At 52.2% G+C, this 69,046-nt stretch overlaps 4 protein-coding genes across 9 annotated transcripts in view; 3 read left to right on the top strand and 1 right to left on the bottom strand.

The window, feature by feature from the left end:
• The window catches only part of Dnai2 (dynein, axonemal, intermediate chain 2), a 33,406-nt gene extending 24,122 nt beyond the window's left edge, over positions 1-9,284 (top strand). Inside the window, exons 9-13 of the mRNA NM_001007726.1 lie at positions 581-804; positions 2,503-2,638; positions 3,544-3,690; positions 5,587-5,814; positions 8,470-9,284. Coding sequence (NP_001007727.1) covers positions 581-804; positions 2,503-2,638; positions 3,544-3,690; positions 5,587-5,814; positions 8,470-8,607 — 873 coding nt within the window. The 3' untranslated portion in view covers positions 8,608-9,284. The remainder of the gene's footprint in view (positions 1-580; positions 805-2,502; positions 2,639-3,543; positions 3,691-5,586; positions 5,815-8,469) is intronic.
• A 6,484-nt stretch (positions 9,285-15,768) lies between these two features.
• On the top strand, positions 15,769-42,448 carry Kif19 (kinesin family member 19). 4 transcript variants are annotated; one of them, XM_039086185.2, is made up of 20 exons: positions 15,769-16,298; positions 17,876-17,956; positions 29,992-30,102; positions 30,835-30,922; positions 31,202-31,338; positions 32,392-32,517; positions 32,843-33,037; positions 33,314-33,460; positions 34,371-34,493; positions 36,316-36,481; positions 37,034-37,208; positions 37,338-37,533; positions 37,948-38,218; positions 38,309-38,430; positions 39,160-39,293; positions 39,535-39,616; positions 39,778-39,865; positions 40,836-41,233; positions 41,453-41,612; positions 41,834-42,448. In XM_039086185.2, the coding sequence occupies exons 1-20, from the start codon at positions 16,260-16,262 to the stop codon at positions 41,962-41,964; spliced, it is 2,970 nt and encodes a 989-aa protein (XP_038942113.1). In that variant the 5' UTR covers positions 15,769-16,259; the 3' UTR covers positions 41,965-42,448. The 4 variants fall into 4 exon arrangements, 3 of the variants coding, with proteins under 3 accessions (XP_038942113.1, XP_038942112.1, NP_001402044.1); XM_039086184.2 differs by having other exon boundaries at positions 16,082-16,298; positions 31,202-31,317; positions 39,535-39,640; NM_001415115.1 differs by having other exon boundaries at positions 16,150-16,298; positions 39,535-39,640.
• Btbd17 (BTB domain containing 17) lies at positions 42,034-48,526 on the bottom strand. Of its 3 annotated transcripts, none has more exons than NM_001134534.1 (3): positions 48,345-48,526; positions 45,478-45,841; positions 42,034-44,236 (listed from the first exon to the last, which is right to left on the bottom strand). In NM_001134534.1, exons 1-3 carry the CDS (start codon positions 48,427-48,429, stop codon positions 43,162-43,164), a joined length of 1,524 nt encoding a protein of 507 aa, NP_001128006.1. In that variant the 5' UTR covers positions 48,430-48,526; the 3' UTR covers positions 42,034-43,161. The 3 variants fall into 3 exon arrangements, with proteins under 3 accessions (NP_001128006.1, XP_006247754.1, XP_038942114.1); XM_006247692.4 differs by having other exon boundaries at positions 42,937-44,236; positions 45,478-45,754; positions 48,345-48,521; XM_039086186.1 differs by having other exon boundaries at positions 42,937-44,236; positions 45,478-45,811; positions 48,345-48,521.
• Positions 48,527-55,968: 7,442 nt separating this feature from the next.
• Positions 55,969-59,310, top strand: Gpr142 (G protein-coupled receptor 142). The gene is made up of 3 exons (NM_001398873.1): positions 55,969-55,993; positions 56,778-56,939; positions 58,451-59,310. The coding sequence occupies exons 1-3, from the start codon at positions 55,969-55,971 to the stop codon at positions 59,308-59,310; spliced, it is 1,047 nt and encodes a 348-aa protein (NP_001385802.1).
• Positions 59,311-69,046: the final 9,736 nt, after the last annotated feature.

Here is a 69,046-nt window from a genome sequence, read left to right on the forward strand (position 1 = left end):
ATATACTGTACACATAAACTGCATATATACACACACATGGACACATACAAACACACACTATACACACAAATTGCATACACATACTACATACACATAGTTATACCCACACAAATACAAACTGTACACATAAACTGCATGTATACACATGTACACACACACTACATATACACATAGATACAAACATACATTGTACATGTAAGCTACACACAGCACACACACACATACACATACACAGCATACACACACATGGACACAAACACATACCATACGCATAAACTTCACACACACATATACACATCCTGTACACATAAACTGCACACACACACACACACTGCATTGTAATATACATACAGAAATGCCTGTAGCAGGGTCTCCTGATGACCCTCCAGGCCCAGGAGAGCCAAGGAGACCCTTATTAAGTGTGCTGGCCTCAAGAAGTTTCCCAGTGAGACCGTGGAGTGGGACAGGACTCAGCCTGAACACAGCTGAAGCAGAGGTTCCCAGGCAGCCTGCTGGTCACGTGGGTCCAGCCTAGTGGTGATAGCTCACGGCCCGTCTTCTTCTGCCTTCCTTTCCACAGCCAACCAAGTTCATGGTGGGCACTGAACAAGGCATTGTCATCTCCTGCAACCGCAAGGCCAAGACGCCAGCGGAGAAGATCGTTTGCACCTTTTCTGGCCACCACGGCCCTATCTATGCCCTCCAGAGAAACCCCTTCTACCCAAAGAACTTTCTGACTGTTGGCGACTGGGCTGCCCGCATCTGGTCTGAGGAGAGTCGGGAGTCATCTATCATGTGGACCCGGTAAGGGGAGGGTGGCAGAAGACCAGAGGGTACACAGGGGCCCACCCCAGAGATTTGGTGTAGCAGGAGCCTAACAAGGCGTGGTAGCTCATACCTGTAATCCCAGCATTCTGGAGGCTGAGACAGGAGGATTGCAGGTTTGAAGCATCCTGAGCTACATGGAAAGACCTTGCCTTGCCGCTGGGCAGAAGTGGTGCATGCTTTTAATCCTAGCAGATTTTTAAGGGGCAGAGGCAGGCAGATCTCAGAGTTCAAGGCCAGCCAGCTCTACAGATGGAGTTCCACGATGACCAGGGCCATACAGAGAAACCTTATCTCAGAAAGGAAGAACAAGGAAAGACCTTGTCTCAGGACACACACACACACACACACACACACACACACACACACACACACACACACACATTCTAGGGCAGCCAGAGCTACACAGTGGGGCCCTCTCTTTAAAAAGTATAAACATGGGGTTGGGGATTTAGCTCAGTGGTAGAGCGTTTGCCTAGCAAGCGCAAGGCCCTGGGTTCGGTCCCCAGCTCTGAAAAAAAGAAAAAAGAAAAAAAAAGTATAAACATAAAATCCCCAGTTTTTTTTCTTTCTATTATGGCCCAGCTGTTCACAAACTTAGTAGCAAAGGAGTCCTGAAATATTAGTCCAGCTTTAGCTGGACTTCTATGGAAGAAAAGGAATAGATTTGGGAGGGGGGGGGAGGGAAAGTGAGAGGGGGAGATGAGGAGATGGGGAGATGGGGAGAGGGAGAGGGAGGAGAGGGGAGGAGAAGGGAGAAGGGAGGAGGGGGAGAGGGGGAGATGGGGAGATGGGGAGAGGGAGAGGGAGGAGAGGGGAGGAGAGGGGAGAGGGGAGGAGAGGGGAGAGGAGGAGACGGGGAGAGGGGAGAGAGGGAGAGGGGAGAGAGGTTTAAAGATACTTCACATACTTTTGACCAACCTTGATGGATGAATCTTCCCCTCCCCCAGACAAGGTTTCTCTTTGTAGCCCTGGCTCTCCTCAAACTCAATCTGTAGACCAGGCTGGCCTCAAACTCTCAGCAATCCGATTGCCGCTGCCTCCCAAGTGCGGGGATTAGAAGCAGGCATGCCCTGTCCGGTGAGCTATGACTTTTTGTTTGAGCTGTAAGGTGCCTCAGAGGTGAAGGCACTTGCTGCCAGGTGAGACAATCTGTGTTTGATCACCAGAACTCTCTTGGGAGAAGGAGAGAACGGACTCCTCCAAGTTGTCCTCTGACCTACACATGTATGCTGTGGCAAGCATGCACACACACACACACACACACACACACACACACACACGTGTTTTAAAAATTATTAAACAAAGTTGTCCACCAAACAAATCTTTGGAAATCCAAATGAAGGCCAGAAAAAAAATATAGCAAACCTCCATCCCAGAAAAAAAAATGAATTTCTGGGCAAGACCTTCCTGGGACCCCACAGTGTATCCCAGTTCCATCAGATCTGACACTGTGGGAAATACCAGCCCATGGGAAGAGCCGCACCCCCAGATCCCTGTTAAGCTCAGCCTGGAAACCATAGGCAAGTGAGGCTAGAAGTCAGACCCCAGAAAGCTTCCTACCCAGAAAGACTGAGACCCCAAACCCCTAGGAAAGCCTCAGTGAGAGGAGCTGTGGGCCCTCAAGCTCCACCCCTCCACCACAGGATCCCTGATTCACCACACTGGCTCCTATAGGTACCACATGGCTTACCTCTCTGATGGAGCCTGGAGTCCCGTGAGACCAGCGGTTTTCTTCACCACCAAGATGGATGGGACCCTGGACATCTGGGACTTGGTGTTCAAGCAGTGTGACCCTGCCCTCAGCCTGAAGGTCACATGGCGCCCCCCCCCCCGCCCCCGACCGCCCTGTACACCCTGGCCCTTGTGATCTAGGGTCCTTCCTGGATGGACCCAGGTGTGTGTGTGTGTGTGTGTGTGTGTGTGTGTGTGTGTGTGTGTGTGAGAGAGAGAGAGAGAGAGAGAGAGAGAGAGAGAGAGAGAGAGAGAGAGTTAATATATGCACCTGAATAGTCTGGGTTTCTGGCCAGCTGTGTTCTTGGGAGCATGGGTTTCTGCAAAAGCGAGGGATCCGGGGACTGGCAGCTGTGACGGTGTGCAAGAATCAATCACCTTAGGGAATGTCAACAGAAGGAAAGAGCTGGAGGTGCCAGGCAGTGGTTAGAATCCTGGCTTAGCTTTCAAGTCTGAGCTCCATACCCGGCACCACAAGAAACAGGTTTATCAGTTGGTAGGACACTTGCCTAGCACGCATGAGGCCCTGGGTCCTATCACCACAATGGTATACAGCAGGCGTGGCACTGCAACAGCAGGATCAGAAGTTCAAGGTCACCCCTGCGTAAGCAGTAAGTTCAAGACCTGGGCTTGAACCTAGGCTACATGAGACCCAGACCCAAAAAACAGCCATGAAACGGGACAGAATTTAAGAGAAGTAAACATTCTCTCCCCCCTCCAACTGTAAATCTCTCAGATCCCTATATTCCGGTTCTCTGCGGCTACCTCATCAGCCGCTATGAGCAAACTGTAGCTGAGAACCGCTGACTGGGGACACGGGTGTGCAGGGAGTCAGAGACCCCTAAGGTGACTCGGCTAGACTAACACAGCGAGTGAACTTCATCCACTGTGGAAGGGTGTGTCACCGGGGTGTTCCAACAGGGCCAAGATTTTTGTGACTTCAATCTTCTTCCCCAATCTACCTGGTTCTGCTGACTCCAACAGGTATGTGACGACCCACTCTTCTGCCTCCGAGTTCAGGACACCGGGTGTCTCATCGCCTGCGGCTCCGAGCTCGGAACAACCACTCTGCTGGAGGTCTCCAGCAGTCTCTCTACTCTGCAGAGGAATGAGAGGAACATAGCTTCTTCCGTGAGTGTCTGGGCAACGCCTACTATGTACACGACCTGACCCGGCCTGTCACACAGAGACCGAGTTAGGGAAAATGGGCTGCCATTACCAGGGAGGGCAGCCTGGTGTCCCCAAGATGTCAGATCTTCCCTTGCTCACTTGCTTGCATCCAGTAGTGCTGGCATGGTCACTCGGCACGCCCAGACTGTAAATCACGCTGGTTTAATGGAATAAAAATTAGTTGGGGTTGGGGATTTAGCTCAGTGGTAGAGCGCTTGCCTAGGAAGCGCAAGGCCCTGGGTTTGGTCCCCAGCTCCGGAAAAAAAAAAAAATTAGTGGGACTTCTTGGCAGCCTCTCAGTTGAAGACTTAGCAGATGTCTACAGAGAAAGCCACTACCCCTCTCCCCAACCTGGAGTACACTCCCCAGCAGTATGGCGGGGGGGGGGGGGAGGCACTGGCATCAAAGTTGCTAGTCCTCAGGGTGGGATAACCTCTCAGCTGTGTCTGAGGCTGGGGCCTCACGACCAAGCTGAAGTCCAGGATCACCACATTGTCTTTTTATTTAATGATTTATTTATTTACAAACATGAGCACACTGTCACTATCTTCACACACACCAGAAGAGGGCATCAGATCCCATTACAGATGGTTGTGAGCCACCATGTGGTTGCTGGGAATTGAACTCCGGGCCTCTGGAAGAGCAATCAGTGCTCCTAATCGCTGAGCCATCTCTCCGGCCCCCTATCACCTTGTCTTAAATCCTAAGGGCATTCCTCACTGTAGCCTGTGTCTGGGGCTCCTGGGAACCGAGTAACTCAGTGGTCCTGCTCCAGGCTGGCCATGATTAATGCAAAGTCAGTGTTGACTTGGATTTCAGATTCGCAGACTTCGCCTCCAGTGTCCTGGGATTGTCGCCAATGTGTCACCACACCCAGTTTATACTTGGGGACCTCTGCTAGGCAGGCACCCCAACAACTGACCGAGATCCCTAACCCTGTGTGCAAGTGTGCATTTGTTCGTTCTGAGGCAGGATCTTACTTTTCAGTCTTGGTTTGTCCGATATAGAACAGACTGGCCTTGAACTCGGGGAGCCACAAGTCTCTGCCCCTTGAGTACTGGACCTAAAGGCCTATGCCACCATATCTGGCTTAGTTTTTGTCCTCCCCCCACCCCTGCCCCCATGCATAACAGTTTATTTCAATTAGGCTCAGTTGCATACAAATACATGAAATCAAATGGTTTTTTTTTAAAGATTTATTTATTTATTATGTATAAGTACACTGTAGCTGTCAGACACACCAGAAGAGGACATCAGATCCTGGATGGTTGTGAGCCACCATGTGGTTGCTGGGAATTGAACTCAGGACCTCTGGAAGAGCAGTCAGCGCTCTTAACTGCTGAGCCATCTCTCCAGCCCCAAATTTTAAAATTTACATCATTGGAGATGAACTTTCAGAGATAAATTTACTTGATAAGGGGTTGGGGATTTAGCTCAGTGGTAGAGCGCTTGCCTAGCAAGCGCAAGGCCCTGGGTTTGGTCCCCAGCTCCGAAAAAAAGAAAAAAAAAGAAAAGAAAAAAATTTACTTGATGAATGTAAACACGTGTGTGTTCACTTCCGTTTCATTTCATAGACAATTGTTCAATACCCAATAAATCTCTCATCTCCGGCGTAGATTTTCCTAGACAGGTATTGCTAAGTAGCCCAGGCTGGCCTCAAACTCACAACAGTTCTCCTACTCAGCCTCCTAAGCACTGGGATCATAAGTGTGCACCACCATTTCTGGTTAAGCCTTCCTCTCTTGATATGACCCCCAGCAGACCTCGCCAGGGACAAATTTCCATAGAAGCCCAGACTATGCTGGGGTTTCTAGCTACACCTCACTTCCCTTCCCACCTTGTCCCTGTCCGCCCCAGATATTTGAACGTGAGACCCGGCGGGAAAAGATCCTAGAGGCCAGACACCGCGAGATGCGGCTGAAGGAGAAAGGCAAGGCAGAGGGCAGAGACGACGACCAGAAGGAGGAGGAGACAGCCCTGGACCTCGATGAGCTAGTCAACAAAGCCGAGGAGGAGTTCTTCGAAGTCATCTTCGCAGAGCTGAAGAGGAAGGAGGCAGAGGCCTTGAAGAAGAAACCGAAACCTGTAAGGACCTCGGCAGGGGCATGGTCAGATTGGGGACTGGGAGGGAGCCATGAGGTCTGAGTTCTGCCCAACTACTGACCTCCTGGGTAACCCTGAGCCAGTAGTTTTCTGGGATGGAACTTGACTGTCCACTGGTAAGAGGAAAGACTCACGCCTATCTCCTGAGGTAATTTGTCTCCCATGAGGCATCAGGGCCGAAGCTCCGCCCCTCCTGGTATGCTCCTCCCCACCATGCTAGGCTCATCTTGAATATGCATGGAGTCCCTGGAGTCAGGGCTCTGAGGTTACAGTGTGAGTGAGAGCCTTGAGGCCCATGGGAGGAAAGGATGGAGCCCAACCAGGTATCAGGAATGTGGCCTCTGCCCCTGGCCCCAGCTCACACACAAGCATTTTCTACCTGTGTTACCTGGCCTCTCGCTCTCCTTCTCAGTCCCTCAGCTGCCATCTGGAAAGTGAAGCACGCACTGTAAAGAAGGTGCCTGGTGGGTTGGGGATTTAGCTCAGTGGTAGAGCGCTTGCCTAGGAAGCGCAAGGCCCTGGGTTCGGTCCCCAGCTCCGGAAAAAAAAAAAAAAGGAAAAAAAAAAAAAAAAAGAAGAAGGTGCCTGGTTACCTTCTGTGTGTGGACAGAGAGAAAGAGTATCTTCTCCATCTGCAACATTGTTCTTAAGTGCCTAGCTAGGCCCACAAAGGCCAGATGTCAGGAAACCGATGAAGCCAGGCTATAGAGCAAGACTGATTGTGTCAGAGGTCCAAGGCCAAAATGAACGTGTAGGGGCCCTTGTTTTAAAAGCATTTAGAGATGCTGGAGAGACGGCTCAGAGGTTAAGAGCACTGGCTCTTCTTCCAGTGGTTCCAAGTTCAATTCCTAGCAACCACATGGTGGCTCACAACCATCTGTAGTGAGACCTGGTGCCCTCTTCTGGCCTGTTGCCATACATGCAGAGTTAAACAAAAAAAAAAATTTTTTTTTAAAAAGCATTTAGGGGAGGGGCTGGAGAGATAGTTCAGTGGTTAAGAACACTGATTGCTCTTCTAGAGGACCCCAGACAACTTCTATAACTCCACTCAAGGTCCAGGGGATCCAACACTATCTTCAGGCCTCTGTGAGCACCAGACATGCGTGTGGTATTCTGACATGCGTGCAGGCAAAATGCACATACATATTTAAATCAAACAAATAACAGTGCCAGCAAAATGGCTTAATACAGGGACCCATGTGGTGCAGGAAGGAGAGAATCAACTCCCACAAGTCATGTTCTGACCACCACTCAATGCTGTGACACACACACACACACACACACACACACACACTGAATAAAACATTAGAACTATTTAGAGGGGTCTGGGATAATATAATTCAGTCGGTGGGCTGCTTACCTACCATTCATAAAGCCTGGGTTTCATGTTCAATATCAAACCATAAACCAGGCGGGCTCATGCACACTTGTCACGGCAACATACCTAGATCCAGGCAGAAGGGGTGACGTATACATGAGGAGCTGTCAGATCCCCTAGAGGTGGAGTTAGTGGTGTTTATGAGGCCTCTAACACGGGTGGTAGGAACTGAATACACTTTCTACACAAGAAGAGTGAGCCGATTTAACGGCCATCTCTCCAGTCCCTCCCCACCCCCTTCTGCCTAGAGATCCTTACTCTGTGTCCCTTCTGTTGCTTGAGGACAGGGAGTGATCTTGTGATGTAATTTGTATTTGGGGAGCACTTGACAGAGCTATTTTTTTTTTGCGAAGGAGGAAGGGTAACCCCCATTCATAGCACAGGCTGGACCTAGAGTTCTGACGTCCAGCCTGGATCCCCAGTCCCTTCCTGTCTGTCTGTCCTTCACTCCCAGCTCACCTATCTTTCAGAAGGCAAGGATTAAAGCGCCTTGCAGTTGATAGGCACGCTTGGCGTCCTCCGCCCGGAAGTCCTTCCCTTTCAAAGTCTTACCGGTCCACATGAAGCAGAACTGCAGAGACTGTTCAAGTTCACAGACTCAGCCCTTCTCCTGCCCACCTCACACCTCCTCCTCTCTTAGTCTTTGCAGTTAGCCTGAAATTCTGGGGGGAGGAGAAGGGGGGGAGGGTCAGAGAGCATCACTCCAAAGCCAGAAAGAGTAATCCATGCTATAGTAACCTGAGCACCATGTAGTGCCCAGGCAGGAAAGTCTAGAATTTGAGGCCAGCCTCTTGCTATGTTCCAAGAGTCAGTCTCATAAGAAGGAAAGAAAAGGAGGGGAGATGAGGACAGAGCAAGGAAAGAAGGAAGGAAGGAAGGAAGGAAGGAAGGAAGGAAGGAAGGAAGGTGGAAAGGCCGACCCAATGATGAAGGGGTCTCCCCCCCATCCTTTCGCCCTTCTCTCTAAGCCCCACCCCTCAAGCTGTCATTCAAGTGCCCCAGACAGAGCAGGCTCAAGGCCACCCACTTCAAAAATGGCAGAAGCCTGGCTATTAGATCCCCCAAATTCTTGTTGCCTTCCCCATCCCATGACTCTGGAAACCCAACAGGTCAGGCAGCTTGGAATGAACACTATAGGCTCGAAGCAGCTCCCCGCCATTGGCTTTGGCGAGGGGGTAGGGTCGGGGGGGTGGGGAAGAATACCTCTGGGAAATAGGGAGGGCCTCCCCTCATCAACATTTCTGTTTCTGTCTCAAAAGAAAAAAGCAAGTATAGAGGTGGAAGGCGAAGATGAGCTGGAAGATATTGCTGGAGAGGAGGAAGAATCCGGCATCATAATGGGTGAAGATACAGGTGAAGATGACATGGATGAAAAGAATGAGGGCGGGGCCCCCTAGGGCAGCCTCTGCCCACAACACTGCCCCTTCGCGCTCAAGGCTGGCCTTCCATTTGATGCCGTCTCATCTGAAAAGCGCAAAGTTGAGTTTCCTTCTTCAGTTATCGTTGGTGGGGGACAGATCAGGGACAAGTTACTGGGCCAAGCCCCATGTGCATGCTTCTCTAGTGTGGGAAAGGGTAGGACTTGTCTCTGTGCTAACTCCCCTGGCCTCTGCAACTCTGAGGCTAACTCAGACTCGGGGCACACACACAGCCTCAAGTCAGACATTAGATGGGTCCCTAGATTCTGCTTATCACGGGTTATCCAATTAGTAGTTACCAATGGCTTTCTCCAGAAGCTTCCAGAGCTCATCTGTGAGCTTGCCTTGGTGCCCAGGGGCCTCCGGAGCACCTGCACAGGGGCAAGTTTCTCTCTCTCTCTCTCTCTCTCTCTCTCTCTCTCTCTCTCTCTCTCTCTCTCTCTCTTCCCCTCTCACCTACTTGCAAATCAAAAGAGAACTAACTTTCATCTCCATCTATAATGCCTTCCCAAGCAACCTCCCAGGAGGCATCTTGACACGTGGTCGCACGGTAGGGGCGTTCCCAGGTGTGGAGAGTAGGGTGAACCTGATCCTCCCTGTACACACGTGGTTTTTCTGGCTATGTTTCTCATAACATTAAATCAGTGATAACAGCAGTGGGTACTTGCCTCCCATTGATCTCCTACGGTTTTCCCAAAGTTCCTGGAATGTTTGCACGTGAGCAGTCCTTCTTTTACTGACCAGGGCATGAAGGCTCTAGGAGAGTTACCTGATCACAGCTGGGGAGGCACGGGGCAGGGACAGGTGCTTCAGGCAGTTGACTGTGGGCCACGGACTATCAAGAGTCCTTTTTGGGTAGGCACTTGGGCTGGGCCCCATACATGGCTCCATGCAGTAGTAGTTAGGGTAGAGGGCACCTCAGAGACAACTTTGTACACCTACAAGTTCCGGAGTGTCATGGAGTCTGTGGCTGACAGTCAAGATTTAAAGTGCCCGCTTCAAGAATATTATTGGCCAGGAATGGTGGCATTTCAATCTCACCATGGAGGATACAGAGGCAAGTGGATCTCTGTGAGTTCGAGGCCAGCCTTGTCTACAAAGTAAGTTCTAGGACAGCCAGGCCTACACAGAGGGACCCTGTCTCAAAGGGAGGAAGAAGAAGTAGAGGAGGAAGAGGAGGAGGAGGGGGAGGAGGAGGAAGAGGAGGAGGAAGAGGAAGAGGAGGAAGAAGAGAGGAGGAAGAAGAGGGGGAGGAGGAAGAGGGGGAGGAGGAGGAGGGGGAGGAGGAGGAGGAGAATAACCACAACAAGGGGGCAGAGAGCTAGCTAGCTTAGTCCGTACAGTTCTTGCTGTGCAAGCATGAGGACCTAAGGTTGATTCCCCCAGAGCCCATGCACAAAAAGCCAGACACGACGTCAAGTACTTGTAATCCCAGCACTAGGAAGATGGAGACAGGCAGATCCCCGGGACTCACTGCCTAGCCAGCCTAGATGGGTCAGTGAGCCCCAGGTTCAGTGAGAGACCCTGTTTCAGCATAAGATGGATGTCACCCCAAGGAATGACAATAAAGCTGACCTCTGAGCTCCACACACTAGCGTTCGGACATTTTGTGGAAGGAAAGCACCAGCCATTCCTTTCGCCCAGAGCACTGAGTGGTCATGAGTTGCTGCGTTTGGCTAGACACTTTGATGTTAGCTGTCATGAATCATGTTTATTGAGGGTTAAATCTTAATGGGGATCCAGGAAGGGGACTCACCTTCTCCCATCTGCACATCATCACCAATGTGACAGGGGGAAGTGCCTGGTCTCTGGAGAGTAGATGACAAAGGTGAGAGTTCAGCCCAGGGTGGCTCAGGATCCTGAGGTACACACATCACGCGATCTGCACTCGGAGTTCCTCTAGTCCCAAGCAGGCTCAGCTGGGGCCCTGCTCCCTGCCTGCTGCTGCACCGAGGCAAGAGGCAAAGGGTGCTGGAGGAAGCTGTCCTCACTGTAAGAGGACAGAGGGAGTCCCAGAGACCACCCACGCTGCCCTAAGGGACTCTCCTCTCAAAGGCGCGATTCTCTACGGGATGGATCTCGCCCCATTGGGATATCTAGCATCACCTGGGACATTGTGAATTAATGTAGCCGCTGAGTGAATTCTTCCTGGCATTTAAAGCAGCACACCAGCAATTCCAGCTCTCAGAAGAGTCAGGAGAACCCGACGTTCATCCTTAGCTACATATCAAGGTCAAGGGCTACCCCGGGCTACATGAGACTGCCTCACACCAACAAGCCAAATGAGGTGGAGCCAGGGCACAGAAACCTAATTTGGAGAAGAAGATTCAATCAGATGGAGTGGTCTGGGGGTTGGGAGGCAGGACGCACCTCCTGGTTGGCCTGGGCACTGACAGACCCCTGTGAGGGCTGCCACTGCGAACTCAGGCGGGAGAACATCCTTTCACTATTCTGGGAGGTTGGCCTTTGGTTTGCGCCCGCAAACGTGGGCCACCCACCAGAGCCTGAAAATCCTTTTCCCGTGGGTACAGAGGGTGCCACTGTGATAGCATGGCATTCCAGAATGCACCGCGGGAAGGAAAAGAGAGAGGCAGGCCACAGACCATGCTGGGCAATGGGGCTGCAGAACTCTGCGCACATGGTGTCTCTGCGGCCAGTTTTATTGCAATGACCTTCCCTGGTCTCAGTCACCTGACCACCTGTCGTCTTATTTCCTCCTGTGAGGAGGAATCTTCACTGTCAACTTGACTGGATTCAGAATCACCTAGGAAGATACACCTCTGAATGTACCTAGGAGGGTATTCCCAAGAAGGCTTAACTGAGAGAAGGCCCACGTCGAATGTGTGTGGCACCACCCCAGAGAGCCTGCCCTCAATCTCTCCCTGCCGCTTCCTGGCCCATCCAAAAGTGAGCCAGCAGCTCAACACACCTGCTGACGCAGCCACAAGCCGCCAGTGTTGCCATCCGCCTAAAGGAACGGGACCCCACCCCACCCCCACTCGCTTTCTCAAGAGCAGGGCACTGAGGGAAGCCCCCATCACCCTTCAACTTTAACCAGATGAAGTGGGCCCTGGGCTTGATGGAATGGCCCCAAGGCTGAAGCAGTGGATGGCTGCTAATGAGCTCCCAGGGTGAGAGAGTGGTGCCCATCCAAGGCACGAGGAAGAAAGCATCACATCCTAGAGTGCTGGAGCCTGTGGATGAGCTGAGAGACTGAGCTGGGAGCCAAGGACAATGGGTGGGACACAGATAAACCCAAGCCGGGTGCTTACTGAGTGACTTTGCTCAGCTCTGAGCCAGGTCCCAGCTATGGAATGTCAGGAAAACAGATGTGGACCTACCTTCCCAGAGCATGAACTCACACAGTGCTGGGAACAGGGACAGTACACACACAGACAGTTGGGCAGAGTAGCATTTTGTTTTGTTTCACTTTGAAACAGGATATCATGTAGCCCAGGCTGGCCTTGACCTCACTAACGTAGCTGAGCATGACCTTGAACTCCTAATCTTCTTGAGCGCTAGGAATACAGGTGCGTACCACCGTGCCTGTTCATGCTGTACTGGTGATGGAAGCCAGGGCTTCGTGCATGCTCAATCAGCTGAGCCACACCCCCAGCCTCTGGCGTGATGTTTTAAGGAAAAATAGGGGGCATTACAAGGATAACGGGAAAGCACATCCTGGGTTCTCAGAGATATAGGAAAAAGCTGTCAGGTGCCCTCCATGAAAAACTGATGACAGACTGAAACCCTGAGAGGGGGTGTGCGGAAGCCAGGTGGCGTAGAGCATATTTCATTGCACATTTGCACACGTGTGCACGTCTACCGGTGTACACGTGTAATCGTACATCAGCAATGGTGGCTTTTCTATCGGCAAAGGCAGGCCTTGTGAAGTAAGCGGGTGAAGATTTCAATGAACTCAGAAAGGCTGAGCTCAAGTGAATTCATGGTGACTGACCTGTGGTTTCCCAACATTCCCTAGTTGAGGACTCTCGTGAAAAACAGAAGGGGACATTTTCATGAGCTTCATCCACATCCACCGGAGGGGAGGAAAGGGGACAGTGGCAGGTGAGATGAATTTAGCATCGGAATCAGCATGGGTACCCACGGCTGAGTCTGAAGATGCTTCCAGAAAGGTTTAACAGAGCAAGGAGGAGCCACCATGACCATAGACGGCACCATCCCCAAGGGTTGGAATCCAGGACCAAATAAGGAGAAAATGAGCTAAGTTTCCTTTGCCTCCTCCTCCCATTCCCCCCTCCCCTGTTCTCTTCCTCCTCTTCTTCCTGACTGTGGATATAATGTCTGCCTCTTGTTCCTGCCGCTATGTCTTGTCTGCCATGTTGGACTATACTCCCAAACTGTGAGCCAAAATAAACTCTTCCTTAACCTCTCATCGGGAATTTTGTCATAACAACCAAAAAATAACTAATACAACCCCAAAGTCAAGTGGAAGAGATTGAGAGTAGACATGAACCCAAGGCCGTTAATCCCAAAACTTGGGAGGCAGAGTCAGAGGGATCTCTGAGTTGGAAGCCGGTTTCTGTCTTTCAGGACAGCCAGGGCTACACAGAAAAAAAAAAAAAAAAAAAAACCTGTCTTGAAAAAAAAAAAAGTCAAGAAACTTGTCATAAAAAGAGCTTTTTTTTGGGCTGGAGAGATGGCTCAGTGGTTAAGAGCACTGACTGCTCTTCCAAAGGTCCTGAGTTCAATTCCCAGCAACCACATGGTGGCTCACAACCATCTGTAATGAGATCCGATGCCCTCTTCTGGTGTGTCTGGAGACAGCTACAATGTACTTATACATAATAAATGTTTTTTTAAAAAAAAAGAGCTATTTTTAATGGTGTGTGTGTGTGTGTGTGTGTGTGTGTGTGTGTGTGTGTGTGTGTATGTGTGGTCATTTTGAGACTAGGTTTCCCTATATAAGGCAGGCTGGCTTCAAAGTCACCACAATCCTCCTGCCTCAGCTTCCCAAATGCTGGGATTACAGGTACACACAGCCATACCTGCTAAGATGCTTATTTTTACCCATCAGTCAGGACAGGCTGGCTTCTGGGAGGTTTATGTACTCAGAAGGATAACAAAGAAGAAAACTAGCCAAAGCCCAAATCAATTGACCAGGGACAGTCTCGATCCCCACCTCAAAATAAAATGAAGAGGCAGGAAACCCTCTGGACTCACTACCCGTTCTCTTTGCAGTACGGCCCATTTGCAAAATGACCAGCCTCAGAGAGTCAGGCAATATCTGGGAACCCCCTGCAGGAGACTTTGGTTTCCAAGCTTAGCTTGGTTTATATATTTATCAAATATATATGTATATGCGTGCTAGCTGCTTCCTGCTGATGTTTATTAATAACTGTGCTCGACACAAGCTCCTGGGGGAAGCCCGGGAAACCAGTCCCAAGGCTGACAGTGTGCTCTACCTCTGGGGACACGCCAGGTGGCTGACACAGCTCCAAAGGATGTGAGTGCTTGCTTTTCTAGTTCTTTCCTGGATTGCTACCACATGGAGTCTCCTTCTCTGGTCTTTGCAAGGGCTCTGGCCTCTCAGCTTCAGCGGGGACAGATGACACCAAGGACTGATCATTACATTCAGGAAGAGTTCCAACACCATCCAGATGACAGGCACACGGGTCAGGAGAACCAGGCTCTCAGCGGCTAGGCAAGTTTAAGGCAGAGGTAGGACTAGAATCCTGTTTTGCCCAGGCCTCCTGAGGCGAGGAAAATTTCCACTGGGCTCCCGGAGTGCCTTATTGTTGCTACTGTTACCAAGAATGAAAATTGCAACTGTTTATCCATTGTTCCACCTGGCCACCTGGCCGGGGAGCCAGCCTCTTGACATTGTAAAGTGATGTCATCTGCGAAGTTCACAATAGAGAACTAACTGTACAATCCAGTTTTTTGTTTGTTTGTTTTAATTTCAAGAAACTCCCCCGTCCCCAGCTCCGAAAAAAAAGAACCAAAAAGAAAAAAAAAAGAAAAAAAAAAAAGAAACTCCCCCAACCCAGAAAAAACAAACAAACCAAAAATCCAGGTGGCTGTCGCACTTGCCTTTAATCCTAACACTTGGGAGGCAGAGTCAGGGGGATCTCTGAGTTGGAAGCCGGCTTGGTCTTTCCTGACAGCCAGGGCTACACAGAAAAAAACTTGTCTTGAAAAAAAAAAAAGTCAAGAACCTTGTCATAAAAAGAGCTATTTTTAGTGGTGTGTGTGTGTGTGTGTGTGTGTGTGTGTGTGTGTGTGTGTGTGTACCTAATGGTGCTAGTGACTGATAGGACTGATAGTTGTGAGCGGCCTGAACTCAGTCCTCTGCCAAAGTAGGTGTGCTCTAACCTTCTGAGCTGTCTCTCCAGCATCCCCCTGCCCTCATACTTGAAAAAAAATTACATTTATGTATTATGTACATGTACTAGGGTAGAGAACAACAGAGAACAACATTTGGGTGTTGGGTGTGGCCTTTCCACCATGTGGTTCTCAGTAAGACTTAACAGCAAGCTCCCTTACAGGACAAGCCATCTAGATGACCCTCAGATTGTTTTAAGTAAGCATATACCCTTGTATTGAGCCACATCCACAGCTCACCTAGGCCAAACGCAACCTGAGGCCGCAGGTGGACTCTCCTGGAAGCCATCCATTTTGACCTCAGGCTTGGTTTGCTAATCTGCCTACACCGAGGGAACTTTTTCTTTTTTTTTTTTTTAATTTATTTTTTAAGATTTTATTTTATTGTATGAGTACACTGTAGCTGCCTTCAGACACACCAGAAGAGGGCATCTGATCCCATTACAGATGGTTGTGAGCCACCATGTGGTTGTGGGATTTGAACTCAGGACCTCTGGAAGAGCAGTCTGTGCTCTTAACCACTGAGCCATCTCTCCAGCCCCGGAACTTTTTCATAAGATACACTCTACTAAGTCAGGTGCCAAAGGGTGCAGGGCCAGCTTTTCACCCACCCTCTCACTCCCTCATCCTCTCTTCCTCTGGACAATGGGTGCAGCCGCTCACACCCTAGGCACTGGCCTTCACCCACGCGATGCCCGCATCGCTCTTGGAAACTTGAGGCTGCTGGGCGCGCCCTGGAGACGCCCAGTAACAGCTAGGCGAGCAGCGGAAGATCGTGGCCGCAGGCAAGGTTGCTTCTGCCCAGCTAGTCGCGTGCCAGGCGGGTGTCGGGAGCGCAGAAGACACAGCCAGGGGCCGCGAGCCTGGGCACGGGTGTGTGCGGAGGGGCCACTAAACGGACGCCGCTGGGCCAGGAGGAGTTCCGGACGCTCAGACTGGGGGCTACTCGTACTGATAGAAAGCGTCAGGACCAGCAGCAGTAGCTGCAACAGTAGTGCAAGGGGACCGGGGGACATCCTGGGTGGAGGCGTCCAGCTCACCCAAGTTCAGGGGACCGAGCGCAGGGGGCGGGGCGAGCACAGGGGGCGGGGGAGCACAGGGGGGCGGGGCGGAGCCCGCCGAGCCCTCCTGGCCCCGCCTCCTGGTCAGCGCTCGGGCGGCAGGCGCGTTGTTGGTTTCGGGTTGTCAGGCAGCGGAGGCGGAAGAGCGACCCGAAGAGGTGACCACAGTGGAGGTGCGTCTCGGCCATGCCAGTTTTCGCGGCCTGAGGCTCTCTGCCTATCGCAATCATGAAGGACAGCGGTGACTCAAAGGACCAGCAACTCATGGTGAGACCCCTTATTGCTTGGTTCCCCACCATCAATCCTGAAACTTGACAGCCTCAAACATGGTGACCACTGAGAGCAAGAGATGGGAGTCTGGGACTGTGCAGAACAACGGTCCAAGTTCTAGGTGGCCAGAAGGTAGGATGATACTTCCTGAGGCTGGGAAATTAGCACCCACTCCCCGCAACCCCTGCCCAAGTTCAACCTTCTTTGGGCGAAGGCTTAGAGCTCTGTCAAGACCCAAGAGAGGTATAGCTCAGGCTATTGCCTGAGAAGGAAGCTGGTTTCTCTAGTGAACCAGAGGGCTTAAACCCAGCCAGTTCTTGCTTTAAAGGGAGATGGAGCCACATATAGAAAGACAAAACAGGGGGAGCCAGCACCAAGCATGGAGCAGTTAGTTATGGGCTGTCACCCAGACTCTGTCCGAATCAGGACTCCAGATACTTCAGATAGTCCCAGGGTCTCCTGGCCTTCGATGAATGGGCACTGGGAGGGAGTAAATGTAGGTAGAGGCCAAAGATAGATTCTTGACGATCAGTGGTGGAGGCTGTAGCTGCAAGGAGAAGAAAGCTTTGGTCCTACTCAGGTTAGGGGATAGGTGGAGATCTCTCTCCTCTCTCTCTCTCCCAGCCCTCTTCCCAGCCCTTAGCCTTAATCTTTGACCTGTGGAAATGGTCCTTCAACCCCAGCAGATGGTAGTCAGCAGATAGAGCAATGCCAGGAACCTGCATCTGCAAAAGGCAGCTTGTATTCAGGCCTAGGAACCAGTGCCAGACTCGGTGGCACCCTCTCTGGCAGTGAGAATGGCCTCTTTGAAAGAGTTTGCACCAAGAATATTCATTGTCATTCAAGGGTAAAGACAAAGGCCCTCCTTTCACCAAGGAGGTGCAGCCAGGAGGCTGATAAAGGCAATCTGACAGGCTGTGTGGATGAAATGAACTGGAGGTCCTTTTGGTCCCCTCAGTATCCAGCAGGCACCTCCTTTTGCTCAGCAGAAGAAATTCTCCCCACTCGCTGACTCTGTTTTTTTGGGAGGTGGGACAATGAGAGTGAAGGCCCACTATCTCTCAGTGGCCAAGAAATAAAGAGCAGAGAAGTCCTTGGTGACACTTCCTGGGAGTGTTAGGATGTGGTCACAAGTTGTTGGAAGGACAAGGGGAGGATCCCTGTCCCACCTTCACTTCCAGGCCATTCCTGCCACAGTCCACCTCCCTTCCTCACTCTCAGATGCAGACAGTCTCAGTCCCCAAGGCTCCGGATTGCAGCCCAAGGGAGTGACAAGTGTTTAATTTGGGCATGTGACTGATGAGCCTGTGTAGACAGTTTTCCCCCTTGGGGCTCCCTCTGAGGTATACAAGCTTTTGAAAAGAGACACTCAGACTCAGCCAGACACCCTGTGGACTGGCTGCCCTCTGGCTTAGGCAATGCCCTAGCCCTACAGCCTATCTTAAGGACCAAGATGGAGATGGTTGAATGCCAGAGAACACAAGCCTGTTGGGGAAGGATTCAAAGACCTTCTCATCCCTCTCTCCATGGCCAAGTGCGGTCCTATTAACCCAGGGCTCTGATCTTCCTCCCAGGTGGCACTTAGGGTCCGGCCTATCAGCGTGTCTGAGTTGGAGGAGGGAGCCACCCTCATCGCTCACAAGGTGGATGAGCAGGTACTTGGGGCTGCAGTCAGAAGCTTCAGGGTGGAGTCTGGCTCAGCTTGCTTGGCACGCCTGGCTGGACATGGAGAACTCTGTGTCTCGCCACGACAGCCTCTGGGTGGGCTGTCCACAGCATCACCAAGAGGTTTTCTTCTCTCGGGAAGACTTCCTAGATCAGCCCAAGAAAAGCAAAGAGGTTTTGGAGCCTGGGTGGGGCGCAGACCATAAAATATATTTTGGTCCACATGCTGTAGATGTTCCCATGTATGTCTGCTATCCACAGAGCACACATTTAGCTGGTCTAGCGGAAACCCACCTCTAGAACACGTGAGCTTGGCAAAGTTCTTCGCTGTCTACTCTCTTGGTCTTCATGAGAGCATGATGAGAGAGGGCATCTAAGACAATAATTATTCACAAAGAACCCACAGTAAGCTGGGAGCTGTGCCAAGAATTAGTAAAACACTCCAACATGAAAGGCCCCACACTCTCTGCTGCCGGAGCTTACTGTGGCAAGAGAAGACAGGGCATTGATCAAAGAATTAAAGCAAATATAACAATGTGCAGCCTAGAAGGGCTAGAAAAAAAGACTCTGTTGTTAAGAGAGTGAGAAGGGTTTTGGGCCTAGGCTCCCTTAAGAGATGGTGATGGAGGATTGGGGAGATGTCTCAGTGGTTAAAACACTTGCCTCAGGGGCATGAGGGCTGGAGTTTGGGTCTCCAGAACCCACATAAAATGCTATACTTGTGGGTGTACTGACCCAACTGTAGTAACTCCAGCCTTGGAAGGCAGAGACTGGAAACTCCCAGACTGAGCTAGCTGACAAGAGTTGTCATATTCATGAGCTCTGGGTTTGATTGAGAGACCTTGCCTCAACGCGCCCGGTGGGAGAGTGCTCAGAAAGGTTGCAGAGCAATTCAGGATGATCATCAACATCAGCATTAGGGTTCCATGTGTACACGTACATGCAAACATACGTACCAACACACAAGAAAAAAAAAGGGGGGGGGGACGAGTGATGAACCTGGCAGCGCACGTCTGTAATTCAGTACTCATGAGACTGAGGCTGGAGGATCAGGAATCCCCTGCAATCCTGGGCTTCAAATTGAGAGCCTGTCTTCACTGGCACTGGGGTTGATTATGACAATAAGCTCTTGCCAGGTGGTGGTGGTGGCGGTGGCACACACCTTTAATCCCAGCACTCTGGAAGCAGAGACAGACAGATCTCTGAGTTTGAGGCCAGCCTGGTCTATAGAGTGAGATCCAGGACAGCCAGGGCTACACAGAGAAACCCTGTCCATGGTGATGATGATGGTGGTGATGGTGATGACGATGATGATGGTGGTGATGGTGATGAAGAAAAGAGATCTTTGGGGAGGTACTCAAGAGGGAAAATTCTAACCACAAGGACTTGCTGTGTGCAAAGCCCTTGAGATGGGGCCACGATGCAATTGCATCACAGAGAGAAAGCTAGTGTGGCCCAAGAAGAGAGGGAAGAGGTGTGAGGTGAGGGTGATACAGGTAGGACCCCAACCAAACTCTTTGCCAACATGGCCACAATGCTTGTTTTGGGTTTGCTCGGGTAGGCACTTCAAGACCAAAGTACGAGAGTGGTCCAGGGGACGGGAGCATCTTGGTGTGACAGCCTGACACTCTGTGCTTCAGAGCTGTTTCACTGGGGCTCCCTGGCTGTGCTGTGGGATGGGCTGTGGCGTCAGGAGGCACGGACTGGAAGCTACAGTGGGCAGACGCTGCCCCTCGGCCAGGTCTCAGGAAGCCCCAAACGGTTTACTTCCTTTCGCCCCTTTCCTCAATGCCCTTGGGGAAAATGGAGGTGTCTGGAAGAACCCCACATGGTGAGCAGGAGCAGAGAATGTATGGAGACAGAGCAGGAGCCCCGTCTTTAAGTGGGGGAGCACGGCCTGCTGTCTTCTTTTCCAGTGGTTTGTAAGTTTTGATGTTGTTTGTTTGAGGCAGGGTCTCGTATAACCCAGGCTGGCCTTCAACTCACTATGTAGCCAGAAATGGCCTGGTCTCCATGCTTTTCCCTCCCGGGTGATAAAATTGTAGGTGAGCACCATTATTCTGGGGGATGAAATGCTGGAGATTCGATCCAAGGTGTCGTGCATGTCAGGCGAATATTCTATACAATGGAACTACATCCTTACAAACCAGCCCCACCCCCTCTCTTTAGCTTTTATTTTTATTCTATGGTGAACCTAGCAAACATACACACACACACACACACACACACACACACACACACACACACACACACCTTGCTACATGTTTGCAGGTATGTGTTTGCAGGTGCATGTTTGCAGGTGCATGTTTGCAGGTGCATGTTTGCAGGTGCATGTTTGGGGGATGTGCTTGTGGCTCTCTGGGATCAAACTCAGATTATCAGCTTCACCAGCTGGCCTATCTTCCTAGCCCCACCAGAGGATTTCTTTGGAAAGTCTTTGCTTGTGGCTGGCCCAGTGCTTGGTGCACAGGAAGGGCTCTGTGAATGTCGGTTCTCTTCTGTAGAGAAGGAGGTACCCGGGAGCTGCTGTTGTCTGCTGAGTGGGGCCAACTACAAGAGTCAAAGCCCTTGGGAGGAGACACCTCCTTCTAGACAAGGCCACTCCCTATTTCTGGTTCTAAGGATATCAGGTTCACAGTTTGGGACAATGGTGGCTCTCTCAGCTTCTCCTGGCTCCCGGCCACCTTGGGGGTTGATCAATATGAAGTGATGGCAACAGCCTCTGTTCAGGACCCACGCCTGTCAGACACTGGTTCCTTCTGTGTATGAGGGCAAAAGAGTGTGTCTCCTAGCCTGGCTCTGGCCTACCCCCAGCGAGCTACACCTCCCACCAGGCCAGAGCTGGGCCAGCCCAACAGGCTGCTCCTTTGTCAGCGGAGACTCTGAGAGTGCTGTCTAAGCATTATAGGCACAGGGCTATTCATGCCACCCCCTGCACTCTGCCCTAAGCTCCCCAGTGACTTCAAAACTGGGCTTGTAGAGGAGGACCTGGCCTAGCCCCTCTCACTGCTGCCTGGGAGTGGCTACAACAAAGGCCCAGTTGACAGCCCAAGTGAGCTGTCTATTGGCACACAGGCCCTGGCAACTGGGTGTTTAGGACACAGGAACCCAAGAATCAACATGGCGGAGAGACTTCCTTGTCTCTTGTTCTAATCAGCCTCAGCTGAAGAGGGTATACCAATGGGCAAAGTTCCTAAGCATCAAGCCAGTGTGAGTCCAAGGCAATAGCTAAGTTGTTAGACTGTTTTCCCAGCTCATACTGAGACCTAGATTTAATTCCCATCACCACAAAAACTGGGCATGGTGACACAGACCTGCACTCCTGGCACTTAAGAGGTAGAGGCAGGAGGATCGGAAGTTCATGGTCATCCTTGACTACATAGCAAGTGTGGGTCTAGCCTGGGGTTACATGATGAGACCCTGTCTCATTAAGTTAAAATGATGGAGAAAGGGAAGGAGAGAGGAAGAGAGGGAGAGAGGGAGAGAAGGAGAGAAGGAGAGAGAGAGAAAGAGAGAGAGAGAGAGAGAGAGAGAGAGAGAGAGAGAGAGAGAGAGAACAGGTCAATGTATGTCTAGATTCTGGGAACATTGAAGTGGGTCTTGGATTTGACAAGGAGTGGCTTCCAGGGACCTAGGATCACAGAGCCCTCATCCGGTTCAGGACAGTGATCTTCATGCCTCGGTCAGAGGGTCAGTACACAATGAGTAAACATGGCCTCCACCCAGAGGAAGGGGGCATGGGAGTTACTTCTCTCAAAGACTGCCCTGTGGGGTAGCCTCTGGCCCCAGGGTTAAGTAAACCCCTGTCTGCAGCCATATCAACTCTACACCAGAGCTCTCTGCAGTCCCCTGTGGCTGCTTCCCAGTGGTCTCCCCCTGGAGAGGTGTGGTGGGATCTCCCGCCTTAAGACTAGCTATGGTGTAGTGGATCCCGAAACCAGACCCTTCAAAAGAGCCAAGAAACCAGAAGGGGCCTGGACAATATCCCAGGTAGGGGTGGGGCTCAGGATAAACAACGGCCTTCTCCGCCCACCCACCCCTCCCAAAACCTCCTCCCAACCTCCCAGGCTGTTTATCTGCAGGATTTAAACCAAGCAGTTATACATATAATCCTGTAATTAGCACTTGTCCAACTGTCTGTCTTTGGGGCCTGGTGGAGCCACACAAGGGCTCTCCAGGAGGCCTACAAAAGGCCCAGGACAAATGAGGGAAGGAAGTTCAAGGCAGGGGGGCAGAGCATGAAGCAGAATGGCTACAAGGGTGGACCAGTGACCCAACCCTGACATGCCCTGGCTTGGTGCCTCCGGGCTGCTAATAACTCCCTGGGTCTCTATTTTCTGTCAGAGGACTGAAGAGTAAACACTTGCTCTACATACCCCAGAGCCATGGAGGGGATTATAGAGAGGAAAGGTGGCCATTGTGAAAGAAAATGTCATATAGGGTAACAGATGCCAGAGGTGCAACTGGAGTTAGCCTGCTTGCTGCCTAGAGTACAATGGGGATAGAGGCTCCTAGGCCCCCTCGTTCCCCATGAGCTGAGCATAGTGGGATAGGACCAGGGGATAGTCCAAGCTTAACCATATTCCCATTGTATGCCCAGGTTGGCGGTGATTGGATCCAACTCTCTCTGTGGTCCTTCATGTCTGGCTTCATTTTTTTTTTTTAGTATCCTGTTTTCAATGTTTGTGAATATTATAGCTTTTTGTCACTGTTTTTCATGACCAAGTAATACTTTAGAATATAGAGGTATCATGGACATTTGAATTGTTTGATTTTTGTTTGTTTGTTTTTTTGGCTCTTACACACAATGCTACAAGTATCCAGGGATTCCTACACTTAGCAGATGGGTGGGTACAAGGAAGAGTGTTGTTTCTTCTTCTTTTTTGAGATTTATGTTTATATACACTGTAGCTGTCTTCAGACACACTAGAAGAAGGCATCAGATCTCATCACAGATGGTTATGAAGCCACCATGCGGTTGCTGGGATTTGAACTCAGGACCTCTGGAAGAGCAGTTAGTGCTCCTAACCACTGAGCCATCTCTCTAGCCCAGAGAGAGTGCTTCTTAATGCAGACTTGTGGGCCCACCTCTCCAGAGATTTTATGTAATTCTGAGCAGCGCCTGGGGATTTTGTGGTTTACAAGGCATGTGCCTTGGGGCCCTGTGATAAAGGACTCAGCAGACTCCCTGAGAGACACCACATTAGACAACCTCTAGGTCACACCTCCCACCACCCTGAGCCTCAGGGTCCCTAAAGTCCCGCAGTCAGATGAGGTCCTGACAGGGACATCAGCCAAATGTAACTGTGCCCTCAGCAGCTGGCTGGGCTTTGGAGGCATTGAGTCTAGTAGGCTCTGCTCTTCTTGGCATGAAAGCCCCTCTCCCTCTCCCTCTCCCTCTCCCTCTCCCTCTCCCTCTCCCTCTCCCTCTCCCTCTCCCTCTCCCTCTCCCTCTCCCTCTCCCTCTCCCTCTCCCCCTCCCTCTCCCCCTCTCCTCCTCTCCCCCTCTCCCCCTCCCTCTTCTCCCCTTCTCCACCTCCCTCTCCCTCTCCCTCCCTCTCCCTCTCTCCCCCTCTCCCCCTAATCCTAACCCTAACCCTAACTTCCCCCTCTCCCCTCTCCTCCTCTCCCCCTCTCCCCCTCCTCTCCTCCTCTCCCCCTCCCTCTTCTCCCCTTCTCCCCCTCCCCCTTCCTCCCTCCCTCTCCCCCTCTCTCCCTCTCCTCCTCTTCCTCCCTCCCCCTCCCCGTCCTTCCCTCCCCCCCCTCCTCTCTGTTTCTCTCTCTCTCCTCTCTGTTTCTCTCTCTCAGCCTCATGGGGTCCCTGTGTCTACAGATAGAAATTTGACCAGCAACAGATGTTCTTATTAACAAAACCCCAGAATCAGCCTTTCAGGTATGATCGCCACGCAGAATCGGGGTTTGGCCCTGCTTCTTCTACCTGTGGGTATGGAGTGACTGTGAGCCTGCTCTCTGGACTGAGGATGAGTCACCCTGGCGTTTTGAGTCATGGCTTCTTCCTGTTCCTCCTCCTTTACCTCCAACTGAGCCACTCATGCCCCTCCCAACGTGATGCCTTAGCTCAAGGTCATACTTCCCTTGTCTCCGAGCCCCATTTGAGGAGGTTCTCTCATCTTTGGGGATCTTTACTGTCGGGCTTTGAAACCAGGGGAAAAGAGTGGGGGCTGTTGGGTTTTACACCAGGGCCATCTTGCCCTCAAGGGGACATTTGGCAACATCAAAGCTGGGGGAAGACTGTTACCAGCATCCAGTGGGTTACGGTCCACGGATCCTGCTCAATACACATAAGACAGTGGCAGTGAAGAATACTCAATGATAGGACACTGGGTTAGGTGCCATCACCACCAGAAGCCAGAGGAACCCCAGTAAAGCTGCAATGTTGATCAAAGCCCCACAGCTCAGCAGGAGAAAGGCCTGATATGTCTGTGCAGGCACTCCTCACCCAGGAGATATCAAGAGAGCCTGGTCCCTGCTGGAACCCCTCTCAGAGGCTAGACAGCCTCTCCCCGGGGTAAAGCCCCTCTTCTCTGCAGTAGTTCAAGGTTCTGAGCGACTCTAGAAGTCCTGATCACCTTTGTACTGGCCTAAGAGCCAGGCCAGAGCGAATTCATAGGAGGGGAGACCCACAGCTGCCAGGTCCCAAGGGCTTCAGGGTGGCTGAGCCTGCAGCTATGTGGGTGTGTAGGCCAGTGCCATTCAAGTTCAGACGGATTTTCACAGACAGGGAAGGCTGGCGAGCCGCCTGCCTTCTGCTCTTACCATCTCCCACCCGTGTCTTCTGTTAAGTTTTCTGGCCATGTCTATGGGAGTCCCCGATGCCTGTGCTACACCTACTTTGGGTCATGGCCACACCCAGTTCTCTGAGGCAGGGGAGCCGCCTTGAGTGAGGATGGTGCCTTGGGTGGTGCATGAGTTTGCAATGTGTAAGGAAGTTCACGTGGCTGCAGGGACTCAATGACAGTTATTGTCTCATAGGCTTGCTGGCCAGACGGCTCTGCAGAAAGAGTCTGTGTATGGGCTTATAGATGGCTCTGTCCACCCTGCCTCTCCACACCACCTTCCACCTGTGCAGAAAAGTGGTTCTGTTGTTTGTTTCAGCCAGAGTCACCCTGCCTAGACCAGGTTGACTTAGAACTTGCCATGCTCCTCCCAACTCTGCCTCCTTCATGGATCACACAGCACAACCATCGGTTTGGCGCTGTGGGTCTTTATGATTAGGTGTCCATCACAGCTGGGCCGTGGAGGGGACTCACAATACATAGAACTGTGCTCTTTACACAGGGCACTGGTTGGTTAGATGCAAGGTGGTTTGGTTCCGGGACCCAGATCCCTCACCCTCAGCCCACCCATGCCTGCTGCTTCCGGTGAGTGACTGTTCAGATAGCTGCCTGGAGCAAGTGCTCACCCACTGGGGGTTTAATTGTGTCTCCCATCTCCACCCCAAGTCCTCTAATCCCAGGACCCTAAACAGGGGCTTTTTTGGACATGCCTACTCATGAATGTCGTTACTTACATAAGGGTGAGGTCATAGTAAGAGTAAGATGGACCCTTAAGACATCAGACGTGTCAGGCTGGGGGTGCAGCTCAGTTGGTAGACTGCTTGTCTGTCATGCATGAAGCTCTGAGTTCGATTCCCCGACACTGTATAAAACTGGGTGTGGCGACACACTCTTACAATCTTAGCACTCAGAAACAAAGGTCATCTTCGGCTACATAGTGAGTCTGAGGCCAGTCTGGGCTAGCCAGGCCAGCATGGGCTAGCCAGGCCAGCATGGTGGCACATGCCTTTAATCTCACCATTTAAAAGGAAGAGGCAGGTAGATCTCTTGAGTTCAAGGCCATCCTGGTCTACATAGTGAGTTCCACAGTACTACACAGAGAAACCCTATCTTGAAAGAGAGAGAGAGAGAGAGAGAGAGAGAGAGAGAGAGAGAGAGAAGACCAAAAAAGCCTTTAGCCTGGTGCCTGGACATCCCAAACTGCCCCTAAAGGCAGCTGTATTGAGCAAATGTCCTTGGACCTGTGTTGTGTACCATCAGCCAGGGTGGCATTCAGAGGGTTCCAAAGCCAGGGTCATCACGAGCTTACAGCAGGGCCTGGGTCTACCGTGTGAGGATACCCAGGAAGCAGTACCAAAGCAAAACTGCAGGCTTTCTTATGTAATAGTGATTTGCCTGCGTGCATGCCTGCAGGCCAGAAGAGGTCATTGGATCCCATTACAGAGGGTTGTGAGCCACCCTGTGGTTGCTGGGAATTGAACTCAGGACCTCTGGAAGAGCAGTCAGTGCTCTTAACCACTGAGCCATCTCTCCAGTCCACAACTGCAGGCTTTCTTTCCAACCTGAATTTCTTCCTAGAGACCAGAGACCATGTCCGGCCTTTTACCTCCTGGCCTTCTTGCTCATGTTTTTCTCTTGAATGTTCTTCTGCCCCACCTTTCTTGGCTGCCTCCTGCTCAACCTTGAAGACACTTTACCAAGGTCGTCTCTTCCAGGTTGCCTTCCTGTGCCAGCAGGGCTGTATCTGGGGATCTCTCCTCCGTACACCAGCTCTCCCCTGGTTATGAATCTGAGTGTGTCAGAAAGCAAGACACCAGGCCTCATTCTCCTATTTCTCTAAGGCCTTTCCCATGTATGGGGCACATTGTAGGTGCTTCACAGATGAATTGCACTGTCCTGAATACCCCAAGCCAATCTCCGTGGCATCCCAGGCTTCCTTCCCAATCCTTTCTGGCTCAGCGATGGTTTACCTGGTCAAGGGGCACAAGGGCTCCCTTGTGCACTGTGACAGTCAGAAACAACATTGATAATCCGGGGTCCTGACAGATGGATCCCAGACAAAGCCCTCATTAAGTGGGATGGTGGCATGTGGGATGACATTTGGTGCTTTGATGCGGGAGCATTTGGTCATCAAAGAAACTGGGTGTCCAGGTGGACTTGGCAATGCCTGAAAGTCATATAAAGGCCATCTGTTAGAGTAGGTGACAATACATGCTGTTCACCCCCTTCACCAAAGCCCCTTGAGGCTCCTTGCCCACAGGAACCCCATTACTCAAAATGAGAGTTGTTCTAGCTGGCCCGCTCCTGTTGCAGCCCTCAGGAACCCACGCCAGAGCCCATGGGGCCAGGTTTTGTCTTCATCTAGGTCTGAAATCTGAGCAGGCTCAGGCTGATGACAGCCTGGGATAGGGCTTAAACCCTACAGAAGGCTTGGAGGACTTTAGGGCTGATTCCCTGAGGAGAGGCCAGTGACTAAGGATAGGTGACCTCCTAGGCAACAGTGTACACTGAGATCACAGTGGCTGCTAGCTTTTGGGGTGGGCAGGCAGAGTTGGTGGCTTTTCCCTGCACAGGACCACCACTCAAGCACCCAGCCTGTCTGTGACCCTTCCCTCTAGCCAGCTCACCTGAAGCCCCATCTGATTGACAAAAACTTCTGTCTCCTGAGGAGACACCCAACCCTGGAGAACCACAAAGGGGGGGAGGGTGGTTGCTGCTGTCTGGGGTGAGGTGGATGCAGGAAGCCTAGGTGCAAGCCTGCTCCAAGTATTGGGTGGAGGAAGGGAGGTGCTGATCCTAGGACAGACATGAAACGTGGAGACAAATCTGCTAGAATCCCAAGGCCCTGGTCCTCCTAAATCTTTAGTCCTGACTGGGAGACTCAAAGGAACCCACTGAGACCCTCCCAAGCTCCTGAGTTTAGTTGAGCATGTAAGCTGTTGTCCTGCCACCTCACCTTCACGACCAGCCTCTGTTGCTTGCTGATGCCTTTCCATGCCTGGCCTATTCACAAGTCCTTTGGAACAAGTCCTGGCTCTCCTGCTGATCCCTGGGAGTGGTGAAGGTGGGGCACAGCTACTGTCTCTGCCTTCCTCTTGGTCCTCTATGAGGACCCAGCTTACGCATGTGTACTGTGTCATTCCCTAAGGCCAAATGAGCACACAGGGCTAATGTGAACAGCGGCGGGTGGGAGCTTGGGGTGTTAAAGCACCCACAAGCCCCTGTGACAACAGAGGGAGCAGGGTCTGTTAGGGAGGGCTCAGAGGGTGAGGTGAGCAGGTACCAGCCTGAGAGCCAAGTCCATCCAGCTCTACCATTTTTAAGCAACTAGATGCTAGGCTCTGACCGCCCTGTCTGAGAGTAATAATGAGAAATCCATGTTGAAGGGCTCAGTTAAGAACTGGTATTGAGGGACTGGGGATTTAGCTCAGTGGTAGAGCGCTTACCTAGGAAGCGCAAGGCCCTGGGTTCGGTCCCCAGCTCCGAAAAAAAGAACCAAAAAAAAAAAAAAAGAACTGGTATTGACTGGGTGTGATGGTGCATGCCTGTAATCCCAGGCTGAGGGACGAGGAGGACTGCTCTAAGCCCAAAGCTAGCAGGGCTACAGAGCAAGACCCTGTCTTGAAGGAAAAGAAACCAGAACAAAGAAACAGTGCTTGTCAGTGTGCCCCAAGATGTAGCGTTAGTGTGCCCCAGGAGTGAACAGCAGCGTGCACGGGGAGTGAAGCCGCCCTCCTTGTCCTTCCCCTCCCTGGTAGAGGATCTAAGGCCACCATCTGGCCCCTGGGAGCAGCCCCATCTCATTAGGTAAGGATCATGGGACGGCTTATTTCCCTGGGCTGTCTGGCAGAGCCTGGTGTCTGGAGAACTGTGCCTCTCAGGGCCAACTACCTTGTGCAAGGGAGCCTCAGATGTTGCCACTCCGCCTGTCCTCTGCTTGTTCTTGCCATGATACATTTGATAGCAGAGTCTTGGGGTGAGGGCAGTTGGTGAAGTCCCTTCTCCTGCCTCCACGCCTACTCTTCCTCTTCATGACTCCTTGAAAGAGGACTCAGCATGTGTTGCACACTGTTCCCCTGGGCTCTTCATAGCCCTGAGGGAGATTACAGCACCATTTCTTCCACTGGGGAGGAGACTGAGGCTCAGGCAGGTCCCCATGGAGGGATGGGGCCACCCCGAGAATGAGAGGCAGGGCTAGGATTCAAAGTGCATCCCTAGTGTGCCTTGGTCCTCTCTGAAACTCAGACTCTGCCCCAGGAGTAGCTGAGTGTTTTCCGAGGTTCCCATCTTGCATCCTGTTCTAGACCAGGAACCCAGCAAGGACCCAGCCACTTGTTCCATGTTCCCACTCAGAGCTCTCTTGGCAAAGCTCAATACGGGAGCGGGGGGTGGGGAGCACCTGGGCAGAATGAAGTGGGCTCAGTGACTATTCTTAAAACAGGGGAGGGGCCCAACCAGCCTGTTCCACACCTTAATGTATGTGTGTGGACACATTCAGAGTACAGCTGACCTCACCCCACAGGGGTGGAACACCAGCTTCAGGTCCTGCGGACTCTCTAACCCCAGGTCTTGGCTAGGAATGTGGGGTTGTATTAAGTTCTTATAGGAGGGACCTAAGCCCACCTGCTTTTTTCACACGAGTCACCCAACTGTCAGCAGCTCTCGGCCTGCCTTGTTCTGCATCGGACTAGAGGCTGGGCGTGGAGGGCCAGGCAGGGTCTTGAGGGCCCCGGGGCTGCAGAGATGCAGTTAAGAGCCTTCTGGTTTGGGGTCAGGGTCCTGGGTTCTGAGATCTGACCCTCCACAGGCTAGAGTTTAGCTTGAAATTCCTCATGTGTCAGGCAGGACCCCGCAGCACTTCACCGTCACTGAAATGGGACGAAGCGAGGCTGTGGTGGACGTGGAGGTGGGAGTGGGCAAAACAGATCTCAAGACCTTGCCACAAAAGATGTGTGGCCATCCCTCTCCTGGGAAAGACAGCATGAGGGTGGTACTGTGGTTAAGGGAAGAGACCTTGGATCCGAGGTTCACTGTTAGCCGCCCCCCCCCCACACACACACACACAGAGAGAGAGAGAGAGAGAGAGAGAGAGGGAGAGAGAGTTCTCTGCTGCTAGTCACTCATCATCAGAGAGGTTTTATCTCCCAAGCCCAGATAGTGCTGGGAGAGGTCTACATGCTGTAGGAACTCCGTGTGACTGTGGTCTCCCTTCTCGGGTACATTTGCAGATGGTGGTTCTTATGGACCCGATGGAGGACCCTGATGACATTCTGCGGGCACACCGGTCCCGGGAGAAGTCATACCTCTTTGACGTGGCCTTTGACTTCACTGCTACCCAGGTAAGGGGAGAATGTGGTCTGGGAACACAGGAAAACAAAACCTCTCCACACTTCGCCCTGCAAGGACAGTCCTCAGGGGACCTGCTCACTCTTCTCCAACACTTGCTCAAGCACCCACTTCCCAGAGCCTTGCCCATTTGTGAACGGTTTGCCTGCAATGCCTCCCTCCTGCGCTTCTGCATGGCCCGGCATCACGTGACAGCTTGCCCATACAACTGCAGGGCCACACAGAGGGCCTCCTGCAGAAGCACGCTTGGTTAGTTAACACTCAAATCCCACTTTGCATAGAGCAGCTACATGAGACACCCCCACAGCTGGCCTATAGGGGCCTGGGGAGGAGAACCGCGCAGCCCATCTGGTGAGGGGAGGGCAGGCGGCGGGCAGACGCAAGAAAATCCGACACCCTCCTAGGGATCCTATCTTGCTTATCTTCCGGATGCTCAGATGTTTCTAAGAGCTGACTGCACCCTCAGAGCAGGGAGTGTGGTAGGGGAGCCAGCTGTAGAGGAGGCTTCTCAGGTGTCCTGAGCCCTCTTTGCAGGCTGGTGTCCCCCCTGAGGGGTGTAAGCAGAGAGTACCTTCCTCCACTTTCCACACCCTCTTACCTCTCTGGCTTAGGGCTCCAGGGACAGACACTCCATCTGTTCTCTGCGAGAAACGGCCTGTAGGCACTGATGCCTTGTCCTATCCATCTCTCAGACCTCTAACAAGTCCCTTCCCTCTTCCCTGCAGGAGATGGTGTATCAGGCCACCACCAAGAGCCTCATCGAGGGTGTCATCTCAGGGTACAACGCCACCGTGTTTGCCTATGGCCCTACAGGTGAGGGGGAAGCCCAGACGTAGGCAAGAACTACAGCACCCTTCTTGTCTCCCCTGGGAGATCAGAGAACCAGCCTGGCCCGAAGATGGTCAGGGGTAGAGGGAATGAGGCAAACCTTGCCTCACCCAGGACCCTTCTCCCCCAAAGACCCCATTCCTCAGCTATGGGACGGGGGTCGGGGGAGCAGCCTCAAGGGCAGCTCAGGGTTGCCAGAACACTTTCCCAATAAGGCTTCATCCCCGGCCCCTGCCCTGCTCACCATCAGTCTGCCTTATCCAGGCTGTGGGAAGACCTACACCATGCTGGGCACTGACCACGAGCCAGGCATCTATGTTCGGACCCTCAATGACCTGTTCCGGGCCATCGAGGAGACCAGCAATGACATGGAATATGAGGTATCCATGTCCTACCTGGAGGCAAGTCCACACCGGGCTTGGGTAGGAGGTACATAGGACAGGGTGGTCCACCTCCCTAGAGCCAGTCACTGGCAGTCCCTGGGCAGCTCCACATGGCTGTCCCACAACCCACACATATAGCATTAGCCTCACTTGATAAAAACTGAGACTTGAGAGCCAGGCATGGTGGCACACGCCTTTACTCCCAGAACTCAGGGGGCAGAGGCAGCTGGATTTTTTTAGTTCAAGGCCAGCCTGGTCTACAGAGCAATTTCCAGGACAGCCAGGGCTACACAGAGAACCCTGTCTCAAAAATAAATAAATAAATAAATGAATAAATAAATAAATAAATTTATTTTTTGAACCCTGTCTCAAAAATAAATAAATAAATAAATAAATAAATAAATAAATAAATAAATAAATTTTTTTGAAACACAGAGAACTTAGGCCACAGACTTGGGAGCCTGTGGCTCTAATGTGGCATTGCGTGCCACAGTAGCAGTTTGGGTACCATCCTCTGAAAGCACCCCTCCTATGAGCCCATTCCTTAAGCAAACATCAACCCATTCTGGATTTGATGGGTTGAGAGGTCAGGGGTGAGCCGGGGCTTATCTAAGCCAGCCAGCCAGCCTCCATCTGGCTCCTCTGGGAGCTGATTATCTCCAGGGCGATGCCTCAGAAAGAGTAGTGAGGGAGCAGCAAGCGGGTCTTGACTCAGCCAGCTGGGCTTGGTTTAAAGCAGGTTGGGGGAGGGAGTGGAAGCAGGGGGTGGTAGGGTGGGGGGATGGTTGCCTAGCAACATTCTGAGTTCCCCCTTCTGGCCAAAGCTCCTGCATAGATCAGGTCCACATGTCCTGCCCAGGACTGGCCTCTCTGTGGAGAGAGCCCCAGATGATCCTGAAGCCTCCTGCAATGTTGGCTTTGAAACCTCTATCATCCTGTAACGGTAGCACTTCCCCGAGTTAGGACTTCTCTCACACCGCCTGGGGTCCAGCAAACAGAAGCACGAGGTCCTGCTCCAGGCCCGGACCTCTTATCGTTCATCTCCCTCCTCCTCTCGCACTGTCCCATCAGATCTACAATGAAATGATCCGGGACCTACTGAACCCGGCCCTGGGGTACCTGGAGCTGAGGGAAGACTCCAAGGGGGTGATCCAGGTGGCCGGGATCACCGAAGTGTCCACCATCAATGCCAAGGAGGCAAGTCGCCAGCAACTGGCTAGGAACCACGGGCAGGACAATCACTCTGAGGGGAGCAGAACAAGGGACCAAGGCCAGGGTACCACTAGGACAGAGATACCCTGAATGGTGGCAAGAGGTCACACCCCCCCCATCATGCCCTAACATAATCATCCTAGTAAAGAGCCAGATCTCAGAGCCTCTCTATTTACAGAGAGACCTGCTTGCAGAGAACTGCCCGGACCCCTTAGCCCACGCTGGGAGGCTAATAGGCTGGACCTCTCGCGCCAAGCCCAGGCTGCTCTCTACAGGGTCCTCACCAGTCATATCCGTCTCCCCTTCCCAGATCATGCAGCTGCTGATGAAGGGGAACCGGCAGAGGACACAAGAGCCCACAGCTGCCAATCAGACTTCCTCCCGCTCCCACGCTGTGCTCCAGGTGGCTGTGCGCCAGCGCAACCGGGTCAAGAACATCCTCCAGGAGGTGCGGCAGGGCCGCCTGTTCATGATTGATCTGGCTGGCTCCGAGCGTGCCTCCCAGGTAAGGCCTGATCAGTGGGCACAACGGGGTGGGGAGGGGGCATGGCTTCCCAGAGGCAAGCAATAGGGTGGGGTGGGGCTATGCAAGGGTGATGGCCCTCCGGTTAAGGTTAGCTTTCAGAGGAGGAGGGACCTCAGGAGAGGCTAACGAGATAGGGCAGTTGGGAAGGCAGGATGTCTCCAGGATGGGGAGGAGTTTCGGGGAGGGGTGTGGCTGAATGAGGCTCCGGTGGGTTAACCTCCTGGGCTATAGTGATACCCCTTGCCATCTACCCAGACGCAGAACCGGGGGCAGCGCATGAAGGAAGGAGCCCACATCAACCGCTCTCTGCTGGCCCTGGGCAACTGCATCAACGCGCTGAGTGACAAGGGCGGTAATAAATACATCAACTACCGGGACAGCAAACTCACCCGGCTCCTGAAGGTACCAGAGCAAGCTAGGCCTGAGCTCTGTGGTTAAGAGCAGGCCTGCCGGGCCACACCCAGACAAAGCTCAGCTACCCCCACTTGGATTTCAGACGAATGTCTCACGCAAGAAGAGTTGAGACGACCTTAACTAAACCAGTCCCTTTGCTGTGAATCTGAAATTTGATTGCAGACAGAAGTTCTCTGTGTTTCTGGCAACTGTAACCAAAAGCACGGGTGGGGAAAAACAAACACAGGCTGTGTCAGACTGCCTTCCGGAGCTGTGAGCCAGTCAAAGAGAACCAAGACTCACCTAGATTTGGGGCTTTGTGGTGGTCAGCCCTGTGGCCTCTGGAGCTGCTCCTTGCTTGGAGCCAGTTACTCATGGCGGAGCCACCCGTGGCCTTCAGTTGTAGACATGGGAATCAATGGGCGCCCAGACTTTGCTGGGTTCAAGGGATTCTCCCCAGCCCTAAAGTCTCCCAGTGTGTCTGTGAGTTAGGAAGGTTACAGTTACAGACAAGGAAACGGAGGCACAGACAGGCTAAGGAATCTCCCTGTAGGCTTACATTTATAAGCACTAAATCAAGACCCCAGCAGAGGCCTGTGGGTCTTGTATCGGCCTGCCATGAAGATTGCATCCACAAGCCAGGGAAGTGGAGTTATATGGAAATGATCACCACTGTATGCACGTGTTTATGTTGTATGAGTGTATGTGTGTGGGCGGGGGTGTGCATGTGTGCATTGTGTGTGTACATGTTGTGCGAGTGTGTGCGTGTGTGTGTGTACTCGCATGTCTGTGACTGTGAGTGTATGTGCATGCGTATGTGCATGTGTATACATGTGTGTGCACCCAGGGTGTGGTAAACAGCCTTGGGGAACCTCTGGGGAGGGTGTCCTCCAGCTAACCAGCTCCCTGTCCTCACCAGGACTCGCTAGGGGGAAACAGCCGCACCGTGATGATTGCCCACATCAGTCCAGCGAGCACTGCCTTTGAAGAGTCCCGGAACACCCTGACCTACGCCGGTCGAGCCAAGAATATTAGGACTCGGGTGAGGGCCCTTGGACTACCCCCTAGACACACCCTCCTGGACTGAGATTTGAGGTCCAGAGAGGATCCTTGCCAGCCGCTCCACTCTTCCAGCAGTGACCTCCTTACCCAGACTGACATCACTCCAAGCCCTTTCCCTGCATTCCCAGAAGCTGCCTGCCTGCCTGGAGCCCTTAGCTCCCGAAGGCTCTCTTCTGCCTCTTGGTCCAGGCTCGTTTCCCCCCACCCATCCCTCTCCTGTCTCTTCCTCTTAAGAGGTTTACCCAGTCTTCGGTGTGTCCAAAGTGTGTCATCACCACAGTGGCCATCAAAGGCTGCCTTAACGATGTCCCATCTGACCTCAGAACCAGGCAGGAGTTACAGTCTCCCTACCATACAGTTTAGGATGAGGGACCTTGGGGACATAAAGTGACTTCACAGCTAGTAGAGGATAGGCCAGAGGCGGGAGCGCTGAGCCTGCCTGGTTTCCGAGTTCATAATGGACCTCATGTTCTCTGGTAAGAAAGTCTTAGCCTGAGCACTGAGCCTGCCTGGTTTCCGAGTTCATAATGGACCTCATGTTCTCTGGTAAGAAAGTCTTAGCCTTTGTGTGTTTGTGTGTGGGGGTGGGGATGGCTAACTTTGAAGTGGTGTGCAGTGAGCTTTCTTTCAATGTCTACAACTCCTCCAACACTGCCCTGCAGCTACCAGGCTCTTCAGGGGGACAGGCTGCATGATCGTGACTAGTTAGTCAGAGGCAGTTTATCCTGCCAGGGTAGAGAACACTGCAGCCCAACATTCAGAAGCAGAGACAGAGGCAGGGGAATTAAGAGATCAAGGTCATCCTTAGTTACACAACGGGTTCAAAGCTAACTTGGGCCACGTGAGACCCTATTTTTCTTCTTAAGGAGATTAGTTTTTAATTGATGCTAACAGTAGGAAGCCGAGGCAAGCCAGGGAAAGAAGTAAGGATGGGCTGTCTGTGGTGGGTATGGGGAGACCAGGAGGCTTGCCTAACTAAAACAGGACACTCATACAGAAACGGTATAAACAGGGGGAAGGATATCATGGGGCTAGAATGATGGTTAATGGTTCAGAGTTCTTGCTGCTCTTCCAGAGGACCTGAGTTCAGATCCCAGCACCCACATCAGGCACAAATGCCTGTAGCTCCAGTTCCAGGGGGATCTTATACCTCCTCCTGGCACCCACAGTCATAGGTGCATACTCCCCACACAGACACACGCGCAGACACATAAAATAAAAATAAAAGATAAGAATCTGGAAAAAAGAAAAAGAAAAGGATCTTAGCAAGACCTTAGAATCTTAGCAAGAATCTTAGAAAACCAGGTGAAGAAGGGAGCCAGTGGGTAGGGGCAGAACTTTAGGATCCAACAGAGCCATACAGATGTTACAGATGGAGGCAAGGAGGAGACCATTACTGTTGTTGAAAAGAACTGGCAGGGGTTGGGGATTTAGCTCAGTGGTAGAGCGCTTGCCTAGCAAGCACAAAGTCCTGGGTTGGTCCTCAGCTCTTGGAAAAAAAAAAAAAAACTGGCAAAGGGAAAAAAAATGGGAGAAGCAGTTAGGAGCACTGGCTGTTCTTCCAGAGGACCTGGGCTCAATTCCCAGCACCCATGTGGCAGCTCACAACTGGTCTGTAACTCCAGTTCTAGAAAGCCTATGGCACCAGGCACGCACGCATCAGTTGTGCATGCATGGAAGCAAAATACCCATGCAAATAAAACAAATACATTTCTTAAAGGGGAAATGGAAGAAAAGAGAAAGGAAGTCCCGACTCTTGGGGTGACTGTACCCCTTCATACCTCATCCCGGGCTCCCTCCAGGTGAAGCAGAACCTGCTCAATGTCTCCTACCACATCGCTCAGTACACCAGCATCATCGCCGACCTGAGAGGCGAGATCCAGAGACTCAAGTGCAAGATCGACCAGCAGGCTGGGCGGGGCCAGGCCCGGGGCAAACTGGACAGGGGTGACATCCGTCATATCCAAGGTATGCAGATGGGCCTGAACTGGGGGCCTGAACTGGTCTCAGCAGCCCTCTCTTAAGTGTCTGTATGAGGTTATAGGGCCAGGCAGCATTAACCCTGGCTCCTCTTGGCTGAGTGGCCTTGAGCTAGTTATCTTGGAGCCTTCCCCTGTAAAATGGGACTACACTGTTTGCTTTGCAGAGATGGGGTGGGATGGCATGAGGATATTATATGGGGGCTCCCCTGTCGGGCTGTAGAAGGCTCGCCACCCACTGAGGCGTGCGTGCTCGCCGCCATGACGGTTTTCTAAAAGATGTCAGAGAAACAGGCATTCTAAAAGATGGCAGAGAAAAATCCTTGTTAGTTGACACAAAGATACTGTGAGGGCGAGCAGAATCTCGGTTCTCAGAGAAGAACCAGAGTCGGGAAGATGCACTGTGGGAGGTGGGTGTGGGAGAAGAGGAATCTGAGAAGTTGGAAAGGAGAAGCACTGGTCCGGGAAGAAACTGAGGGAACAGAGCCTCAGGCGGGTCCGAGCTGGCGGCCCCTCTGCTCACGCCACTCCCCCTCCGCAGCTGAGGTACAGCTACACAGCGGGCAGGAAGAGCAGGCGGAGATGGGGCAGCTTCGGGAGCAACTCATCAGCGCCTTCCACGAGCAGATGGATGTGCGACGGCGCCTGCTGGAGCTGGAGAACCAGGCCATGGAAGTCCAGATTGACACCTCCCGTCACCTACTCACCATCGCCAGGTATGCTCGCCCCTATCCTGGGACCCTTTAGACCCACCCAGGTTCAGGTTTGGCATGGGGGAGCCTGGAGCTTAGAAGCACAGGTGAGCTGAGCTGAATCCTGTGTCTCTTGGTGGGGAATGCTGGCAGCTGGGAGCATGAGAAGTCACGCCGGGCTCTCAAGTGGCGGGAGGAGCGAAGGAAGGAGTCCTACACCAAAGAAGACAGTGAGAAGGACTCAGACACAGGAGATGAGCCAGATAACCTGGAGCCACCCGAGGTGGCCTCAGCCCGGGAAAACATCGCTGCCCTGGTGGGCGAACAGAAGAAGCTGCGCAAGGAGAAGGTGTACGGGGCTTGGGGGCAGAGGGCTGGGGAAGAGGGAAACCCAGAGCTCAAGCCACAAATCTTGGGTGTCCAAGTCGCTACACCTCAGGGTACTTCATATTTCTCATCTCTAAAATGGGAGCAGCCGTGATGATACCCAAAAGGGGTCGCTGGAGACAGTTAAACTAATGCTTGGCATAAAGCAAGAGCATGGTGATCAATATAACAACAGATGTTTACCTTCTGAGTTGGAATAGGGACGTCACAGGGCATGGGTGAGTCAAGTGGGCACAAGGGCACCGACGACTTGCAAGACCCAGAATAATCTTAGAAGGCTAGCCTGGGCTTGGAGTACCAGCCAGAAGGCCTGAGACCAGTGGCTGTCTGGACTGGTGGGACTGGTCTGGTGCTGACCCTTGCTGCCCTCCCGCAGCTGGCTCTGGAGCAGCGCTGTCGGGAGCTGCGCGCGCGTGGCCGGCGCCTGGAAGAGACGCTGCCGCGCCGCATCGGCTCCGAGGAGCAGCGCGAGGTGCTCAGCCTGCTGTGCCGCGTGCACGAACTGGAGGTGGAAAACACCGAGATGCAGTCGCACGCTCTGCTCCGCGACAGCGCCCTGCGCCACCGCCGCGAGGCCGTGCGCCGCCTGGAGCAGCACCGCAGCCTCTGCGACGAGATCATCCAGGGCCAGCGGCAGATCATCGACGGTAGGGCCCCACCGACCTCGCAGGCCTGGGGCGTTGTCGCTGGGGCTGAAGGCCCATGCCGAGCCCTCATCCCCCCCTTACCCCGGACAGACTACAATCTGGAGATTCCCCGGCACCTGGAGGAACTCTACGAAGTCTACCTTCGGGAGCTGGAAGAGGGCAGCCTGGAGCGGGCCACCATCATGGACCGTGTGGCCTCCAGGGCCCTGCAGGTGGGCTCGTGGGTAGGCTCGTGGGTAGGCCGACCTAAATTCATGTGGGGAATCCCACCAATCCAGCCAAGTTCCAAGAGGAATTGCGCCCTCTCTCCTCTCTTCTCCTCCCCTCTTCTCCCCTTCCCCCTTCCCCCTCCCGCCTCCCTTCCCTCCCTCCCCACCTTCCCAAGCCTGGATGAGGTTCCCCCATTCCTGGGCAGTACTTCCTGGCCTGGCTATTTTCCCAACCTAGGGTCACAAGGTCAGGACTGCTCTCTGAGACTTCACAATTACTTAATCCCAACACTTGGGAGGCTGAGGCAGGAGGATTGAAAGATCAGCCATTACTGTACGACAGGATTCTATCTCAAACAATAAATGGATAGATGGATGAATGGCTTAATTCTTTTTTTTTTTCTTTTCTTTTTTTCGGAGCTGGGGACCGAACCCAGGGCCTTGAGCTTGCTAGGCAAGCGCTCTACCACTGAGCTAAATCCCCAACCCCGAATGACTTAATTCTAAATATCAAGGAAACAATGGATGCTCTAAAGGACCAGGGCACTGAGACTGCCTAATGGTCTGTCTCCTGCTTGCTGGGGATGCAGAGCACAAGCCCAGTGTCCTTCCACCCCACCCTCACCTCCATCTTATAGCCCTTATGGCTCTGTGCTGTTACGTGGCTCAAGGCCTGGTCTTCTGACTGTTCGCTCTTGTCTTTGCCCCTCTCCCTTCCCACCATACACACAGGACAGCTCCTTGCCCAAAATCACTCCAGCAGGGACCACACTGACCCCGGACTCTGACCTGGAGAGCGTGAAGACACTGAGTTCTGAGGCCCAGTGCCCCCAAAACAACACCCTACCCCCACTTGGCACAGACAGGTGAGACTCTCTGCCTGAGGGATGTCAGCTCTCCCCCCCCCACCCCCCCCACCCCCGAGCCAAGGGCTGGGGGAAGGGAGATGAAGCTAGAGGCACACGAAGCTGTGACGTGGGTCTGCAGCCAGGATTTGTGGGTTCTCCCTCCCTTGGCACCAACAGGTTTTTCTCTGGGGTGGGGGTGGACTTTGGTGTGACTAGCCTGGCCAACAGCTGCCTCCTCCCGTTCCTCTGCCAACTGCAGCGACTCCTACCACATGTTCAAAGCCAGTCCCAGGGCCTGGCAGGTGAAGAGCTCCTCTGTACCTACTCCGCCTCCCATCCAGGTGGGCAGCCTAGTGACCCAGGAGGTGAGCTCTGGGTGCCCAGCAGTGGGTTGAATCCTTCCAAAATGCCTAGCACCTCATGAGGCTGGCCACACAGCCTCTGTAGTGTGGAGTCCCGGATGTCTTCAAGGCCTTCCCCTCTCCAAACAACTTACCCGTAGGCCCCACCACAGGACAGCCTGGGCAGCCAGATCAACTCTTCCCCAGACAGCAGTGAGAACCTGTCAGAGATCCTTCTGTCCCATAAAGGTGAGTGTGCCCGCCCCGCCCCCGGCCGCCTGACAAGGTCTAAACCGCTCAGATTGTAAAGCTGGACAATCCTTTCTACTCTCTGCCCTGCTGAGGGTCCCCATTCCCTGGCTTTATCGGGATTAGCCACCTGCTCAGGGACATGCAGAAGATGGGGCACAATCAGAAATTAAAATGGGGATACCTGGCACTCCCTTCCCATTAGCAAATTCTAAAATTCAACCCATCCCTGCCCCCTAGACTACACCCACTGTCTAAAATATGTGGGGGTTTTTTGGAGGGGGTACTAGGAATTGAACCTAGGGCCTCACACACAATAGGCTGGGGTTAAGGGCAGATGCCACCACCTGGCTCACTTTTAATCTTGAAATCAGATCTAAGTTGCCTGGGTTGGCAGGCCACCTCCTCCTCCTCCTCCTCCTCCTCTTCCTCCTCCTCCTCTTCCTCCTCCTCCTTTTCCTCCTCTTCCTCCTCCTCCTCCTCCTCTTCTTCCTCTTCTTCCTCCTCTTCCTCCTCCTTCTCTTCTCCTCTTCTCCTGAGACAGGGTCTATGTAGCCCAGGCTATCCTGGAACTCACTGTGGAGACCAGGCTGGCCTGGTCAAATTCACAGAGACTGTCTGCTTCTGCCTTCCAAGTGTTGGGATTAAAGATTTGCACCACCATGTCCAGCCAGCCTTAAACTTTTGATTTTCCTGCCTCAGTCTCCGGAGGACCTAAGATTATAGGCCCATGACACCAGTCCAGACTCCCAGTGTTTCAGTTATTCCTTGAAGTTGCCCCAGGGTAATCATTTTGCAATCCATTTACAAATGAAATTAAGATTCTGGGAGTTCGCCCCAAGCTTCTCAAAAAGTCGGCAAGTTAGGGTTCTGGAGGTGAGTTCTGTGAGTCCTGGCTCTCGCTCACTTTTGTCCCGTGCGGAAGGGGTATGGGAGATGGCCTTGACCCTGGATTTGCTATCTGCTATAGAGAGGAAAGAGATCCTAACCCGGACCAAGTGTATCTCCGTGAAGGCCGCCCAGCGGCGCTCCCGGGCTCTGGGAACGGAAGGGCGCCACCTGCTGGCACCTGCCACAGAGCGCAGCAGCCTGTCCCTGCACTCGTTGAGCGAAGCTGATGACGTTCGTCCACCGGGTCCACTGGCCTGCAAGCGGCCGCCCAGTCCCACACTGCAGCATGCTATCAGCGAGGACAATCTATCTAGCAGCACAGGCGAAGGCCCCGCCAGGGCGGTAGGACCTCGAGGTGATGGCTCTGGGCCCTGGGTGCGTGGCCAAAAGAAATGCCTCAGCAAAAAAAGGGAGGAGTCACTGGAGGCCAAGAGGAGGAAGCGGAGGTCTCGGTCCTTCGAGGTCACGGGACAAGGGGTGAGGCTAAGGGCAGGGGGGAAATGTCTGCACCCGTTACAAATGGGTAGGGGCCTGAGAGTTAGCTCCCCCAGAAGCTACACTTCCATCCCTTTACTACACCCAGAGCCCTGACTGGAAACATAACTACCCCCAGGCTGATAAAATAGCTAGGACTGGGTTCTGTAGCTGAGCCCGGGACATCTCTCCGCTCCATTTCACTGTTTTCCAACTGTACAGCTGTCCCGTTCCAAGACACACCTGCTGGGGCCGCGTCCCTCGGAGGGCGTTTCAGACCGCAGGATGCCAGCGTGTGGACGGCCATCCCCTGGTGTCAGGCATTTGGGGAAAGTCTCTCTGCCTCTGGCCAAGGTCAAATTTCCTCCAAACCAGAATACAGGTCAGTACTAACAAAAAAGGGACTGAGGTGGGAGAGGCCTTGACCAGCTCAGAGGGGAAACATACAGGCCTTCTGGCCATATCTAGAAGCATGATTCAGGGAGCAGTACTGCTGGGGTTGGCAAACTGAGACTGGTCCTCTTACGAGTTTGAGGCCACTGGGTGGGGGATGGGAGGAGGAAAGACATTTCTCAACTAGTGCTGCCTTTACTTCTGTCATAGGCTCTGGAAACCCTTCACCCCTTCTTGTCCCCTCCAACCAAGCTGGTGTTTCCCGTAGAGCTACGCGTGGGCCCAACCTGCCTCATGGCTCAAGCACCTTTGGCAAAGATGGCCGCCTCCAACATAACTGAGGGGCCCTGGTACCTACTATTCTGCCCCCAAGACTGAACGGGGTGTAGCAGGGATTGGGAGTGGAAGCTGGGCAGTTGGGGATCCCGTGGAGCAAGAGCTTGGAGGGCTGGGCTCCCATGACCCAGAAACGGTTGGGCTGCCTGCACAGCTCTTCCATGTTCACTCTGCCACTAGAATGGGAGATGAGTCCCAGAGACCCGGCTTCCCAGCCCGGGACAGAACATTGTTGCCAAAAACTTATACAGACCTGAGGCCAGTCTCGGCTTCGGCTTCGGCAATGGGGGAGAGGAGCTGTTAGTAAGACAGGACTTGGCCCACCCCTGGGCTTGGCTGAAGATGGGGGATGGGAAGGAGCCCACAGGACTTCACATAAGGAGGGGAGGGGATGGGGAGGGAGTCTGGTTTTGTAACTTCTTTGTTGCTCTTTTTTTTTCTTTCTTTCTTTTTGCCTTTCTTTTAAATAAAGTCCTACTGGGGTTTTGATGGCTGTGTTGGGAGCGGTGAATGTGCAGTGTTGGGACTAAGACTCGTTTAGATCCTAACCCTTTCTCTCCCAGCACCCCACCTCCCTCGACGCACACCTACACACAACAGGGGAATGGGTTTTTTCCTCAGGATGCCAAGACTCTCCCTCGCCAGAAGGATGGGGCTAAAGCTAGGTCTGGTTTTCAGCCGTCTCTCAAGGGCCATTCCACTAGCCTGGACCATTCGTTAAGAGGCCAGGGATTTGGTGACAGTGACAGAAAGACCCCCCCACAAGCCACAGCGGCGGCTGTCCCCTGGAGATTGCAGCACAGAAAGTTACCAGCCTCCTATGCGGAAATTCCTATCTGAAAGGGAGATCGCTCAGAACCAACAACCCCTAAGTCAATCAGTCCTCCCCGCCCTAATTCATGCACAGGTGGGGTCTCTGGCAGGGAGGAGCTCAGTGAAGGGCATGTGAACCCCAGACTTTTGAGAGCCGGAATGGCTTCAGTACCTGGCCTCTCTGGGCATCGGTTTATTCTTGACCAAAAATGCTGCCTTCAAGTTATCTGGGAAAGGCACTCCTGAAACCAGAGCCATCTTGTCTACCACATTCACCTGCCTCCACCCTAGTCCCAACCAGCTGCACTTGGTCACCCAAGGCCCAGGCCAAAGTCACTTTAACAACGTGGAGCGCCACCCAGGTCAAGCCTTATCTCTTAATCCAGAGACTAACTGGGAGTCCGGATGAGGGTGTGGTACACCGGCTTGACAATGAGATGGAGATGCAGTGCATTCTCCACCAGGTATTCGGAGTTGCGCCTCTGCAGATCTGCGTGGGCCAGGAAGTCGCCAGCCTCCTCGCTGCTCTGATGGAAGCTGTAGGCGTGGCGGACCAAGAGGCGGCCCTGATGGCGCGCACCCACCAGCACGGTCTTCTGGAAACTCACGCCCGCCGCGTCCCCACCGCTGCTAGCCGGCGTGACCACCAGTCGCGGCCTCCCATCTTCCGGGCGCGCGGCGGGCAGCGCGGTACCCGCGGCGTCCGCGTAGACGGGCCGCAGGCTGACGGGTAGCCAGCGCGGGGAGAAGAGCACGTTCCAGGTAATCCGACGACCCGCGTCGTGGCCGCTTGGCCCCAGCTGCGTCTGGAAGCTGGTGCTGCGATCGTCGCGAGCCGGGTTGTTGATGACCCATGGGGCGCCCCAGGCCGGGGCGAGGTAGTTGCGCGGCAGGAAAGCACTGCTGTTCACGTGGAAGAACTTGGCGTAGTGCAACGGCGAGGCGGCGTGGAACTGATAAGCCTGCAGCAAGAGATCTGCCACCGCCGGGCCGTGGCGCGCCAGCGCGGCCGAGCGCGCCTGCAGCTGGAACAGCTGTGCCGGCGGGATCATGGGGTAGCGGATGGCGCGCAGCGCTCGCTCGGCCACGGTGGGGGGCGGCCGCGTTCGGCCCAGCCACGCCTCCAGCGCGTGGAACAGCTCCAGCTCATCCTGCAGCACCAGGTCCGAGCGCTGCAAGAGCTGTGCCAGCAACTCGGGGCTCACGGCGCCCCACTCCGCGCTCCCCGCCACGGCAGAAAGGTTCCAAGCCAGGAACTGCAGGCAGCTCTCGCGCAGAGCCTCATCCCCGGTGCTCACTGCATAGTGGTACCAGCCCACAGCGGGGCCCGCGCCTCCCGCCAGGTGCGCGCGCATGTAGTCGGCCACGCCTCGCTGCAAGGATGCTACTCGGTATTTGGTGGCCAGCCTATGCAGTGGGATAGCCTGGGCCAGTAGTACCGTCAGCTCACCACAGTACAAATACCTGCAAGAGAGTTGGAGAGGGACCCGTTGAGATGGCACAGCAGTTAAGAACACTTTCCCGGAGCACCGGAGTTCGGTCTCCAGTATCCATCCGCACTGGGTGCCTGGAAAACCATCTGTAACTCCAGCCCTCTTCTGCCCGGAGCAGGGCACCCATTTACATGCGGCATACACTCATACAGACACACAAGTTAGTAATATGATTTAAAAAAAATAAAAGTAGGGGTTGGGGATTTAGCTCAGTGGTAGAGCGCTTGCCTAGCAAGCTCAAGGCCCTGGGTTCGGTTCCCAGCTCCGGAAAAAAGAAAAAAGAAAAAAAAAAAGTAGAGATCGGAAGATCGGTGGGGCTGAGTCTTGTCAAGGCCAACCACACCACCCCAGAACCTAGAGGGGACACAGGTTTATGTAAGGGATAAACGGGATGAATGGGCCTTGAGGCTTCCCGTGTTTCCCTCCTGACCTGTTCAGTCATCTTTAGCTTCTGGTACTGTGGAAATCATATGGATTTATTGAGCATGTACACGTCTAACGATAAGCGCAAACGAGAAGGGGCTGCCAGTAACCGTGGTGTCCATAGTCTGGATTTAGATGCCCATCTGACTTCCTCCTTGCCGTTAGACAAGGCAAGTCCAGAATGTGGAGAGGCAGTGAAAAATCTGGCTACACAGTACACGGCCGACCCGTGCTACTTCCTGTTCCAGCTCTGGCTTTTCCTCTGATCCCCTTCCCCTCTTAGTTATGTTACTGTCTTTGGTTCTCTTACAGCGCTGCCCCCCCTTACAGCGCCGCCCCCGCCCAGCCCCCGCCTCATTCTTCCTGGCAGTCTCAGTGGCACACAGCACCCCGCTTGGCTCTGTGGGAAAACCTTCCGTTTTATCCCTATTCCTGTTGCCTGGAACTCGGAGGTGCAGCTTGTCTGAGCGGTTAGAACAGGGCTACCTCCTCAGACCGTTTTACAATTTTGCAAGGCTTTCCCTGTGCAAGAAGGAGAGGCAGAGGCCGTTGACCTTTCCACTCCTTAAGCTTTCAAAGGCCCGTGGCCATTTAAGATACTTGAAACTGACCAAGAGTCTGTTGCTTCTGTAAGTGTTCTTAGCCAGGTTTGAAGTAGTTCAGAAGGGACCCCCAAAGTACAGAAGGGACACGGGACATAGCAGGGAGGCCAGACTTCTGTGACCCTGAAGGCGGAGAGGCTGGGGGGCTGCGGTCAGGATACAGCACGGTGCCCTTTCCCTGCCATACCTGATGAACTTGTCAAAGACGGCAGCACAGTCCCCCGGTTCCTGCAGCACCACCTCACTCTGGTTGCTCAGCAGCTCCCGGAACAGCTCACTGTGTAGCCCCAGCAACAAGCGATGGGTGTGGAAGGCTCGGACCTCGTCCGTGCCCACAGCTTGTACTCGGAGGACGACATCACTGGCGTTGCCGTGGCGCAGCAGGTCCTGCAGTCGCTGGAGCAGCATGTGGGAGTGGTTGATGGAGATGCCTGCTGCCTCCCCAACCACATCGGCTCTCTGAGCTGCAGCAGGAAGGGACATGGCAGAGCCTGAGAAGGCACCCAGCCTGGTGCTTCCAACTAAGGATACAAAGGGACGAACTGGTGGCTCTGTGGCAGTGTGCAGGAGAAGGCTGAGAGGCCCAAAGAGGGAGCTGTGTGCACACACAAAGTACATGAGTGCCCAAGGGCTAATTCATCCTGGGTGTACATGGTGACCCCAGGCAGATTCAGGAGTACGTTCTCAGAAGAGCATGTTCTGGTCGGGCAGAAGTCAAGGACCAGTTGCTGCTTCCATGACCTGATGTCCATGGTTCTTGAACCTCAGGTGAGGGTGAAGAAAACCCCGGGTCCCACCTCTCTCACCAGCTCAAAAACCAGTCAGAGGTGGCACAGCCTTGGGTACTGAGAACTTACATGGCTGCCGCCAGTTCTCACACTCAGGACAGCTCAGGGGCCAGAACAGATATGTGGTAAAGACACATGTGAAAGGGTGAGACAGAAGGATAGCCCGAGTTCAAGGCCAGCCTGGGCTCCACAGCCAGTATCAGATCAAGTGTCACTGCTTAACAAGACCCTGTCTAAAAGTGGGGCAGGTGGGACGTCAGATGGCTCAGTCAGTAAAGGCAGCTGCTGAGGACGTGGGTTTGATCCTGGGGACACACATGGTGTAGGGAAAGAACTGATTCTTGAAAGTTGTCCTTTGACCTTCAACACACACACACACACACACACACACACACACACAGAGAGAGAGAGAGAGAGAGAGAGAGAGAGAGAGAGAGAATAAGAGAGTAAAATAAATAAAATGTAATTGGGGGAGGAGACTCCTGGAGAAAGAGACAGAGCTCCGTTGGGAAAATAACTGACATAGAAGCTCGAGGGCCTGGATTCTGTCCCCAGAACCCAGGTAAAGCAGCTAGATGGAAAGACCATGCTTGTAACCCTAGCACTGTGGAGGCAGACAGGTGATCACTGAGGCTCTCTGGTCAGCCAGCTCAGCCTATGCAATGAGCTCCAAGTCAGTAGGGGAAACTGTCTCAAGATCCAAGGTGGACAACACCTGGGGAAACATACCTTGGCCTCTGGCTTCCACATGCACATTCAGCACACACACATACATGCACATGTGCACACACATACACATACACATGTACACACATACACATGCACACATATACATACACACATACATATACACATATACATGCACACATACACACCACATACATATGCATATACACATATATGTGCATCTTCACACATACATACTTGAACAGTGAACATATACATTCACACATACACATACATGCACACATTCACACATGCACATACATACACACATATAAACATATACATACACACACATGCATATACACATATACATACATACACACCACATGAACACACATACACATGCACATACACACATATACATACACATACATACACACATACATGCACATGCACACGTGCGCGCACACACACACACACAAATCAATTTTAAAAATAAACAAATGCCCAAGTGAGCAGCTTGGAAACAGCCAGGGAGAGAGTGCACAGAGACAAAGGGGTACAGCCAGCCCTAAAGACCTCAGTGGGGATGGGCTGGTGGAGCTCATGGTCAGGGACAGTGTTAGGGAGACCACAGTGAGACTGAAGCTGGGACAGCAGGCATAGGGTTTTTGTCTATTTTCTTTTTAGCTTTTTGAGATAGGGTCTCTTGTAGCTCAGGCTAACCCCAATTCATTATTAGCTAAGGTTGGCCTTGAACTCTTGACCCCCCTCCCTTGTCCTACATGCTAGGATTACAGGAATGCATGACCAGTCCCCAATAAGAAGCACTGCCCCAGCCCTACTCAGAGAGACAGTAAGGGACCCAAGGAAGTACCAAGGACCGAATGTTGAAGGAATAGGATTCTAGGGGTAACAATGTTAAAACTAGCCTCTCCCTTCCAAGGAGGCCTGTTTCTTGTGTTCCCAGGGCAGCTATGGGGTCAGATGGGGACACATGCTGAGTTATAGAAAAGACAGCCCCCAGCCAGAGCAGCGCAGGGAGCCTTGCAAACTGAGAAAAGCAGGCGGTTAACAGTCTGACAATTGCAGAAGGGCACCAGCAGGCAGCTCTTGTGTGTGTGCGCGCGCAGGCGCACACAGTGGGCACAGGGCCTATGTGTGGATTGTTGAAAGGAAGGCTCGCAAGAGTAAGCATCTGTGTGTGGGAGAGGGAGACCCAGCAAGGGAGAAAAGGAGCAGCTGCTGGTGGTGAATTTCCCAGCCCCGCCTCCCCAGCTGCCACTCTGAAGGACCTGAATGCTGATGGCGTCCCCGTGCAGCCTCTGCCTGGACCTAGCTGCCTGAGACAATGAACAATAGAGGGTCTTTTGTCATTAAGACCCCTGCCTGCTGGCCAGCCCCTCTTTCCCTTGAAGTCCCCTTTCTCTTTGTCCCCTTTCTCTCTGTCCTCGGAGATGTCTAATCTCTCCATGTTCTCTGGAGCCGGCTGGCGGGCTCCACCTCCTGGCCAGCCCTATGTAGCTCCTAGCAGAAGTTCTTACCCCCAACCCTTACCTTTCTCCTTACCAGGCACCTGATCCCTGTACTGCCCACTCACCTGCACGAGTGGCCAGTCCCACCAAGGCCAGGATAGCCCAGAAGCTGCCCCAGGACCCGGGCTTGCAGGAGCCTTTTCTAATCATCTTTGTGCTCTCTCCCTAAGTCCACTGGAGGGACAGTCAAGTCCAAAGCACTCCGATCCCATCCCTCCTCCTTATATAGGATCCAGCAAGAGGACAGAACCCCCTTCCCTCCTCGCCTCCCTCCCCCTACCAGTCTCTGCAATGGATTGGTTGAAGCTGGCCCCTGCTGTTGCCTAGGCAACTACTTAAGCCAGAGTGTGGCAGCCCCAGGGGCTATTGTGCAGGCCTGGGTCCCCAAGGGGAACAGATCCGGACACCCTCCCCCGCCTCCAGACAACCCAGCAAAGCTAGCTGTTCCCCTCCGAGGAAGTTTTAAGCTCTCTGAAGGGCAAAGCAAAGGGCTTCAGGACCCCTGGCAGCCACCAACCCTAGGGCCCCAGCCCCCAGGCCCAGCCTCCATCCTGGCACCGAGCATATTTGGCAGTGTCCTGGTGAGCTGGCTGCAAAGGGAGAGCCTGGAGGAGGCAAGGAAGAGCTGGCTTAGGGCTCTACCCCTCCCCCTCCCCCATTTTAGGATGGATCAATTATCCAGAGGGGAGGATAAGGACCTTGAATAGGGGTATGGATGGGGTAATGGGGATTATTCTCTGGCTGTTTGTTGAAGAAAGTTCCCCGTCATGCTCTGGAGAGGATGATGAGCCTTTAGAAAAGCTGCGGAGGGATTGACTGTCTCCCACCAGGAAGCACTATACTGTGGCCTTTGCTCTAGGAACACAGCCCATTCCTCTACCAAGACAGCCTGAGTCTTCAGTTCACACCTATGCATGACCCCACATTTCGAGGTTCCCCTCCCTAGAAGGTGCCTTTCACCAGTTCCAAGAAGGCATGCAGCAAACTTGGCACCATAGTTCACGTATAGAGAAACTGAGGCAGGGAGCTAGATTGCAGTCTCAGCTAGACAGAACAGAGAAATGCCCTAAAAACAAAGGCAATGGAGAAGGGGAGGGTGGGGTCTAGAGTCCTGTATATGTGTGCTCATGTCTATGTGTGCATGATGCATATGTCTGTGTGTACATGTGTTCATATGTATGTGTGTTTGCATTCATGTGTATGTGAATGTGCATGCATGTATATGTGTGTGCACACATGGGTGTGGGCATATAGTGTGCATGTGTATGTATGTGTGTGCACACGTGTGGAGTGTGGAGAGCTGTATGTTGTGCATGTATATGTGTGTGCATGTGTGTGAGCACACATGGATGTGGGCATATATTGTGGATATGTGTGCTTGTGTGTGCATGCACACATGGGGGTATGTGTTGTGCATGTACATGTGTGTGTTGAGACCTCACTTTCACATAGAATCTACAGGATTTGCTCCCACTTCCTTTCGAGAGGGACTCCCTTGAGGTTCATGAAACATGGAAGTCAGAGGATCCTGGGAAATCTGAGTTTCTCAGAGGCCAGATCCTGCTCTAAGGATGGGTTGAAACTTGTTGCCCTTGCTCTTTGGATCCCAGGAACTAGATTCATGCGTTGGGTTCCATCTCTTTCCGGTGCAGAGATACCCAACAGCTTCACCTCCTGGAGCCACAGAGAAAGCACAAATTGGGTCTGGCACCAGAGTTGTCTGGGTTGGCAGAATAAGAGCTGTTCAACTTAGCAGAAACACCTCCCAGCTGAATGAACTCTCATGCCTGGTCTTCCTTGTTCAGCTGCACCATGGGTCCCCCACTGGCTGCCTGCCTAGCCTTCCCAAAGACTGTACAACACCTAGGCTCAATTGAGGCAGCCAGAGCCTATGTGGATCAGGGCTGTCCGGTCATGGAGGCAGCATCACTCCCATGCACAATGCCCATCAGAAGGAATGATTGTTTCTCAGTAGGCATGCTTCATCCCCCTCCTTGGCGAACCTCCATTAGATTCTCGTGATGCCTGGTCTACCTGCACTGACATCTCCTGTGCTCCCCTAAGGACCTGGAATACCCAAGAGCAGAACTGGACATTCTGTTTCCTCAGCAAACCAACTGGTCGTTATGAATACTCCAAGCTATGATCTCTGACTGACATCTCAAGTGTGATGGACCAAGAGGTCTTAGGCTATCAAGAAGACCGTCTGTTCCCCATCTCTAACAGGCCCTTCCCATGATTCCAACTTCCCTCAGCCTTGCCTCTCTTCTAATGATTTAGAAACTGACCCACGGATAAAGTTTCCATTGCTACAGTGTGTGTAAGTGTATGTGTGCATGCATGTGCTATCTATTCATACATGTCTGTGGTGAGGGTGTCTCAAGACTAGATATGTGCAGAAGAGTGCTCAGCCTACACGGTCTTCAAGGTGACAGATGGACAACATCACACTTTATTCTCTGCCATCCATCCCACCACTCCCATAGTCTGGAAGCTCCATCACTCCTTGAGCACAAGTCTAAAGACCTCGTACTCGAGAACATCCCCACAGAGGAGCCAGTGAAGTGTGACTCCCTGCCCAGAGTACATATGCACTGTATAAGGGACTCGTTTATGCTCAGCCAGAACAGACATGGCATGGGCATTAATGTCCATACAGTCAGGGTATCTCTTCTTGGAAGCTAGGTCAAGCCCAATAAATGATCTCCATGTAGCAAGGTATCTCAAGAGGGTCTAGAAGCAACTGGAAACTTCTATAGTCGTGGAAGGGTGAGTTTCTGAATCTTTGCAGATTCAGAAGAAGGTGAAGAGCAGACTCTGGACACTAAGCTTGAGGGAACATGAAGACCCAGACTGTCCCTACCTAGCAGCCTCCTTACACTCATGTCTTCTATCCCCTCACTTCACTGGGCAAGAAATCCCAGGCTGAATCCACCCAGTGGACCCACTAAAGATAAAAGAAAGGCCTGGTGAGATGGAAGCAGGAGAATCAGGAATTCGGGGTCAGCCTCTGCTACATAGAGCACATAGGGCCAGCCTGGGCTATAAGAGATTCATCTCAAAAGGGTAAAGAATCACCCTAAAGTCACTCAGGTGCTGTGGACAGCTCACAGTGGCACAGCTTCTCACCTGTTCTCTCCCTTGGTCACATCCTTCCCCAGCCAACACAGCCAGCCATCTACTCCATAGACCTCTCTTCCATGGAACCTCCGCTTATTCCCAAGAACATTGTGTGAAGGAGTGAAACAGAACAATCCTAGGGGAGACAACAACGGGAGGAACAAACCTGAAATCAAATCCCAATGACCATACCTGTGATTCCCACCAATGTGCTGACCTATGGTTCTTGGTCTCCTCTGTGTTAACACAGATAGGCAGTTAGCTAAGTGGGGCTGCCATTAGGATGAGCAGTGGCAGAACAAACAGATGTGGGACCCGTGGATGCTCCCTCCAGGTAGCTCTGGATGGATGGACTGGTGATGGGTGAAGATGTTGAGAACCAGGAAATCAAGGTGTGTTGCTGTTGGATGACAACATCTTTCACTTTACACAGCCAGGTAGATGCCTAAGGGCAGTTCCTTCGTCTGAGGTGTCAGTGTTGCACCCTAGATACAATGTAGGAAGAAACTCCCTCACCAAGAATAGGAAACACTGTAGCTGGGCTTGGTTACTTTGTGGCTTCTTCTTTCTTCCCCCTTTCAATCCTGCTAACACTAGATAAGAGAAGAAAAAGGATAGGGAGGAAAGATATCCCTGAATAAAGTCAGGGGTCAGAGAGGGGGCAATGTCATTGTTAGACTACTTCCCGTTGACTAGTGGCCTCAAATTCCTTGATCTTCACCGTCAGGATATCTAATTTCTTCTTGTTTCTTCTTTGCACACAACTACTTAATAAACGGTCAACAACGGCAACCAGCAACCTTCCACCTCTCCTGGCCCTAGGATTCCAAATGTCACACAATTGTAGAAACTATCTGCTGCTGGCAAATTCATGCCCTTGCTAGAGCATGAGGCAAATCATAGTCAGCTGATATGGACACTCTGAAACAGCCCCATATCCTGCACCTGGGATTAAAACAAAAGCATTCTTTTTTTTTTTCTTTTTTTCAGAGCTGGGGACCGAACCCAGGGCCTTGCGTTTGCTAGGCAAGCGCTCTACCACTGAGCTAAATCCCCAACCCCAAACAAAAGCATTCTTTTTTTTCTTTTTTCTTTTTTTTCCGGAGCTGGGGACAGAACCCAGGGCCTTGCACTTGCTAGACAAGCGCTCTACCACTGAGCTAAATCCCCAACCCCAAAAGCATTCTTATAATAGTCCTGCACAGGCTGTATACCTCCTGATGACTTGGCCACCACCTGTGCCCAGTCAGGTACTGCTACTCCATGGAATGTCAGTGCTGATGGTGCTGTTCCCCTGGTTATGGATCTTGTAGACCCCAGCTCTTGTTTTGTGTAGCTCAATGTCATTGGCAAGCATGACATCTCCTGTGGGGTGTGAAGGGTCCTGGAAGTCTTGTGTCCCTGAATTATAGCATTTTCTGTCTAGAAAGCTACACTTTTACCTTGAAGATTCCAAGGCAATTAAATAACTATTTTTTTTTTTGGTTCTTTTTTTTTCGGAGCTGGGGACCGAACCCAGGGCCTTGCGCTTCCTAGGCAAGCGCTCTACCACTGAGCTAAATCCCCAACCCCCTATTTTCTTATTTATATGTATGAGTCTTTGCCTGAATGTATGGCTGTGCATCATGGGTTAGCTTTTCTTAGGCTCCGCCCAACAGTTACCTAGCAACAGCCAGGTATAAGCCTGGTTTGCCATAAAAGGACTGTTTGCCCACCCCACCCATTGGCCTCTCTCTCTCCCTCCCTCTCTGCCCCAATGTGTACATGGATGATTTCTTCTCTTTCTCTTATCTCTTTCTGTCCCTTTGTTTCCCACATCCCCCTTCTCATGTCCCAAATAAATTTCATTCTATACTAGACCCGTTGTATGGCTGGTACCTACCTGGTGGTAAGGGTGGGGTTGGGGGCGGTGTGCCTCAACATGGGCCTACTAAGGCACTCCCTCCCACCACATCATGCCACTGCATTGCAAAACATACCACCACGTGCATATAGTACCCCCAGGAGCCAGAAGGGGACATCAGATCCCCTGAAATTGGAGTTAACAGATGTTTTTGAGTTCTGGGAATTGAACTCTTGTCTTCCAGAAGAGCAGCCAGCACTCTTAACTCCTGAGACTTCTTTCCAGTTCCTTCCAAGGCAGTGTGTGTGTGTGTGTGTGTGTGTGTGTGTGTGTGTGTGTGAGAGAGAGAGAGAGAGAGAGAGAGAGAGAGAGAGAGAGAGAGAGAGGTATGCTTGGAGGCCAGAATACAGTGTTAGATTCCCTGGAGCTACAGTTCTATAGAAGGTTGAGAGCTATCAAACATGGCTGTTGGGAAAACAAACTCATCCCATGGGAACTGAACTTGGGTCTTCTGCAAAAGGTGAATCAAGCCACCCCCTCCAAATATGATGGATGGATAGATAGAGAGAGAGATAGGCAGATAGATAGATAGATAGATAGATAGATAGATAGATAGATAGATAGATAGATAGGCAGACAGATAGAGAGATGCAAAGATACTTTCACAAGGAGGGACCCAAGGGCAAAGATGGCTGAAGGCACAAATGTGTTTTAGCAAACATAGCTTCCCTCCTCTCCTCTGTCTTCGCCTCATCCCTGGTCCAATGCTCTGGTTATCCATGTAGGTCACAGGAGAGTGGTAACGGAGAACACTGGGCACTGTCTAAAGAGCACTAAGCTTCCCTACAACGTTTATCCTGCAAAATAAAAATAAATAAAGTGGGAGCAGAATAGGGAAATAGGTAGTCCCCTCAGACATGATTGACCTTCCCAGTGCCAGTCTTTGACTCACTCCTGCCTCATGGTGCAGGGAGGTGGAAGTCTGCTGGGTCTGTCTGGGACACTTGTGTTTTTTCTTAGCTGAATTCCCAACACTATACTTGGAGACTCTCCTGAGCAGACAGCACCTACCTCGGTCTCATTGCTGCTAAGGGGGCTTGGCAGAACCTTTCGGAATCCCTGTGTGGCCACCAGGGGGAGGCGGGGGCAGGTAGCAAGGCTTCTGCTCTGAGAATAAAAAAGAGGCTCAGGATCAGGTGCTTAGCTCCAGCCCCAGGCATGGGATTTACCTCAGGGAACCTGAAAATGCCTGACATTCTTGCCACAGTTCCTGGTACATCTCCAGAAGCTAGACCACAGTAGTGGCTAGAATGAAAATGGCCCTCGTAAGCTCGTATATCAGCACACTTAGACAACAGTGAGTGGAGCTATTTGGGAAGGATTGAGAGGCGTGGTCTTGTTGGAGGAGGTGCATCCCTGGGGATGGGTTTTGAGGTTTCCTAAGCCCAGCCCAGGCCCAGCCTCACTCTCTGCCTGCCACCTGAGGATCGGGCTGTAAAGTTCTCAGTTACCACTCCAACATCATGCCTGTCTGCCTCCCACCATAATGATCATGGACTGACTAACCCTCTGAAACTATAAGCCAGCCCCACTTAAATGCTTTCTTTTATAAGAGTTGCCTTGGTCCTGATGTCTTCTTATAGTAGCAGAAAAGTAACTAAGACAACCATGGAAAGTGACTCCAGGGTAGACTTGAGTTGTACACCCCAGGCAGTACCACTAAAGTCTGTCCTGATGCCCACAGTAGGCCGACCTGGTTATTCCTCATTCAGGTGCAGGGAGCTGCTCACCAGGGACTCCAGCTTCTTTGCAGGTCGCCGGCACCGGCTGGTGTTTATTTACCAGGGAATGGGGTTCCTGAGAGCTGCTTGGCTGCACCACGTCCAGGGGAAAAAACAGCTTGCTGGACCACAGGGTCCTGCGCTCCTCACCCTGCAGGCAGCCTTGGCAGCCTTCTGCTCAGGGCAGCACAGCACATGGCTTCCTGCTGGTCTTTGTTCCAACGTCCGCTGTCCTCTGGGTAACCTGGACCTCATCCCACCCTTCCACTCTGGCTTCTACAGGTGAGACTCTGAACCTAGCTCCTGAGACCTCCCTGGGGATCTAAGCCCTGCCTGCAGCTGCTTTCCTCTAAGGCTTTGTGCTAATCTCCCAGTTCCTGGACACAAATGTCCTCCTTTCTGGCAAGCAAGAGTCGTTCCTCATGTGGGAACCCCTAAAACCGGCCCCTTGTATCTTTTAGCCTCCCCCAAGAGCCTCAACTTCAGGGTGTGGCTGTCCCCACTGAGTAGGCCAGTTTACGGTGGACCCTTGCACACAAGGCAGCTATCTAGATGTAGGCCTCCCTTCCCTTTCCCCTAAGCATAGAAAAGCCTTGCCCTCAGCCTTTCTCTCCCGAAGGCCCTTGCCTAGCAAACCTTCCCCACCAGTATTGTTTTGTTCCTACTGGATCCACACGCGCACCTCCACCGAGGACTGGATGGCTGAGGCCCTCCCCTTCTTTCTATCTCTCCCCACCCCCACTCTCCCACTCTTTGTACCAACAGACTCAGAGCTACTGGGAGAAGCATTGGGGCAAATAACTCTTCCTCAGAGAGCCAGTGTGGGGCCAATAACTCTTCCTCAGAGGGCCGGTGTGAGAGACACGGTTGGTGATGTTGCAAGTTGCTGCAGAGATCCCGAGGAAAAGCTGCTGGTGACCTGGGTGGGACCCAGGACCCGGAACTATGGGACTTGAGGGACCAGAGACAGGTAAAGCCTTTTCAAATGGGAGAAGGAGTAAGTAGTAAGACAAAGGTCAGGTATAGGAGGTGAAGCTGGGGGTGGAGAGGGTAGTGGAGAGGAGAGGGAAGTGGGAGAACCGAGAGGTGGGAGGGAGCCCCCCTCTCACGCTTAGCTTCAGCAGGAAAGTAAAGCCTGTATGTTCAATTCTAAAAAAGGCTTGAAATGGATCCAAGGTGACTAGAGGCCAGCGCAGATGTGTAGGGGTCCTGGTTTCATACCAGCCCCTAGACAACTGCACCACCCAGTTTCCACATGGGGCAGTCTGGGTCCTTGGAGCATCAGCTGTGGTAACCTGTGAGGAAGGACGCTCTTGGGCTTGGGATGAAAGGGAACCCCTTCTGTCTTTCCTGAGAGGGACTGGCTGTTTCATGGAACTGAGCAGTGCCTGGGACCCGGGTGTCAGACTCCCCCAGAATCTTCATTAAAGGAGCAGCTGTTCCAGTCCCACTCCAGCCCCTGTGCGTCCACAACTACCACGGGGTAGCCGGTCTCCTTGGTGGCAGGGATGACGATGTGGGGGAAGAGAGGTTGCCACGGCCAATGACCCTCCCCACTGATAAGAGAGCAGACAGGGGGCGGAGGGGGTGAGATACCATAGAGATAGCGGCTGCATTTGTCTGGGTCTGTCCCAGGACTCCGCTCAGATCAGCACTGACTAGAAGCTGCCTTGGGGTCAGGCAGGGGCTGCTGTCCTTCAAACCCCAGTGAAAAGAGAGCAACATCTGTGGCTCTGCCTTTCCATCCTTCTTAGCTGCGCAGCCACAAGTGACCCTGCTGCCTACCATCAATGGGAGTAACCCACAATACGACAGTGTGGACGGCCACTGGCCAGAGACCCCAGAGAAGTCGCCCTGCGTGGCTGGTATCATACCTGTCATCTACTACAGTGTCCTACTGAGCCTGGGGCTGCCTGGTGAGTGGGAAGCCAGGATCCGGGACCTCAGGCTGAGCCAGAACTGGGGTCCCTCCTTCAGCCATTGCCAATTCTCCCAAGATAGGTGAATCACAGAGGATCTTTGAGGCACTGTCGAAGACCCTGGGTAGCCACTGTGCAGAGTGGAGCCTGAATGGGGCGGTGGTGGTGCTGGTGGGGTGCATTGATGTGAGAAAGGCCAAGTGGGTTTGTTTGGGAGGTACCCCCTAAGTCTAGTAAATAAATCTGTGCCGGGACACCTCTGCTCTGAAGGACATAGAACATCTGAGAAAGACTAGGTTGGAAAGCCAGTGTGGATGCTCACCCAGACGAGGGCATCTAGTATTACCAAGTTGGTCCAAGTTGGCCTTGATCTGACAGGGCAAGGCTGACCAGATTATGCAACTCGGCAAAGTAAGCTTCGTTCTGATACGATTTTTGCTATGGGGACCGCTTAAATCCAACATAGCTCAAACACCAGGTCAAGGCGGGTGACAAAAACCTATTGTAGTCAAGCCACTGCTGATCGATCAGGGCCACAGAGCAGACTCAGGAGCTGAACTGCGACAAGACAGAATATCGCAGGATATTTAAGCTTGCCGATCATAAACATCCGTGTCAAGTTATTGTCACATTTTTCCCCACCAATCTGGGTAGGAGTTGGTTCCTGGGCTGGTGAACATGGACTTAGTTTGACAGGGCCAGCAAGATGGAGAAGTTGTCCCTGGACTCAGGCAACTGTCCCTTTACAACAGAAGCTGTTCAGCTATTGGGAAGTCCCAAGCTCCCCTAAGGGCCTGGAATCTTTAGCTCACCTCTCCCCTGTGAGTAAATGGAGTCTGAATACAAACTGGTAGTACTTAGAATACGTTACTTCTGCTCGTTCCCAGCGATTTGGTTTTGCTGTTACAGGAGACAGACCCCAGGATCTGTGGCATGCTAGGTGGATGATCTGCCACTCAAACTAGACTTGCAAGCAGTTGAAGGGCTTGGCCCTGACTCATCTGGCTGAGTGTTTGTCTAGCACGCACAAAGCCCTGGGTCGCCCCCCACCCCCAGCACCACATAAAGTGGGTATAGTGGCTCACACGTGTCATCTAAGCACTTGGGGGGTGCAGTCAGGAAGATCAGAAAGGTTCAAAGTCATCCTCAACTCGACAGAGAGTTTGAGGCCAGCTAGATCTGGGAGAGCAAAACAGGAAGTACAGGGCCTACCTGGCTACCCCGTGAGTTCTGGGCCAGCCAGGGCAACTTTGTTAGACCCTGACTCAAAATACAAAGTGAGAAAGAAGGCTAATGCACTAGGACATACTGCATTGAGTCTAGTGCTTGCCTGGCCCTAGATTCAGGCCCTGGGTTCAGTTCCCAGTACTGCGGGAAGGAGTAAGAGGGAACTGGAAACAGGAAGGCAGCGATGTCCTTTGTACTGACCGGTGGGAGGGACCATACAAACTAACACCCCTTCTGATGCCTCTGACCTCTCTCCCTTCCGCGACACGGGTCTCCATCAGTCAACGTCCTGACTACAGTGGTCCTGGCCCGCCTTGCTGTCAGGACCAAGAAACCCTCCTACCATTATCTCCTGGCACTCACAGCCTCAGATATCGTCACACAAGTGGTCATCGTCTTCATAGGCTTCCTCCTGCAGGGAGCCGTGCTGGCCCGCCAGGTGCCTCAGGCCGTGGTGCGCACGGCTAACATCCTGGAGTTTGCTGCCAATCACGCCTCAGTCTGGATTGCAGTCTTGTTCACGGTGGACCGCTACAACGCCCTGTGCCGCCCCTTGCGCCATCGGGCCACCTCGTCCCCAGGCCGGACCCACCGCGCTATTGCCGCTGTCCTTAGCGTTACCCTACTGACCGGCATCCCATTCTACTGGTGGCTGGATGTGTGGAGGGATGCAGACCCTCCTAGCACTATGGACAAACTCCTCAAGTGGGCTCACTGTCTCATCGTCTACTTCATTCCCTGCAATGTTTTCCTGGTCACCAACTCTGCCATCATCCTTCGGCTACGGAAGAGGGGCCAGAGAGGGCTGCAGCCATGGATGAGCAAGAGCACAGCCATCCTCCTGGGTGTCACTTCTCTCTTCGCTCTCCTCTGGGCACCGCGCATTTCTGTCATGCTGTACCATCTGTATGTGGCTCCTGTTCACCGGGACTGGAGGGTCCACCTCGCCTTGGACATAGCCAACATGTTGGCCATGCTCAACACGGCGGTCAACTTTGGCCTCTACTGCTTCATCAGCAAGACTTTCAGAGCCACAGTCCGACAGGTCATCCAGGATGTCCACATGTCTTGTGCTTTAAAGTCACAGCCAAAGGGAACGGTGACAGAACTTGTGCTGAAGTCTGTAGGGGCAGAGTTATAGAGGTAAAGGGGCCAGGCTAGACATCCCAGGAGCCTTGGGGCCACCTGCACAGAGATCTTTGCAATTGTTTTGGTTTGGTTTTGGTTTTTGGAGACAAGGGTTTCCCTGTGTAGACTTGGCTGTCCTGCAACTCTTCTGTAGACCACGCTGGCCTCCAACTCAGAGGCCTCTCCCTCTGCTTCCCAAGTGCTGGGGTTAAAGGTGCATGCCACCGCCACCTGAGGAGACCTTTGCAGTTGTATTCATCAAAACAACTCAACAACTTTGCGATCTGGACGAGCAAAGGCTCCTGCTTTGGATGACTCGAGGTAAAAAGAAGAAAAAAAAAATCAGTCACCTTATCAGTGACTTAATCCCAATTGCAGTTTTCTGGGGGAAAGACAGTTCTCTCCTGACCCACACATCATAATAGCACATACGGGGCAAATGCTAATGTGAGCTGAAGGGATGAATAGAAGGATGGATGGATGGATGGATGGATGGATGGATGGATGGATGGATGGATGGACAGATGGATGGATGGGTGGATGGACAGACAGATAGATGGATGGGTGGGTGGATGGGTGGATGAGTAGATGGACAGACAGATGGACAGACAGACAGATGGATGGATGGATAGATAGATGGACAGGTGGACAGGTGAATGGCTGAGTGGATGGACAGACAGATGCACATATTCATGTAAACCTAGCCTGCCTCCCACTCCCTAAACTGGTAGCCTCTGGCTTCGAGTGGTAAAGTTGGAGTCTGAAAAGGAAAACTATCAGTCAGCATTGGTGGCCTTTCCTGGGTTGGGGGTGCAGGTGTTTTTGGCTGAGCAATGGGAGGTGCCTAGTTAGGAACAGAGGTCCCGGTGTCTTCACACACACTGGGCATTCCCAGGCCTGACCCAGCTAGGGAGAAGCAACCCCTTTGGTTTCAGACATCCTAATTCGATTCTGAATTTCTCCTTGCATCAGCACCACCAAGGGTGTCTGAGTCTCGCTTTGGACACTTAGAAACTAAAACACCACCTAAAACTAAAACCCACCGCCACCCTCAGCCTTGGAGAAAGGTATTTCTTTTGCACTGGGAGGGAGGCTGAGGGGTGGGGTTGACTCTTGCTAGGCCCCTCTTGTTGGCACTGCCTACCCCCACCCCAACCTGGGGCTCCACAGGAAGAGCTCGGCAGATGGACTGCCCACCTGCTGCAGGCTTTGGGTAAACACATTAGCCGCCAGCTGCAGTGGCTGAGCTGACCTCTCTCCTCAATAGGAGCTTGGAGCTGAGCCCCCACCTACCTTGGTTGCCACTGACTGAATGACCAAGCAATAGAGCTGATGTAGGCCAGGCACACAGTTGGTGCAGAATAAATGCTCCGTCACACCTCCCCGCCCCCCCACACTTCCTCTCTTACTTGTCCAGAGAGTTAAGACACACCCAGCGCCTTCGACCATACCCAGAAAGAGGGAAACAGCTCTCATCCCTCAGCCACCATTCCCAGTTCCATTAAGCACTGAAAAAGCCAAAGTGTGTCCCCAAATGTGTCACGAACACGTACTGGCAGAATTGCTTGAACCGAGAGTTGGTTTCTAGTCTGGATGCAGCTTTGGTGTGCTGGTGCGTGTTGGTCGATGCTCTAGGCCTTTGGGGATGGGGCGGGATGTTTCTGACTGTACCCTGTGAGGGGTAGCTACATGTGTGCTCTAAGCCACCAGGTCTGAGACGAGGGAAAAGGCTGGACTCTGGAAGCTGACCCAACTGCTACTTGGGGTGAGCGTGTACCACCACCGTGGGCACCGAGCGTCAGAGTCTCCACTGCGCACACACAGACGTGTGCAGGGCAACCTGTGTTAGGTATTTCTCCACTGGTGAAATGAGCCAATTTAAGCCAGATTAGATTATATTAAAGACAGGTTTATTGGGAAGCTGCTCTAGGATGGGCGTCTGGCCCCGAGGGTCAAGGCCAGGGAAGTCACAACGGGAAAAGGGGGTGAGGGGGAGAAAGGACATGAGCACAAAGAGAAGAGGAGGAGGAGGAGGAGACACCAAAATGTCTGGATTACATAGGGAAGAGTCGATGGGAGAAGGGCAGCCCAGTCCGTGGATTGGAAAATTCAGGGTCTGCCAGGTAGAAACTGAGGGATGCTGGGAGAACCTGGAGGCCAGGTCTGCTTTGATATGTAAGATGTGCACCTCAGTTCCTGGTCCCAACCAAACAGGGTGGATGCTTGGGGCTCTCTTTTCTGCTTAGGGTAGAGGGAGTACAAGGGCAGGCAACCAGGGAAGAGGGAACCCCTAGAGGAGTGAATGGTGTCTGTCTCAGCTCAGACCAACCCATCCACTCCCCATATGGGGTCTCTGGGAAGAAAGCAAAAGTTATCCTTGATTTTCAGTCAAATGAAATACTGAGTTTCTTACTCCCCGGTGGGAAACACTACCAGAGAGTGCCCAGGATCAGGGGCAAGCAATTGTCCTCAGAGCCGGCAATGAGAACCACACCAGGGGGCTTGGCTTAGCTACAAGATGCTTCTGCCAAATGTCAGGTGCTCCCACCTCAAGAGAGGCCAGAGAAGGCAGTGTTCTCGGCTATCCCTCCTCCCCCCACAGCACTGAAACTTCCCCCAAATGGCTGGAGAGGTGCTGTTGAGGCAGGTAGAGATCAGCACAGGTGGGGTGCAGAGAAAGGCCATCCCGGGGATGCTTTGCTCGGTTCCTAACTTTCTAGTCCTGGGCCTAACAGATTTGGGACCTAGTATCATGTTTCCCTAATAAAACGCGTAAGACACTAGGCACTGTGGGGCACCCACGGGTGGTCTCAGCTGCTTAGGAGGCTGAAGCAGGAGGATTACTTGAGTCCAGGAAATGGAGACAGACTAGGTGGCCTATCCAGGCCCTGTCTAAAAATAAGTAAAAATTTGCGCCTGAGGAGATGGCTCAGAGGGTAAAGTGCTCAGCACGCAAGTGTGAGGAATGGAGTTTGGATGGCTTGAAGGAAGAGGAATCTGAACACACCGGAAATGGGAACAGGAAATCCTCAGGGCGAGCTGGCTAGCAAGACTAGGCGAACTATTGAGCTCTCGGTTCAAGAGCCCCTGCCTCTCACGGAGTGGAGAGGTGAAGCATAGCTTTAATCCTAACTCTTGGGGAAGGGCAGAAAGAGGCAGGTTTACCTCTGTGACTTCCAGGATACACAAAGAAAGCCCATCTCAAGAGAGAGAGAGAGAGAGAGAGAGAGAGAGAGAGAGAGAGAGAGAGAGAGAGGAGAAAGACCCTGCCTCTGCCTCCAGATATAAGATGGTGACTGCAGGAAATCACACACAGTGCACATACACTCACACATGAATGCACACACATGACTGAACAATGCACACAAATACAAAACAAGTTTTTAAAAAGATTTTCCGAATAAGGAGAAAATGCATTGGGTCACAACTTTCAACATTTTGTAGCTGGGCATGATACTACCGTACACCCCTGTAATTTCAACACTAGGGAGGTGGAGGTAGCACGTTGGGAGTTCATAAGGAGTGTGAGGCCGTTCCGAGCTTTGTGAGAGACTCTGCCTCCAAAAAAATATAAAAAGGTGAATCAATGAAAGGTAAATGACAAGGGCTATCAAATATCTGCTATTAGCTGGGCATATTGACACCATCCATGCCTGTAATCCTAGTGCACGAGAGGCTGAGGCAAGAGGATCATAAGTTTGAGATCAGTCAGGGTTAAATATATAGGGGTGTGTGTGTGTGTGTGTGTGTGTGTGTGTGTGTTTGTGTGTGTGTGTGAGAGAGAGAGAGAGAGAGAGAGAGAGAGAGAGTATGTGTGTATAGTTATATATAATCAACCCCACCAAAAGATCTGTTCTTGTTTCCTTGTGCACTTTTGTTTAGGGCTTTGGGGGTTGGCAGTTGAAACAAGACCTCACTATGTAGCCCAGGGTGACTGGACCTGGGAGGAGAATAGAGAGATTCCCCTACCATAGCTGCCTGGGTGCTGAGGTCACAGTGTGAACCTCCACACCTTCTTTTAAGCATTTCTTTTACCTTGGTTTTTCAAGTCAGGGTTTCTCTGTGTGGCCCTGCCTGTCCTGGAACTCACTCTATAGACCAGGCTAGCCTCAAACTCAGAGATCTGCCTGCCTCTGCCTCCTGAGTGTTGGGACTAAGGGTAGGTGCCACCACCACCCAACTAGCTTTTCTTATTGATAAACTCTCAAGTGGTTTTCTTGACGGGGGTTGGGAGGAGTCCTCTCCCCAACAGTTTGTCCTTCCCCTTCCCTCCCAGCCCCAAACCCACTGATGGAAAACCACTTTGGAGTCATCAAGTCCTTCCTTACGGTCCTGGCTTCCTGGTGACCACATCATGTTGACTATCACTTAACTACGTTAGCTCTAGGTATCGTTACTTGTCAAGGGTCTCTCATTTATTCCCAAGTGTTTTTTTTTTTGAAGGGGGTGCTTTGAGACAGCATTTCTCTATACAGCCTGGCTGCCCTGGAATTCACTTTGTAGACCAGGCTAGCCTAGAACTCAGGGATTCACCTATCTCTGCCTCCTCGGTGCTGGGACTAAAGGCGTGGGCCACCGCTGCCTGGCTCTTCCCAAGTCTTTGTATGGCTTTTACTGGTTTGATTGGAAGTTGGCTGAAGAACGGTTTTCTGGACCCATCTCATTCATTTTCTAAGACTGACATCACAAAGTCGGACAGGCTGTGGCTTGAACAACAGAAGTGAATTGTCCCTCAATTCTCAAGTCCAGGGTCAGGGTGCTGGCTGACAGATTCACCTTTTTGTTTTGTTCTTGAAGGAAAGGGTCTCATGTAGCCCAGGCTGGCCCCAAACTCACTGTGTAGTTGAAGATGACTTTTTGTACCAGCCAGCATACCCCAAATCAGTGCTGGTGAGCGCGTGCACGCGCATGCATGCACGCGCACACACACACACACACACACACACACACACACACACTCCCACTGAAGCTGAAATCTGGAGCCTCAGGCATTCGAGGCAAGCACTCCACTGCTGAACTATGTTCCCAGTCCTAACTTCTGAATTGAGACCCCCCACACACCAGCTGTCTAGCCTGCTGTGCTGAAGGACTGCTGTGCATAGGACAGTCTTTGGCATGGGATTATCTCAGGAATTCTAATCCCCCAGTCGGCCTGTCCCGCAGCCTCAAAGAGCTGAGCATGGGCTCGGCCCCTGTTGGCTCATCCAGCAGGGGGCGCTGCAGGACTGCCTGGCTGACCCATCAGGCCCAAGAGTCAGAGGCTCTTTCAACTGGCTTTTATAGGGAAATCCAAGTGACCGACTTAGGGCCCACAGCCAGCGGAGAGTGGAGAGTTAGTGGTCGAGAAGGGTCAGCTCCCCCTTGTCTTTGCTTCCATTCTGAAGTGACACCCCCTCCACCACCCTTCTCACACGCACGCGTGCGCATGAACACACAGTGGCTTCCTGAGCACGGCTGTTTGAAGAAGACCCCTTTCATCCCCATCTGCAGGGCCCAGGTCCTCTTGCTGACCTCAGCAATGCTAGTCTTCCTCTCTACCGCGGGGAGTTTAGTCCATCTGGGCTCATTCGGTCCGGTTGGGGTCTTCAGGGTCTCACTTGCTCTACCCCAACTCATCTCTACAAGGACACTTACCTCGTCCCATAAGAATGGTTTCTGTCCTGGGCAGCACTTGGGCATCTTGCTCTGCAAGGGAGTTTGAACCTGACAGGAAGGTTCAAACAGGAAGGTGGATCATGCGCGGTGAGTCAAGAGCAGAGGAAGAAAAGAATGGGTTCTCAGCATCCCAGCCCCACCACTGTTATCCCTGGGGCCCTTCTTCTTGACTCCAAAGCAGGAAGGAGTCTTTGACCCCCCCCCCCCCCCGACTGCTGGATTCTTGTAGTTCCTTGTGTGGGCAAGTGTTGGAGGCAGACTCGAGCAGAAGGAAAGGTGGTCCATCCGGGACCTGGTGATAGCATATCCATCCCCACTCCAGCTGAGACCTTTCCCCAGGGTCCCCAGAGTCTATCCAAAGAGCCTAGAAGGCCAGAGATGGTGGATGCCTATCATCTTAGGACCGGGGAGGCTGAGACAGAAGAATCATGAGTTTGAGGACTGCATGGGCCTATATAATGAATTTGAAGACAGCTTGGGTTATAAAAGGCCCTGCCTCAGACAACAGGTGATAGCTCAGACAGACAGACAGACAAGTAGAGATTTAGCTTCGTCAGTAGAAGGCCTGCCCAGCACTAAATTAAAAATTACAACAGGACAGGTATGATGGCATAAGAGCCTGTGCCCATAATCCCAGCGTTTGGGAGATACAGGAAAATCAGGAGTCCAGGATAGCCTAACTACATAGCAAGTTCACAGTTAGCCTGAGATACAAGAGACACTGCCTCAAAATAATAATAAGTGTATAAATAAATACATAGCCAGAAACGGAAATCAGGGGCTGGAGAGATGGCTCAGCGGTTAAGGGCACTGACTGCTCTTCCAGAGGTCCTGAGTTCAATTCCCAGCAACCACGTGGTGGCTCACAACCCTCTGTAATAGGATCCGATGTCCTCCTCTGCTGTGTCTGAAGACAGCTACAGTGGACTCACATGCATGAAATAAATAATTAATTCTTTTAAAAAAAGTAAATCGACTTTTTTTTTTTTTTTTTTTTTTTTTTGGTCAATTTGACGTAAGCTAGGGCCATCTGGGAAGAGGGAAGCCCAACTGAGAGAATACCTCTGTCAAACTGGCCTGTAGACAAGTCTGTGGGGCCATCGTCTTAATGATTGGTGTGGGAGAACTCGGCCCACTGTGGACAGTCCATCCCTAGACAGGAAGTCCTGGGCTGTTTAAGAAAGCAGGCTGAGCAAGCCTTGGAGAACAAGCCAGTAAGCCGTGGCCCTAGGTGACCTCTGCTTTAGTTCCTGCCTCAGCTTCCCTCAGTGATAGACTGTGTTGCAGAAATGTTAGCCAAATGAACCTAAAGGGGGTCGTCCAGCTCTTTGAGTATTTGAGCAGTAGAGCCCCCACCTGCTTTTTTTTTTTTTTTTTTTTTTTTGACTCAATTTCCTCCCTCTCGTCATTGGGTGCAAGAGAGGCAATGAGGTACAGCTTTTCTCCTTCCTACATGCCAGGCCTACTCTGTAACCCCCAATGAGAGGAGCCTGGACCTCTATCTCCCTAGCTGTTTTGAGGACCTTCCTGAGAATAACCTTGGGGTCCTTCCAGGCAGTCCAGCTGCCCCCATGGCTGTTGGCCAGTGGAAGACTTAATCCTGTCTGTGGTAGCTTCTTCCTGGTTCCTCCTTGATGTATATTTAGCAGGCCAGGGAGGGTGGGCGTCACAGGAATGCTAACCAGGATGTCCTGGCTTGTCACACCTCCCAGAGGGTGGGAGCAGGCCGAGCACTAGTGAAGTTAATGGGTACTGAGGCAGCTGGCTATTCACCTCTCACAAGGAGGATGGTTTGTATGTTTACTAGCAGTGTCTGCACCCCTCCCCAGAACCCACATATAATATACATCTTGGCTTCAGAGGCTAGGACCAAGGACTTGGCCTTAGCTGATCGCCCTCCCCAGGGCAATCTTCCTTCTTCCTCTTTCTGAGCAAAGGGAACACAGCAGGCAGATCCAGACAACCCCAAACCCCAACACACACACACACACACACACACACACACACACACATACACAGACACACACACACAGACACACACACAGACACAGACACACACACACACATACACAGACACATACACAGACACACACACAGGCACACAGACACACACACACAGACACACAGACACAGACACACATACACACACAGACACACACATACACACAGACACAGACACACACACATACACAGACACACACATACACACACACAGACACACACAGACACACAGACACAGACACACATACACACACAGACACAGACACACACATACACACAGACACAGACACACACACATACACAGACACACACATACAGAGACACACACACAGGCACACAGACACACAGACACAGACACACACAGACACAGACACACAGATACACAGACACAGACACACACACACACATACACAGACCCACAGACACACATATACACACAGACACACACACAGACACATGCATACAGACACACACACAGACACACGCACACAGACACATGCACACAGACACACACACAGACACACAAACACAGACACACAAACACACAGACACACTCACACACACATACACAGACACACACACAGACACACAAACACAGACACACAAACACACAGACACACTCACACACACACAAACACACACACATACACAGACACACACACAGACACACAAACACAGACACACAAACACAGACACACTCACACACACACAAACACACACACATACACAGACACACACACAGACACACAAACACAGACACACACACACATACACAGACACACACACACACATACACAGACACAGACACACACACACACATACACACACAAAGACACAGACACACACACACACTGTTCTGGGGTGCCTTCTCCTGACCAGTGGCCCTGGCCCAGAGATACCTGAACCTTTAGGAGGCAGAGATTCTATTTGTTTGGGTGAGCAATGGGCCCATCCTGAAGTGGTCCAAGAATCATCAGCCATGAATCCAGGCCTGACCCACCCTGGATCGAGTCTCTACTGACTCCCTGAGGAGGAAGCATTACTTTTCCAGTTCTAAGAGTGTGGTAGCACAAGCATGTGATCCCAGTCCTCGTGAGGCTGAGGTAGAGGCAGCAGGGTCACCGTCAGTTTGAGGGCAGCCAGGTTTGTGTAGCAAATTCCAGTCTAGCCTGGGCTACCAATTAAGACCATTTGTGGGGAAAAAAAAAAAAAAAGGCGGGAAGGAGCCAGGCTGGGAGATAGCTCAGCTGATAAGGAGCTCAACTGGCAAGTTTGATTCCTGGAACCCATGTTAGGAAAATCTGGGTGTGGTGATTTATACCTGCAATCCCAGTGCTAGGGAAGCAGAAACAGGTGGATCCCTGGACTCCAAGGCCAGTCAGACCACTGGTGAGGTTCCAGGCCAGTGAAAGAGCTTACTAGAAAGAAAGAAAGAAAGAAAGAAAGAAAGAAAGAAAGAAAGAAAGAAAGAAAGAAAGAAAGAAAGAAAGAGAAGGAGAAAGAAAGAGAAGGAGAAAGAAAGAAAGAAAGAAAGAGAGAAAGAAAGGAAGGCAGGCGGGCGAGAGGGAAGGCAGGAAGGACAAAAGAAAGAGAAAGCAAGGATAGGAAGAAAGAAAGGAAGTATAGGAAGGAAGATAGGAAGGAAGGAGGAAGGAAGGAAGGAAGGGAGAAAGAAAAAGGAAGGAAGAATAGAAAGAAAGAAAAGGAGGAAAAAAGAAAGCTAGATAGGGGTTGGGGATTTAGCTCAGTGGTAGAGCGCTTGCCTAGGAAGCACAAGGCCCTCGGTTTGTCCCCAGCTCCGGAAAAAAAAGAAAAAAAAAGAAAGCTAGATATATGATAGATAGATGATAGATAGATAGATAGATAGATAGATAGATAGATAGATAGATAGATAGTGGGGTGAGGGGAGCCAGGGAGATAGCTCAATGGGTAATGAATGGCTCAGGGGGTAAAGGCACCAAACTGACATCATGAGTTTGATTCCTGAAACCCACATAAGGTGAGAACTGACTTGAGTTCCACAAGCTGTGGCACGTGTACTCGATCCCGCCTCCTTCAAATATACAATACGGACAAACAGAAAGTTTTAAGGA

The sequence above is a fragment of the Rattus norvegicus genome, chromosome 10 (assembly GCF_036323735.1).
Source record: "Rattus norvegicus strain BN/NHsdMcwi chromosome 10, GRCr8, whole genome shotgun sequence".
Lineage (NCBI taxonomy): Eukaryota > Metazoa > Chordata > Mammalia > Rodentia > Muridae > Rattus > Rattus norvegicus.

Excerpts from the sequence above, each read along its gene's own strand:
- Gpr142 (NM_001398873.1), top strand. The coding sequence starts at position 55,969 with ATGGGACTTGAGGGACCAGAGACAG. Across the intron at positions 55,994-56,777 it reads ACTTGAGGGACCAGAGACAG|CTGCGCAGCCACAAGTGACC; the intron begins GTAAAGCCTTTT and ends CATCCTTCTTAG. Across the intron at positions 56,940-58,450 it reads ACTGAGCCTGGGGCTGCCTG|TCAACGTCCTGACTACAGTG; the intron begins GTGAGTGGGAAG and ends GGTCTCCATCAG.
- Btbd17 (NM_001134534.1), bottom strand. The coding sequence starts at position 48,429 with ATGATTAGAAAAGGCTCCTGCAAGCCCGGGTCCTGGGGCAGCTTCTGG. Across the intron at positions 45,842-48,344 it reads GGGACTGGCCACTCGTGCAG|AGCCACCAGTTCGTCCCTTT; the intron begins GTGAGTGGGCAG and ends ACACTGCCACAG. Across the intron at positions 44,237-45,477 it reads GTCTTTGACAAGTTCATCAG|GTATTTGTACTGTGGTGAGC; the intron begins GTATGGCAGGGA and ends ACTCTCTTGCAG.
- Kif19 (NM_001415115.1), top strand. The coding sequence starts at position 16,260 with ATGAAGGACAGCGGTGACTCAAAGGACCAGCAACTCATG. Across the intron at positions 30,923-31,201 it reads GTTTGCCTATGGCCCTACAG|GCTGTGGGAAGACCTACACC; the intron begins GTGAGGGGGAAG and ends TGCCTTATCCAG. Across the intron at positions 33,038-33,313 it reads GCTCCGAGCGTGCCTCCCAG|ACGCAGAACCGGGGGCAGCG; the intron begins GTAAGGCCTGAT and ends CCATCTACCCAG.